The sequence below is a fragment of the Apodemus sylvaticus genome, chromosome X (assembly GCF_947179515.1).
Source record: "Apodemus sylvaticus chromosome X, mApoSyl1.1, whole genome shotgun sequence".
Taxonomy (NCBI): domain Eukaryota; kingdom Metazoa; phylum Chordata; class Mammalia; order Rodentia; family Muridae; genus Apodemus; species Apodemus sylvaticus.
In genome coordinates, this window is record NC_067495.1 from 18,238,132 (window position 1) to 18,292,975 (window position 54,844).

Consider the following 54,844-nt stretch of genomic DNA (forward strand, 5'->3'; position numbering starts at 1 on the left):
TAGCGTTCAGCTGCCTGGGCACAAGCATGGAAAAAAGCAAGCAGTTGGACTGATTCAGTATTGGGTCGCTGCCAGCCGGGTAACGGACAAAACAAGGGACCAAGACAAAAAGAGTGGAAAAGTGAAGGACCATGAGATCTGCTCTGAGAAAATAAGTAGCAAAGGATCACTATGTGCCAAGCCTAGGTTAACTCTGGAACATGTGGAAAGGCTTCTGGGAAAGAGAGTGATGGGAGAACGGAAGAAGACATGAGATGCGACGGAAGGGTCGATTTCGGAAATTGGGCCCAGACTCGCCTCTGTGGGACCAGGGAAGGATGGGAAGGAAAGCTGAAGGGCCAGCAGAAGGAGGGCCTTCAGCTCCAAGCAGTTAGAGGTGAAACTGGCCCTAGCGAGGGGGCGTGGCCAAGCTCAAATCCCGACGAGGGGGCGGGACTCCAATAACTGGGTCTCAGCGCCGCGGTGGCTGCGGCTGTCTCAGCAACGGCTCGCGCCTCCCCATCCCCCAGTTCCCAGAGCTCTTCCCGCCCGCCGCGGTGCGGACCCAGGCCGAAGGCGGGGAAGCCCGATCTAGCCCGTTCCTCTGCCCGCACGGCTGGAGCATCGTTCCGGAGGACTGCCCGAAGGCAAGCCTCGCAGCCGGAGAGCGCGGCGCACACGCGCGCCTCCCGGCCGCTGCCGTCCTCTCTTCCCTCCTTCCTCTCCTCTCTCCCCTCCCCTCTCCTCCGCCCCCAGCCTCCGCTGCGGCGGGAGGAAGAACCCTTCCCGACTAGCCCAGAGAACCCAGGTCGATTCTCATTCCGGGAGAAAGAGACCCCCTCGGTGGGATCCGGCTGGCCGCTCGCCCCCAGCCACGGAAGTGACTGGTTCTCTATTGGGAGAGCTCGTGCCCAGCGCAGCCCCCGACCCTCGCCCAGCCGCAGCCGCATAGACAGCGCTCCCCAGCGGGCCCCCGGCCCCGCCGAGCCCACTCCCCGCTTGGGGCCAGGGCCGGCGATGCCTGGCGCGGCAACGGCGGTGGCCGCGGCTGCTGCTGCTGCCGCCACGGCTGCTGGCCGGAGCCCGGGTCGGGGGCTCGAGTCTCCGCAGTGGGGCTGAGCCCGCAGCCCCGCCCCCCGAGCCTGAGGCCGCTGCTCCGCCGGGCGCCGGGCCTTCTCCGCCCGCGCCTCCGCCCCAGGAACTGGAGCCAAGCGGGGAGCCCGGGCCCCGCGCCCAGGCCCGGACCATGCATGGCCACCGAGTCCCGGGGGGCCCTGGGCCTTCGGATCCCGAACGCTCAGCGGCAAATACCCCTGGCGCGGCTCCGCTGGCCTGTGCCGACTCGGACCCTGGAGCCTTGGAACCCGGACTGCCGGTGCGCAGGGGCTCAGGCTCGGCTCTTGGAGGCCCTTTGGATCCTCAGTTTGTGGGACCCTCGGACGCCAGCCTGGGAGCCCCTCCAGGCTCCCGGGTCTTGCCCTGCGGCCCTAGTCCTCAGCACCACCGGGCCCTGCGCTTCTCCTACCACCTGGAGGGCTCCCAGCCTCGGCCTGGTGAGTGATCCAGACAGCATGGGAACCTGGGCCACGGGCCTGGTACTGGGAACGGGTACTTGTTCTAGGACTTGGGGCCGACGTGCTCACCCTAGCCCCTTGGGTCCCCTCAACCCCTATCCCCACCTCCCGCAGTCTTCGGTCCAGTCCTTTCAGCCTTTGCTCCGTGCTCTTCTCTGTCCCTTGCGCCCTCAAGCCTTAAGCCTCCTTTCTCTTCTAACTGTTGAGGCTAACAGGAGAGGAAGCACTCCAAGAAAAGGGGGCAGGATTTCAGGACAGCAATGGGGATGTGGTTGGAATAGGAGAAAAGAAGTCTCCCATTAGCTAAGTGCCTACATTTGTGCATGGCACTGAACTTTTACAAGGATTTTTGTTTCAGCTTCAGGAGCCATCTGTGAAGTGGATATCATCAACTACAGTTTTAGGGGTACGGACTGAGGCTCTGAGAAGTAACTTGTCCAAGGTCACACTGTCATTATGATGCCTGGATTCAAAACCAGATCAGAGTCCAAAATCTGTGGTCTTCCCGCTTCCCCAAACTGAAGGTGGAGAGTAATGCCAAGCTTTCTACTTATGTGATTTCCTCTTAAACTACCCAGTTGCCCTAAAGTATGAGCAAAAGAGAAAGGGAGATGGTGGACTGATCCTAGATTGTGCTTCTGCTAGGGGTGTGTGTGTGTGTGTGTGTGTGTGGCCACAGGAGAAGGGGAGGAAGAGGTAGGCTGAGAGGATGAGAGAGAAAGGTGGAGCTGAGCCTGCACAGCAGGGCTGAAGGTGCTGGTATAGGTCAGAAGACGACAGAGAGGTCAGAAGGGAGAGCTAGCTAGCTGCTGGGCCAGGAGATTGTTTGGAACGAACATCAGGATAGTTGTTTTGGGTTGCAGTGTGGTGGAACAACTCTAGGTCAGGCTGGGGCCACAGACCCAGATGGGCCTTTCCATAGTCCTGAGTATCTGAGCAGCCTAGCAGAGCCTCTAGGATAGTCTCACGTGGGCCTGAGTCTGGGAGCCTTGAAGGAAGAACAGTGTATATATCTAGCCTATTTTCACTGGCACTGAAGGAGGTGGCGAGCTTCTAGCTGTTTCCAGGGCTCATGTCTCCCCTTCCACAGATCACTAGGACTGTGGCTCAGTACCAGGTAGTAGGAACGGTTGTTGGAGCCTAAAACATGGGCAGAATATGTCTCTTGCTGCTGTCTGTCCTTTGGACAGTTATGGAGCCTCTGGGAGATTTCAGGCACTGCCCCCTCGCCCCCTTGGGGACTGGAGATAGGCAGCTGACACTTTGATGCTCTGCCCTGCTTGTTGCTTTCTGCTGCCTACCCAAACTCCCCTGGACACATGCTGTGTAGATGGGCTACTCATACACACTTACTTGATCTTAGCTCCTCCCTCAAATCCCCAGCCAGAGCTCTCCCACTGCAGAGCCTTTGCATTTGCTTTGCCTTCTGCCTGTTCTTCCCTCAGCCCTCCACCTGGCTTGCTCCTCATCTTTCTGGTCTCAGCTCAAATGTCCCCTCTGAGCGACCTTCCCTGACCACTTTAAGTAGGGCCTCTTGTGAATCTCCATCCCAGCTGCCAGTGTGTGTCTATCCTTACATTTAATACAGTCTGAAAGTACCCTCTTGTATGTGTCTACTTGTTTATTGCCGCTCATAGGCCACCAAAATGTGAGCTCCTTGAGGGCAGGGGGGTTGCGCCTGTTTGTGTGTGTGTGTGTGTGTTGTATATCTAAGGGACTAATGCAGTGCCTAATACATGGAACACACAGTAGGCCCTCTGTAACTATTGCCTAAGAGGACACTGAATCCCCACCCAGCAAATAACTCTTGGTCTGGGAGTCAAAGCTAGGAAGGTCTTGACCCTTGGTCTCTGCACTCTCCAGTCAACACGGGGTTGATAATGAGCATGCTTTTCTACTCCACCAGTTCTTCCAAATTCCGAAGCAGAGTACCCTTCCCCGACCATCCCCCTCTTCTTCCCAAATCAATAGTGTTTTCAGGATCCTGCCCCCAAGCTAACTCCTTGCCTCTGTAATGGCCTGAGTGGTGTCTTTTATTTTACACCCTTCCCCCCCCTTTGTTTTTCAAAATAGGGTTTCTTTTGTGTAGCTCTGGTATTCTGGAACTCAGAAATCCACCTGCCTCTTCCTCCTGAGTGCTGGAATTAAAGGCATGCACCACCACTGCTCCAGCAGGAATCCTTTAATCCAAAGTAAAGATTGGGGGTAGAAAGGGAAAGACTTGGTCTCCCATCTAGCCATCCTCCCTTACTGTGTGTCCCTGGGTGAATGGCTTTAGTTCTCTGTGCCTCAGTTCCCCTTGTCTAGAGAGTGATATCTAGGAATCTGTCAGATTCTGTTTTGCAATGCTCTCAGCAACCGAGGACTTAAAAAAAAAAATAAAATATGAGGAGAGAAAACCCTCCTGAAGAAGAGGCGGAGGAATTTCTCAAGTCCTGACAAGGCGGGCTCTGGGCCATGTGATTCACAGTAGCATGGGCTGTGAGAGGCCCGCCTCCCCCTCTGCGCAGCCAGCTCAGTGGTAGGCGCAAGTGACTTGCTTCTCTCCACAGGACTTGCCTATAATTGGCTCAGAATGGGCAGGGGTGGTAGATGGAGGGTGTGTGTATAAGAGGGAGAGCAAGAAAGAGGGAGATACAGGCAGAAACCTGAGCTTTAGTTAAAGGCTTAGAAACATTTTTGTCCACCTGCTAAGATATTCATGTGTCTGCTGACTTGCTCCATCAGACTACTGAGACTTTTATTGAATCACCAGCCTTAGATGCCAGTGGTGGATCCCAGAGCAGCAGGGGGTGGGAGGTGTGAAAATAATAATTATATCTTATCCGTGTGAAGAGCTCTGAATTACCTCTGGGCCCTTTCTTTTTGTTATTCCGGACTAGTTCCTGGTGGAGAGTGTTATGTTGTTCTTCTAGGCTGATAAAGACCGAGGTTTCCTTGGGTCACTGGGATAGCCCTCTCCCCAACACTCGGAGAGGGTTAGCAGAGGGCTTCCACAGGTGTAGCTTTATGCATAGGGATTTGGGAGAATCCTACTGTAGCCCTCACGGCTGAGGCCTCCAATGCTTTCTCACATGTTGTAGAGTTGGAGAAAGCTTGGCCTGACCCTAACTCAGCCAAAGGAGTTGGACTTGATGTTAGAGCCATTTTGTGGGGGGATGAGAGAGAGAGACAGCCAATGAAAGTAGTGGAAGGGGCTGGTTCTTCCTTCCTTGGTTACATCTTCAGAGACTCAAGGACTTAAGTTTAAGCTACAAAAGTCCCTAGGTACTGGCTGCTTCTGGGTTTTCTAGACTCAGTAAGCACCAGAATCCTTTGTTGACCTTGAAGAATAAATGTCAGTCTCAGACTCCAACTCAGAGCTCCAGTGTCTTGGAGTTACAATCCAGAAATCTGGTTTCAAAAAATGATTCCCAGACAAGGAACAGGTGTAGTGGCGCACACCTTTAATGCCAGGCAGAAGCAAGAACATGTCTTGAGTTCCAGGCCAGCCAGGGCTATATAGTGACTTTCCCAACATCAAAGATTCCCAGATGATTTTGATACATAGCCTAGGGTAGAAGCCAGGCCTGTTTTTTCCAATTGAGTCAATGGAGACCCAGAGACAAGTGATTCAGCTATGTTTCTATAGTGAGTGAATGTTGGTCTTCCTCTCCAGAGTCTTCTTCCCAGAATCATATGAGTCTCCCCTCAACTCAACTTTTAGCTCAGAAGAGAAGCATGGGATGTAAGAAAGCAAGTTAATCCCTTGCCCCACCCCTAAATGGATGCCTCAGTTTACGGTTCTCCCCTGCTTTTGTGAATGGTCATTATTTGACTGTTTTAAATTGGAAGGCAGTTGGAATTCTGGAACTCTAGGCATAGGAAATCTGGTATCAGCACTTCTCAATGCAAGGCCCCGTCCCATCCCAAGGGACTGGACTTAGAAGTATGTCAACTAGACTTAAGACCTAGAGAACCTGGAGGTCAGTCCAGCTAGAAGGTCTGGTGTCAGCAAAGACATGCAAACACTGATTAGGGGCCTAGTATTGGGAAGGGTGGAAAAATAAGGCTAGCACATAGACTTTGTCCTGAAGGCAAACAGGAACCATCAAGGGCTAGTCACAGGAAAATGATGTACTTAAGTGCATCAGAGTTTCAGAGCTCTCATAGGCCCATGTGGAGAATGGGCGGAAGGGGTTAAATAGTGGAAATGAGGTTAACATTGCAGCAGGTGAATTGGAAGAACGTTTAATTGCCAATGTGGACAAGCCTTAGTAAGGGCTGTAGAGGCCAAGGAAGGAGGGAAATCCAGGATGGTTCTGGGTAGTTTTCTGAAACCTACTAGCTATAGGGACCTAGTAGATGGTAGTGGAGCCTCCTTCTTACAAGAGAAGGAGACCTGCTTCTTTAGGGGAAGGTGGTGAATTATGTTTGAGACTTTCTGAGTTTGAGAGGCCCAGGAGGATATCAAGATAGTAATGGTCACCAGACATCTGGGTTTAGGATTATATATCTCCAACAAGACTTCTGTGTGAGAGATGCTTGGAACTGTTCACCACCGACATGCGCCATAGACCACAAGGTGACTCTTATTCGGAGTATGTGTGCTTTTAGCAGTTGCATCCTTGAAGACAGATGCTGAGGTCAGCAGAGCCACATTCTGATAAGTCTCTTTGTGCGTGTCAGCTTTAAACATTTACAGGGGGTGAGGCCTATCCCACATACATTGAGGATAGCTGGCTTTCGCAACAAAGTTCTACAAGGCAAATCAAACATTACCAAATATTTGTGTGGCCACTTCCTTGTTTTTCATGGTGAGGGTATTTGAGACGCCCCAGAGGGTTTTTTTTCCAAGGAGGGTCTCTGGGATAGGAATAGTGATGAGTCAGGTGGTGAGGTTTGCAGGATTTCAAGTCAGCCTGGTAGGCTTGGGAAACACCTCAGATTTAGTTTCTAGTCAGCTGGAGCCATTCAGACCCAATACAATGTAAAGGCTAGGCAGGTGGGAGCTAGGTCACCGGTGAGGTGGATAGCTGAGCAGAGGGACTTCTCCAGATTGAAGGAATTGAAAGTTGTTGCAAATGTGGATGCTTGGCACCTCCACCCAGCCCTTTCAGTTGTCTTGTCCAAGAAGGGCCCAGCTAGGGCTCCCTCCTCCCTCAACGGTAACTGACAGTCAACAGTATCCTACATAGACATAAGCAGTGGCTTTCTGCAGCCAGTTAGCTAAATGCCTTAGGCAGATGTGGTGCTGGCCAGACGCTGGCTGGGTGGGGCTGGGACCTGTCTGGAATGAGGGCAGAAAGCAAAGCCTGTCATTGGCTAGCTACTTGGAGTTAAGTTCCTTAATGCAAAGAGAACAGACACCCTTGGAGTCGCAGATCCAGCCCTTCAGGGCTCTACTGTCAAGTAGCTCGCCGCTGGAAGGCATTGTACCTCCAGAACACTGGGAGACAAGGTTATCCAGTGAAGGACATTCCTGAATCTGCCATTGATTCCTTGTGTCTCTAGGCCTCATTCCCATCTCAGGGCTTTATTTTCCCCATTTCTAATATGCCTGGCGTATAATATGACAACCATAAATAAATACTTTGTGAACCTGTAAGGTAGGGAAAGGAGGCTGTTTTCTTTGTTTTTTTTTTTTTTTTTGATTTGGCTGTTCCCCCCCCCCCCCCCCCCCCGACAGGGTTTCTCTGTATAGTCCTGGCTGTTCTGGAACTAACTCTGTAGACCAGGCTGGCCTCGAACTCAGAAATCCGCCTGCCTCTGCCTCCCAGAGTGCTGGGATTACAGGCATGCGCCACCACCGCCCGGCTAGGAGGCTGTTTTCTTAGCATGTCTATTGAGTGCCTACAGTGTGCTCACCTCTGTGATGTATGCTGAGATATGGCGCTGTCTTCATGGAGCGAGCTCACGTCTAGCAAGAAAGATACACTGCAAGCCATTGCCAGCATAGCCGTTGCAGAGGCGCATGGAGAGGAGGCAGGTCAGACGTTAATGTTCAGACCTGAAGCACAAATAGATGTCCAGAGGTGAAGAGATGTGGAAAAGCAGTTCATGTTGCAGGAACGACTTGTGCCAAAGCCTCAGGCGGAAGAAAGCACTTTCGAGGAATAGACAAGAGGCCATTGTGGCTCAAGGATGGGTGTGGGGCAGTGTTCATGAGCTTAGGGCTTTCTTGTTCCTATTTGGAGTTCACCCCAAGGCTAGGGTAAGCCTGGCTGGGCTGTGGAGAGGGCCTTGGAAAGGGCCCTGAGGAAGAGAGGGAAGCAGTAGAGACTGGAAGTGGATATTGTATGGACTCTAGAGCTACGCAAGGGCCCTGTGTGCAGGACTGGGGAGTTAGTCGATCTTGTGAGTTAAGGTTAAGAGGACTGGAGGAGAAGGCCAGGCTGACTCGGACAGTTTGGATGATTGGAGGCCCTTGCTGTTCCTGGGGTGGGGAGAGCAAGAGGAGGAGTCAGCTGAAGGCTGGCTAGGGTAGGGATGCTTGGTATTTTTAGGATACACTAAGTCAGAGGAGCCCCAACATAAGACATCTAGAATAGTGCACAACAGGCGCCAGCTGTGTTTTCCTGGGCCCCAGAGTAAGAACAGGATGGTGAGGTCACAGGTGTGCGGCCAGAGCTGCAGGGCCACAGCAGGCTCTCCTGTTGCCTTTTCCCTCTCTGTTGTCTGTTCCACTTCCTGTGTTATGCTTCACAGTGGCCCTGAAAGGGAAAGGGTTAAGTCACTGAGCAAAACTCTTCTCTGGAAAGTGGGAAAGGCGGGACTGGCAGGGCTGGCCCCTGGGAGCTGCAGCTGGCATAGAAGCCCTTCCGCTAGCCAGCGAGGCCAGCGCTGCCCTGCGCTGCCGCCGCCCGCCCGCCCGCCCACGCGGCCTCTGCTCTGCCTTCACCGGCCCTGCTCCTCTTCCACCTTCTTCCTGGCTCCCCCGGTCTGGGCCTCCCTACCTAATCCATTCCAGGTGTAGGTGCAGGGCAGCAGGGGAGGGGGCTAGGGAAGGTGGAAGGCTCGTTTGCTGTGTGTCTTTTAGGGTGAGTTTCCTAATCTCCGGGACTGTTGCTCTCTGAAGAATTCCTTCAGGGATCCTTCAGCCATGTCTGTGGCAATGATGGGGAGAGGCCTCCTCCAGACCCCATTGCCACCTTGAAAAGTTTCATGTGGTCTTGCTCCTCATGCCTCAAGTTTTTATCTATAAAATGGCTTGTAATTCCCAACTCTTAGTACTATTGAAAGGATTAAATATCACAGGCAAAGCCTAGAGAGAGGCCTATTGTAGCCATGCTCAACAGGTGTCCCTGGCCTGCCATTTTTTCCTTGTGGCCTGCATCCCTCTGTGACTTCCATGCCTCAAGTCAACCACCTCGTCTCCATCTCCATTCAGACTTGTCCCATTTTCTGGTTTGTCTTTCATACCTGTCTGGATTTCTGACGGTTTCCTGCTTTCTGATTCATTGTCTTTGTCCTAGAATCTTTCTTTATTAAGGATTGTTTGTTTCTTTTTTAGACAGGGTTTCATGTAGTCCAGGCTGGCCTTAAACTCACTATGTGGTTGAGACTGGCCTTGAACCCTGGTCCTTCTGCTTCTGTTTCCCAAGTGCTGTGATTACTGCCATGTACCACCATGTCTAGCTTTCTAGAAAAGCTCTTTTCCTTTCTTAATTCCTCTGCGTATGCAGTTTTCAGATTTGAGGAGGCTTCTTGTGGGAGAGGGTAGATGCATGGGTTTAGGGGACAACCCTGGGGTCAAGACAGGGGTCAGAGGGACCATCCATCCCTCTGGTGGCTTTGTCTTCCTTGGGAGGGTAATGCTAGCCAGCGTGGCAGCCCTAGCCCTGGGTAATTACTGTCCCCAGTGCTCCCAGCTGCAGCTCCACTCCCTTCCCTTCCTGTCCTCTGAAGTCCCCAGCTCCTCCCAGGGGTGGAGCTACCACCCCCTGTCCTTTTCTGGACTCTGGTCCAGAGAAGACCAGCCAAAGTGGCCAGGCCTTCACAGCAATCAAGCAGATGGAAGCGGGACGGGTTGCTTGTGCTCTTAGGCAGCTGTGTGTGTGTGTGTGTGTGTGTGTGTGTGTGTGTCTGTCCTCTTGGCGGTCGTTGTCCCCATGAGTTGTTTTGTGTTTTACTAGTCTTTCTAGTACGTGTGTGTTAATTTGCCTGTGTGTCTGCATATATCCATGTAAGTCTGTATATATCCGTGCGGGTCTTTGCATCACTTTGTGTTGTGTGTTGTAGATTATGTCATTTGGCTCAGTCTTAGTCCTGGAAGTTTCTAGCTGCTGCTCTATGTGGATCTGCCTGTTTTATCTGTTTCTGTGTCTGTCACTATGTCCCCCATAAGTCAGTGTTCTAAAAGTGGTGGCTGGGGTGCCTTTTAGTATTTCCTGCCAGATCTTCCTATTCTGGAACTTTCTTACAAAGCCAGCACACTCTGTCCTTTAATCATATGCTTCATCTACACACATTATCGGGTATCCATAGTTTTGTCCACATTTCTTCCCTAGTCTGTAGGACCATCCTGACCACCTATGTATGAAATAAAAACACTCTACTCTGGACAGCTCAATTTAAAACCACATCCTTCAGAAAGTTGCCTTATCCCTCCTTCTAAATATGATTTCTTCCCCAACTCAGCAAATTCACAAGAAACATGCATGCTCTGTGACTCCACACAGACACACCTGGGATCCAGCCACAGCTCACTTACTCTAGCTGGGTAGCCTCTAGTCAGAGATTTCACTGCTTTATGCCTCACTTTCCTTTCCTTTCTTTCCTCCTTCCCTCTTTCTTCCTTTTCTGTTTTTTTTTTAATTGGGACACAGTTTCACTATGTAACCCTGGCTGGCTTAGAACTAGTTACAGTTGGAGAACAAGCTAGACTCCAACTTACAGAGAGCTACCTGCCTCTGCCTCTGCCTCTCTGAGTGCTGGGATCAAAGGCCTGTGCATCACACCTGTACCTGTTCCTTTATGTATAAAATGGCACCAATAATGCTCAGAGCATACCACAGGAAAATGTGAACACAATGCCTGGCCTAGAATAGATGTTTAATATACAGTTGAATTTCTATACCTCATATCATCTAATAAAAAGTAACAGCTTTGTATGCGGCTTCATTGGTAGTGTGTTTGCTTGGTATATTTGATTAGTATGCACAAAGCCCTGGGTCAGATTCCCCAGTACTGGTGCATGGCTGTAATTCCACCACTCTGCAGGTAGAGGCAAGAGAATCACTATGATTCTAAGACCAGCCTGGGCTACACAGTGAGTTGCAGGCTAGCCTAGGCTAGAAAGCGCAACCTTTCCAGAAGAACAAGAAGAGGAGGAAGAAGAGGAGGAGGAGGCTGGTGCTGCTCAGCCAGGCATGTACTCCATATATGGAGACACAGAGATTGTGAGTTCAAGGTCATTCTGGACTACATAAGGAGTTTGAGATCAGTCTAGGCTAGTCTTTAAGAAAAAAATGACAGTTTAAGAATTCTACATATTCTTCAGCTTTAAAGGCAGATTTTAATTCAGGCTAACTGCCTGACAAATATTATATGAAATAACTTCCTTGACATGAAAGAGACAGGGCCCTTTCAAGGAGAGGAACAAGGGGCCTCCAAGGCTTCTGCCCAAGGGCCAGAACATTATCAATATACAATAAACAGCAGGGCTGACGAGGTGTTTTTAGTAGGTAAAGACACTTGTCACAAAAGCCCGTGAACCTGACTTCAGTCCCCAGAACCCCTGTAAAGGTGGAAGGAGAGAACTGACTTCACAAAGTTCTCTTCTGCGCTCCCTCCCCACCCCAAGTCTCTGTCTCTCTCTTAATAATAATAATAAATGAACAAACTTTTAAGAAAGGTCAACAGTAAAGGTATAAGGGACCTACAAAACTAGTGATCATGAGAGCCCACAAAGATGGCCTCTCGAATTTTATTTTGATTCAATTGGTCTGCTCCATCTTTTTTAAGATTTATTTATTTATTATATGTGAGTAGACTGTCACTGTCCTCAGACACACCAGAAGAGGGCGTCAGATCTCATTACTGATGGTTGTGAGCCAACATGTGTTTGCTGGGAATTGAACTCAGGACCTCTGGAAGAGCAGTCAGTGCTCTTAACCTCTGAGCCATCTCTCCAGCCCCCCAAACCTTTTTTGAGACGGGGGTTTCTCTGTGTAGCCCTGGCTGTTCTAGAACTTGCTCTATAGACCTGGGTGGCCTCAAAGTCAAAAGATCTACCTGTCTGTCTCTCCCCAGTGCTGGGACCAAAGGTGTGTATCACCACAGCCTGGCTCCAGTGCTGGGATTAAAGGGAGTGTGCCACCACCACCTGGCATGACCTGATCTCTCTTGAAATTAGGGGATTCCACCTGAAACCCTTGATTATTGGAAGCTGTGAAATCAGGCACCATTCCTGCGGGGTAGCAGCTCGATGGAGGGAGGGGATAGATGTGTCTGTAGTGTAAGAGATGCAGGTGCTCTGTGGTTTACCTGCTTCCCACTCTTCCTTCCCTGTTCCTGTAGTCTGTCTTAGCCTACAGAAAGTCCTCACTTCACACAGGGGTGCACAGTTTTCAGAAAGCTCCATCTCTTTATAAGAAAAACATTCATCTATTTAATGGACAAGCTTTCTCCCTGGCAGGCCATCTACTTTACAGTGGGTTTCTGTAGATCTCTCCTCACTTACAGAATATCCCTTCACTTTGAAGAAAGAAATCACTTCTATTTTTTTTTTTTTTAGAAATCCTTCTTTTTACAGAGAGAGGAACCTTAAAACAAACAAAACAAAACGAAAAAAAATCAAAACAGTAAACAAAGGAGGTGGAAGCAGGAAGATTGGGAGTTCAGGTTTGTTCTTGGCTAAGTTTGAGGCCAGCCTGGGCTACTGAGACCCTGTTTCAAAAAAAAAGGCAAAACGTTAAAGGAGGGCTGTAGTACACACCTCTAAACCCAGTGCTTAGAAGGCTAAGGCAGGGGAATTACCATGAGTTTGAAGTCAGCCTTGGCTACAGAGTGAGTTCTAAACAAGCTTGGGCTATATGATGAGCCTCTGTCTCATAAATACAGAGCAAAAATAAAAGTCAAAGAGACCTTTTATAGAACCCTGTTCTGCAGGAGGACACAGCCCTTAGGAAGTTCCCTGCTCTCCAGATGCCTCCCACTTTCTAAAAGTGCCTTTGCAGTGTTGAAATTACCCATTTTTGCCAAACCCTTATAGTCAGAAGAGGAGTGAGTGGACTTCAGAGAATGGTTGGGCTCCCCTTGGGTTCCTGCAAAGAACACAGTTCACAGAGCTTTGTGCTTCGATTCAGAAGGAACGTTGGCTAGAGCAAGCCAGGTCTGGATGCAGTCTCACCCTGAAGGCGGACTGAGAGGGATGCAGAGGCTCGGCCATGCTCAGGAGACAGGTGGAAGAATGAGGGCAGCTGTGCCTTCAGCCCTTGCCCCCCACCCCCAGTCTGAGAGACTGTCCTCCTTCCCCTGCAGACCTGCTTTCCCAGAAGCGCTTGCTTTCTTGCTGTTGTTCTTTCTTCTTCTCCACTCCCTCTGTTCTCTGTTGCCGCCCAACTGCAACCTCAGAAATTCCAGCCATCCCAGGCAGTCCCCCTCTTAAGAGAAGGCTGCATCATTCTGGAGGAGACCAGACTGCCAAGGTTATGGGTTGCTCTCCCCTCCCCCCACCTCTCACTAGTTTCTCACAATGAACAGCACACACATATTGCCCCCAGTTTGCAAATGGGAAAATGAGTCCAGAGCTGTGGAGCTACTGGTCCCAGGTTATCAGAGAGTTAACAGCCAAGGCCCGTCTGCAGTTCCAATAGTTGTCTTGAGGTGAAGCCAAGGCTACAGCTGGGAGAAGGGAGACAGGATGCTGCTGGCCAGGGAAGGAGGGAGAGCTGGCAGCCGAACTTTCCAGAAAGAGATGCAGGAGAAGTAGGGTCAGTTTCCACTGAGAATGGGCCAGAGGAGTTTTTTGTCTTTAAATTCAGCTAGAAACTGAACCTGCCCTGCCATCTAGACCCAGAAATATGTCCTCTGGGCATCTGCCAGACAGGCACATGCCCAAAGCAGAAACACTATTTTTGAATAATTTTACTGTTTTTTCTGTTCTTTGTAAATTTCATACAATGTATTTTGATCATATTCATCCTTCTTCCCATGACTTTGCCCAGATCCACCCCCTTCCCTACCAAACCAACTTTATGTCCTTTTTGTTTTAACCCCATCAAGTGCAGTTTGTGCTGCCAATATCTTCTTAGATACATGGCCTTTCACCGGAGCATGGTTGATCAGCCAGTGACTATACTCTAAAACAAAACTGACTCTTCTTCTCCCAGCAACTACCAACTTACCTTGCCAATAGCTGCTCATCTAGGGATGGGACTGGGACACGGTGCCCACCTCCCCTCTTCACAATGGGATTGTGTCCGACTTGACCTTGTGCAGGTCTTGTGTGTACTGTCACAACTACTATGACTTCATATGTATAACTTTCCTTCTGTCTCGAGACAAACAATGTTTTCTTATCACTATTCACTATATCTGGCTCTAAAAATATTTCTGCCCTTTCTGTTACAATGAGCCCTGGGAGGAAGGGCTGTGATGTATGTGTATCATACCTATTGATCCCTCCCTTCCTGAGCACCCCACACTCTTATTCTCTGCATCTTGACCAGTTGGTCTCTGTATTAATCACCATCTATTAAAACTTAGAAGCTGCTTTGATAAGCCTCAATAGGTGCGGTAATCTGCGGGCACATTCCCAATGCAGTAGGATTCAGTTTAATACCAGGTTAAGTTACTCTCCTATGCCTTGATATTCCATGCCCAATCCTAATTTGATCCTTCATATCTTCCATTACTCCTCTTTAACCCTTTATATCACTTAGTTCTGTCTCCCATTGAAAGCTCCCTGCAGCCGGGCTGTGATCCCAGCACTCGGGAGGCAGAGGCAGGCGGATCTCTGAGTTCGAGGCCAGCCTGGTTTACAGAGTGAGTTCCAGGACAGCCAGGGCGACACAGAGAAACCCTGTCTCGATAAAACCAAATCCAAAGAAAGAAAGGAAGGAAGGAAGGAAGGAAGGAAGGAAAAAGAGAGAGAGAAAGCTCCCTGCAATGGCTTCTTACTAACTTACCAATCACTGTGGGTATTCCAAATGGAACTCACATACCTGAAGATTCAAAGCTAACACTCAAAAGTGAGAGAGAGCATTCAACATTTATCTTTCTGGTTCTGAGTTGTCTTACTCAGAATGATTGTTTCTAGCTCCACTGAGTTATCTGTGAATTTCATATTTCCTTTTTTTTTTAAATTTATTGATTGTTATATGTAAGTACATTGTAGCTGTCTTCAGACAAACCAGAAAAGGGCGTCCGATCTCATTACGGATGGTTGTGAGCCTCCATGTGGTTGCTGGGATTTGAACTCAGTACCTTCAGAAGAACAGTTAGTGCTTTTAACCGCTGAGCCATCTCACCAACCCCTTTTTTTGTTTTTTTAAGACAGGGTTTCTTTGTGTAGCTTTAGCTGTCCTAGAACTCACTGTGTAGACCATGCTGGCCTCAAACACACAAAGACCCACCTGCTTCTGCCTCTCAAGTGCTGGGGTGAAAAGCACGTGCCACCAATGCCCAAGCACCAATTTCATTTTTGTAAACGGCTGAATAATATTCCATTGTGTAAAAGTATTACATGTTTATCCATTCGTCAGTTGATGGTCATCTAGGCTGCTTCCATTTCCTGGCTACTGTGAATAGAGCAGCGATGAGCATAGAGCAGCAGGTACCTCTATAGTAAGATAGAGACACCTTTGGGTGTATTTCTGAGAGTGATATAGCTGGATCATGTGGCTGATCTGTTTCTAGGCTTTTGAAGAACCTCCACGCTGATTCCATATTAGCCTCACCATTGCGCTTTCCCACCATCAGTGAATAAGTGTTCTCCTTTCCCCACATCTATGTCAACAAATAAGGACGCAGTTTCATTTTTCTATGTGTATCTATCCATTTTAACTATTCTATCGTTTCTCCAGGGTTGCTGGTCTCATTATAAAAAACTCAGATGGCTATAGGAGTGTAGGTTCTCAATTCTAGTCCACTGATTAGTGTGTCTGCTTTTTTTTTTTTTTTTTTTTTTTTTTTTTTTTTTTTTTGGATTTGGTTTTTTCGAGACAGGGTTTCTCTATATAGCCCTGGCTGTCCTGAACTCACTCTGTATACCAGGCTGGCCTCGAACTCAGAAATCCACCTGCCTCTGCCTCCCAAGTGCTGGGATTACAGGTGTGCGCCACCACCTCCCGGCTAGTGTGTCTGCTTTTATACCAGTACCATGCTGTTTTTATTACTATACTTTTGTAGTATATTGCTGTTTCTTGAGTTGGAGCTCAGTAATAAAGTTCCTGCCTAGTATGTGCTCTTTACAGCACTATAGCATATGTGCAATCTCTCTCTCTTTCTCCCTTCTCTTCCTCCCCTTCCCTCCTTCCCTCCCCTCTCCCTCCCTCCCTTTCCCCCTATCCCCTCTCCAAACCAACCAACCAAAAATCCATTGCTCTTACGGCCAGCTAAGGGCTTAGAGGTTGTAGAGGTAAAGTAGGAGAGTGTATATCTCAGTTTCACCTCTGGGCTTGGGAGTATCTGGGAACTCCTAGGATGCTCAGGGTGTGCTTCCTGTCATTGCTACGGGGTGTGGGAGTACAGGAGTGGTAGGCTTAGCACACTGCATACTGATAGGATACATGGGGTGGCTCTGTGGTTCTCTCTGGGTCTTTGAAGGCTGTGCAAAGTTGGCATGTGGTGCAGGGTGTTAGAAGATTTATGATGACTCTGTGTGTGTGTGTGTGTGTGTGTGTGTGTGTGTGTGTGAGAGAGAGAGAGAGAGAGAGAGAGAGAGAGAGAGAGAGAGAGAGAGAGAAACAGTAGGGACTATGGTAGACCTAGAGGCAGAAGGAGCAGTGGTAGTAGAGAGCCTTCATGGGGGTGTGGGTGTGGGTATATGTGTGTCAGCAAATATTTTAAATTAATTATCAACCATAAGAAAAATAGTCTGGAGCAAACCAATTTAGGATCTAGGTGGGTGGGATGAATGGGGGAAATAGGAAGTACTGTGGTTTTTAGAAAGGAGGAAGTGGGCCCTACTCTAGTAGCTCCCTTAAGGGCAGGAACGCAATTTTCTATCTTTGCACAGTCTAACAGCTGTGAAATATAGTTCACTTACTGAACTCAGCTGAAGGAAACCCAAGAGTTGAGCAGGGTTATAAAGGGCCACTGAGATGTAGTGAAGATGTTTATATTTTCCCGTGGGTAGAAGGGAGTTATGGAAAGTTCCTATGCTGGTAGGTTGTGTGATCTATCTATAAGAAGATTCCACCAAGAAAGAGCAAGCCCTGGGGCAAAGGGAGTCACTGAAGAAAACAGTAGACTTGGGAAGAAGGGGTCTACAGAAGGAGAAGGCAGGGCTCCTGCATCTTCTTCTCCTCAGTGGGACCTCATCGTGGCCATCTCCAGACTCCTGAACTGAAACCCTGCTCTCTTGTGGGCAGGGTTGTGGGTATCACTTTTTACTAGCCACAGTTTTCCTATGATACTAGGGTCCTCTCTTGTCCCTTGTGACTTTCCTTTGGAAAGCAGGGTTAGGTTTAGTCTACCTGAGAGTCAGCTATTTCCTTGTTGTGTGTCTGTGGGCTAGTCACCAAGTCTTTCTTTGTCTTCATCTCTTCACAAGAAACTGGACAGCATCCATGCCCACTTCATCTGGGACTCCAGGGTATCCCTGAATCTCAACTGCACTCAGTTAGTCTGTTCTACAGGACTGCTTACAAGGAGGTAGAGATTAGAGAGGTAGCCTGTGCACCTCCCATGGGATGGTCAGGTGGATAAGGAGAACTGAGAATGGGCTAGGGCAGAGCCATGGAGAATGGTAGGCTACACCAGTCTGAGAAGCAGGGGAATAGAAGGGCAGAAGCCCCCCCCCCCCAAGAGTACTGCTGCCTAGCCGGGCAGTGGTGGCGCACGCCTGTAATCCCAGCACTCTGGGAGGTAGAGGCAGGTGGATTTCTGAGTTCGAGGCCAGCCTGGTCTACAGAGTGAGTTCCAGGATAGCCAGGGCTATACAGAGAAACCCTGTCTCGAAAAAACCAAAAAAAAAAAAAAAAAAAAAAAAAAAAAATCCAAAAAACTAAAAAAAAAAAAAAAAAAAGAGTACTGCTGCTGCCTAGCTGCTGGCCTGGTGGGGGAGGACTTACTCAGGGCAGCTTACCTGCTTTGAGGTGTTAAGGGCTGGAATGCAGATAGCCCCTGGGACCATGATACCTGTGCCTGTGTATGTCTGTGAAGGGTGCATGGCAGTGTGTTTGGCTTTGTTCAGCAGCTCTCTGGCCATTATTACTTTCTCTGGCTGTGTGTCCTTGCAACTATGTCTACACCTGTACCACCCTCCAGGTGATTCATCCTCCTCAATCCTATGCCCAGAGAGAGGACAGGGCAGGGCCAGCCAAGATGTGCTGAGCTGGGTAGGATGAGCAGCTCTACTGGGCCAGAGGTGAGGAGAGGAATACCCTTGCTGTGCCGGCTGGGCTTTGCCTGCTCAGGTAGGAAGGCCCGGGAGGAAACTTCACCCAAAGCCAGGTACAAGGTGGAAGAAACCCCTGGGACCAGGATCTAGAGCATATGTTCCCTCAGGCTGGGAAGGGTCTGTATCCAGGATAAGGTCAGGAGTTCAGGGAAGCTGCTACAGAATCCCTGGGTTCCCTCAAACACTAGGAGAGCTCAAATCCCCTGCAACTCTTTCTGCTGGTGAGCAAGGGTATGGATGTCTCTATATGTAATGACAGCATTGTTTAGAGCAGGAAGAGACATGTGTCCTGTGTTTTGTATAAGACCCTCAGATACCACAGACATGTTTGTTGCAAGGTCATGACATAATAAATCATGAAATGTGTCTGATTTGGGTACACATTTCTGGGTATGTAGTGGCTTATGACTTTATGCTGTTTTGCTGTTGTGTGTGTTTTTTTTCATAACCTGGTATAATGGGTCCTATGTGGCTGTGATCTTTATTTGTAACTATGCTTGTAGCCATTTAAAGGCATGGTAATGATATATATGAAAGTTCATGATCCTGTAACTTTGTGTGCTTGAGTAATATATAGTAGTATATAAAGTTATATGGTGATATGTGGTTAAGTGATTTTTTTTTTTGTAAGATGATAGAACTTCCATTTGTGTTTTTTATATGTCTTTATGATTGGGTTTCACTTTTTTTTTTTGAGACAGGGTTTCTTTTTGTAACAACCCTGGCTGTCCTGGAACTCACTCTGTAGACCAGGCTGGCCTCAGACTCACAGAGATCTGCCTGCCTCTGCCTCCCAATTAAAGGCATGCACTACCACTGACCCACTGTGCTTGACCTTATCATAGATGATTTCAACGCTGTGTAATCATATGTGGAATTGTATCTGCTGGTCTGTGAACTTGTATGTGCCCAGGCATTCAGGTGAAGCCATGTGTTTGGATGTTTGAATTTGTGTGACCTGGCAGCTGGGTGAAACCCTATACATTCCATGTGCTTTTGTGACTTAGGGGACCCATTTGTGACTTTCACTTATGAGTCCGTGACAGAAAGGAAAAGCCTTGAGATGAGATGCCATATGGCTGTGGCACAGTATAACACACCATGTGCTACTCGTAGCTGTGGGACCTCTTAGTTTTTTATTGTGTTCAGTTGGGTTTTTAGTATGTAGCCCAGGCTGGCCTTGAACTCATTATCATTCTGCTTCAGCTGCCCAGGTGCTGGGCTCATAGGCCCATACTGTGTCGGTGCTCCAGCAGTTCTTGACTAGTGCTCGCTCCCTTGTCCTCATACCTTAGTACATGTACCTCTCCCTACACAGTGCTTTCAATGGCCTCCTTTACCACAGAAAAGTTGAGTAGCTTGCATTCTGAAGACTGGTGGTGAGGGTGGCGAGGTGTGAGGTGGATGTTGAAATAAAAGAAGGTAAACAAATTAGTAAGACTGGGATTTTAAAAAGAAAATGTTTGCTTATAAAATATAGTTTCACCAGTGTGTGTATGTATGCATATAGTAGGACTGAAACCTAGGCCTTGCAAATGTTAACTAAGTGTCCCATCACAGGCTAACTCCCTAGTTCCTAGTTTCATCATCTCTTTTAAAGACACTTAGCTGTACAAAATTATAGGTAAGAAAGTTCAGATATTCTTAGGGCTTTAAGAAATGGGATAAACACAACAGAAATGGTACTTTATGCCTATAATCCTGCCACTGGGAGGCTGAAGCAAGGTTGTCATGAATTTGAGTCTAGCCTGTGCTATACAGTGAGATCTTGTCTCAAAAACAAACAAGCCGCCTTGTAATCCCAGCACACTTTCTGAGTTCAAGGCCAGCCTGGTCTACAAAGTGAGTTCCAGGACAGCCAGGGCTGCACAGACTGACCCTGTCTCGAAAAACAAAAACAAACAATCAAAAACAAGCAAAAGTAAAACAATAGAATGAAGAATGGCTGTAAAAACAGCAGCTACAGGTATGTACACGATCCTTTAGGGTATTCATGTCTATCCTCAACCTAGTTGAACTCCAGAATTTGTTTTAAGTCCTTAATTATCTGCTGGCAGACATGGGATCAATATGCTAATCACAGAGAACTATGACTTGATGAAAATAGCCAGTCTCCACTTTGGGCCTAGTTTTCTGTCTAAAGCCTGGAAGAAAGGCTTCCTGGCAAAGCCATGTGGCTAGCACAGGACTCAAAGGAGCCTAGCTCTAGATACCTGCTAAGATATGCTACTTCCTATTCTCCCTTGGGCTCAAATCAGTAAGTCACTTCACGTCTAGTCTCCCTTTCTACAGGACTGCACCAGGGAAACCGGATCCTGGTTAAAAGTTTGTCCCTTGACCCTGGCCAGAGCCTTGAGCCTCATCCAGAAGGTCCCCAACGGCTTCGCTCAGATCCAGGTCCTCCCACTGAAATCCCTGGCCCACGTCCTTCACCACTGAAGCGGGCACCAGGCCCAAAGCCACAGGGTAAGTGCTTCCATTAAGAGCAGAGCAATGGACCAGAGAGGTGTACAAAAGGAAAGGAGAAATTAATGCTTGGCAGAAGAATAGGGAAGAGCCCTTATCTCAGAGGGCAATGAATGATACCTATCTAATGGGCAAAAAGGTATTGCCTGTGGCTAATATATCCTACTGGGATTTCATGTCAGTCCTGCTCTGTGCCTACCTCAGGCCAAAAAAAAAAAAAAAAGCATGGCAGTCCATGCCTATAGTGCCAGCACTCAGGAGGTTGAGACAGGCTGGTTGCTGTAACTTTAAGGCCAGTCAGGGCTACAGTATTGTGAAATTAGGTATAGCCTGGTCATAAGCACCAGTTCAGTGATATCTCTCCTCTTCTTTCTCTCCATCACTCCAGTTCCCCCAAAGCCCAGCTACCTGCAGATGCCCCGGGTGCTTCCTCCTCCTGAGCCCATTCCTCCGCCACCATCACGCCCTCTGCCTGCAGACCCTAGAGTGGCCAAGGGACTTACCCCCAGAGCGGAGGCCAGCACTAGTTCTGCAGCAGTATCATCATTGATCGAGAAGTTTGAAAGGTGAGTCTTGTCCCTATAGGACCCTGTGAGGGAAGGGTGGATCTGAGACAGGAAGGGAGAGTTGGAGGAGAGGCCTCTTGGTCAAGCTCATACCCTGCCTCCATGTGTGTCCATCACCCACCTCAGAGAGCCTGTGATTGTCGCCTCCTCGGATAGGCCAGCCCCTGGCCCCTGCCCAGTTCCCCCAGAGCCAGCCATGTTGCCACAGCCACCCCCGCAGCCAACAGGGTCCCAGCTCCCTGAGGGTGAGGCTTCTCGCTGCCTGTTCCTGCTGGCTCCTGGGCCCCGGGATGGTGAGAAGGTACCTAACCGGGACAGCGGCATTGACAGCATCAGCTCGCCGTCCAACAGTGAAGAGACCTGCTTCGTCAGTGATGACGGGCCCCCCAGCCACAGCCTCTGTCCTGGGCCCCCTGCCCTGGCTTCTATGCCAGTAGCTTTGGCCGATCCCCACCGGCCTGGCTCCCAGGAGGTTGACAGTGATCTGGAAGAGGAAGAGGAAGAGGAGGAAGAAGAGGAAAAGGAAAGAGAAATTCCAGTGCCCCCGATGGAGAGACAGGAGTCTGTGGAGGTACTAACATAAGTACTTGGTTCTTTCCCCAGTTTGATAGTTCTCAAAACAGGCCATTGCTTCCCCTTAGTCTACTTTGCACCTAGTGTGGAGCCCAAGCAGGAAAACCTTGCTCCTCTCTCAAATGACTGAACACCAAATGGCCAGTCCTCATCCTAAGTGCCCATTAGGAAGGTGGCTCCACTTTCTTCAGAGACCCACTAATGGACCTCAGTCTTTTCATGACCCAGTAGCTGTGTGACACTGAGGATGTCTCTTCCCTTTCCACTCCTCAGTACAAGCCTCAGTTTCCTTGTTTGTATGACAGAAACGCTCACATGCCAGAGAGACTTCTGTGCAACCAGAGGAAGGGCGCAGAGCCAGAGCCCCAAAGGGGCCTGAAGCTCTTGGTGGTTGGGACCTCTTTCCATGCTTTGTCTACCTAATGTTTCTTCAGAAGGAATCCTTCCACTCACGGAAGGTCTCAGCCAGGAGACCTGCTTTGCCAGAACTAAGCACAGCCTGTGAGGACTGGGGCCAGGAGTACCGAGATGAAATGACAGTCAGCAAGTGTGTAGCCTGCAAACAAGAAAGTGAGCCAGCAGGCATAATCTTCGACATTTTTATACTCTGTGCCTTTCTCACACCCCACGTACTCAGCAAGCCTTTGCTGACAGCGAGCTGAATGAGTGACTAAATAGCTGATATTTAGAGACTGTAATCTGCAGTCTGTTCTGTTTTTATTTATAGGAAATCTTTTAGGGTTGGGAGTGTAGGAAAATGTAGAGCATTCACCTAGCATGCATGAGGCCCCAAGTTTAATCCCCAAAATTAAATGAATAAATGAAATTAAAATATATGAAATTGTCTCCATTACAAATGGACATAGGCCCTATTATTTATCTTTATAATGGGGACTCTTAAATACAGAAATAATTAGGCAACTTATACATGCTAGTGAATGGTAGACTAGGTTTTGAATCCACAAAGTTGGACTTTCTAGTTCCAATGTTTAGCCACCAAACCATGCTCAATGAGTAGAGAAAGCAGACCAATGTGTATGACTGCCTGTATGAGGGAGTTTATCTTCAGCATTGAGGGACAAACTTTATGAGGGATGCAACTACAGGAAGCTTTATGAATCAGATGAGAGTTATCTCAGGGTAGAACTAAGGTTTGAGCATCATCTGCACTTAGGGGAGTCAAGCATGGTAACCCAGTAGTCCACTAGGGAAACTGAGGTAGGAGGGTCACTTCAGTCCAAGTGTTTGAGGGCACCCTGAGAAACATAGCAACATCTGATAAATGAGTGAGAGGGCGGCAAGGGAGGGAGAGAAGAAAAATGTACAGAAGGATCTGGGGTTAAGGGAGACCTGATGTATCAAAGGTCACTTCTTCTTTACAGCTGACTGTGCAGCAGAAGGTGTTCCATATTGCCAATGAGCTCCTGCAAACCGAGAAGGCCTATGTTTCCAGGCTCCATCTCCTAGATCAGGTGAATGGCCCCTCTGGGGTCCCAGGACCCTAGGATGTGGTAGGTGGGTTCCATAGACGAAATGATAGGCCCCAAGCCTAACTCCACCATTAGGACCAGAATCCAGACGCGGTAAGGCCTCTGGTTGACCTTGAAGCCAGTTGTGATAATGTTCACAAGTTCAGTCCTCATTCCTATCTCTTAGCAGACATGAACCAGCCCTGAGATTGTGACTCTGACCCTTCTGACTCTTCCCCTCATCTTTAATGTCATGGACCTCGTTCTAACATTGACTTTTTTTCTTCACTCTGCATCCATTAGAATCCCTAAGGGTAGGGATCTTTATTTGTCTTTCATTGTCCCATCCTAGCCCCCAAGACAATGCTTTATACACTAGACACACTCGTAAACATTTGTTACAATGAAGGGATCTAATTCCAGCTTTCCTTCTGAGAATCTGAATCTGCTTCTGACCTTGTTCCCATCCTAACTTGCTGTCATCCCAGTTCCTAACTCCAGGTCCTAATCTTGGTGACCTGCAATTCTCCCAAGTCCCACTCTCCTTGGTCTCAAGACCAGTACTAATCTCAGAGGTCCACAGAGCTGCCCACAAATAATTGCCCTTACCTGCAAGCTGCCCTCTCCCCAGCTAAGCTCTTGTTTCAGTCGGGCTGAGCACGTGTGCCTTGCTCTACCAGGTATTCTGTGCCCGGCTGCTGGAAGAAGCTCGGAACCGCAGTTCCTTCCCTGCAGATGTTGTCCACGGCATCTTCTCTAACATCTGCTCCATCTACTGCTTCCACCAGCAGTTCCTGCTGCCTGAGCTGGAGAAGCGCATGGAGGAATGGTGAGGGGCCTCAGAGCCAGTCTGCTTCTTCTGGCATCAACTTATACGCTAAGCCCAGATGTATTCAGAGAATTTCATTCCTGGGCTGGAGATGTTGAGATGCAGCTCAGTGACAGAATTCTTGTCAAGAATATGCAAGGCCCTGGATTCTATCCGCAGCATCATAAAAATAAATTCAGTCTTGCCTACCCTGAAAAAACAAAACCAAACAACCCCCCCCAAAAAAAACAACCCTGCCCAACATCTGCCTTCTTGGCCCTCCCAGTCTATTGTGGAACACAAATGAAGGCCTAGAATGCTACAGCAGAATAGCAGAACCCTTTAGCGTGTGAGAAAGCTCACGAGATGGCTCAGTTTGTAGAGGTGCTTGCTGCTGGCAACCTGAGTTCAAGCCGTGGAACCCACATTAAAAATGGAAGAAAAGAAATGACTCTGTAAAGTTGTCCTTTGGCATTCACATGACTGCTGTGTGCCACCACCCCACAACCGCCATCATCAAACTTAAAACAAAAGAGGTTGAGATTTAGCTGTTACAGCTGGACTCCCATAATCCCATCACTACGGACTCTTTGGCAGATCAGTGAGTGAATTTGAGGCCGGCCTAGACCCACATAGTGAGTGAGACTCTGTCTTTAAAAAAAAAAAAAAGCCAGGCAGTGGTGGTGGTGTATGCCTTTGATCCCACTACTTGGGAAGCAGAGGCAAGAGGATCTCTGAGTTAGAGGCCAGCCTGATCCATAGAGTGAATTCCAGGACAGCCAGGGCTACACAGACCCTGTGTTAAAAACCTGATCCCCCCACACACACCCCAAATAAATAAAAAGACTAAGTTTAAGAGCTAAAATGAGCCAGGTGTGATGACACATACCTTTAGTCCCAGCATTTGGGAGGCAGATAGATGGCTGAGTGCAAGGCCAGCCTGTTCTATAGAGTGAGTTCTAAGACAGCCAGGGCTAGACAAAGACACCCTGTCTCAAACAAACAAAAAAGAGCTAAAATGGCTAGGTACAAATTCTGCTTCTGCTACTTTTCTAAATTTAAGGAAATTTCTCACCTTGCTGTACCTTGGCTTTATTTACATTTTCATTCATGTGTGTATTTTTGTTTGTTTTTTGCCATGTTAAAGATTAAGCCTAAGGCCTTGCACAAGCTAGGGAAATGCTTTTCCACTGAGCTATACTCAAACAGTCCTTGTCTTTTAAATGAAGACAACAATAAGGGCCTAACTTGTATAGTTATCCTAATAAAAATGTGTTAATACATGTTCAGCACTTAAAAGGGTTTCTAGCATATAAGAATTTGAAGCTTATGAACTGCTGTTACTTTGTTTTGTTTTGAGACAGAGTCTCTGTAGACCAGGGTGGCCTAGATCTCACAAAGCTCCATCTACCTCTGTTTCCTGAGTGCTAGGTTTAAAGGCATGCACTATGAATGTGGTAGAGGTGAGAATGGGAGACTGGAGATACAAACAAATGGGCCAAGCCCAGCCTAGGACTAAAGAAGAATGATTGAGGAGAAGCAAATGCCCAAGATAGGAGGGCAGGGTGTAGGGGCTGACTCACCTTCAGGGTCTCCTCTTTTAATATAGCCTATAGCATCTATACCACCTGTTTGAATAGTCTACCCACATAACAACCAGGCCATGGCATTACCTGCTTAAAATTGTCTCCATGATCCCTACAGTATGCCTATTTTACAAAACTGTGACTGCAGAAGGCTGGCATAAGCCCGGTTCCCCACATCTTTACCATCCTGTGACCTTATGTCTGCTGTGTCCTTTACATCACACTGTAGCCAATAAGAGTTCAGCAAGACTTGGTTACTTTTCCTACCCTACAAGAAGATAACGTTCTCAGGGATTAACTGAGTATGGCTCAGGACCGTGTCTCTGGCACTACCCAGCAAAGGCTGGGCAAGAATCAATGATCAGTGTATAGTTGGTCCTTACAGTATGGCAAGAACAGGGGTTCCAGGGTGATAGTTTCTGGTACTTAAGCAGGACAGAGTTAGGCTAGGTGTTTCACAGCCTGCAGCCTCAGCTCAAACTGAGTCCCTCAGCCTAATTGGCCTGTAGTATAATCATCATTTCCTAAAAAGGAAGCCAGTTGAAAAATGGCTTTCTTGAGCTGGGCGGTGGTGGCACACGCCTGTAATCCCAGCACTCTGGGAGGCAGAGGCAGGTGGATTTCTGAGTTCAAGGCCAGCCTGGTCTACAGAGTGAGTTCTAGGACAGCCAGGGCTACACAGAGAAACCCTGTCTCGGGAAAAAAAAAAAAAAGAAAGAAAGAAAGAAAGAAAAGAAAAATGGCTTTCTTCTTGAGGCTAGAGACCATGTCAGCCCATGCTCCTACTCTAGGGACCGCTACCCACGTATTGGTGACATCCTTCAGAAGTTGGCACCCTTCCTCAAGATGTATGGTGAATATGTGAAAAACTTCGACCGGGCTGTAGAGCTGGTCAACACATGGACAGAGCGCTCTACCCAGTTTAAAGTCATCATCCATGAAGTACAGGTAAGAATTGAAACTGGATGGACAATGCTACAAGGACCTGGGGGAGGCTGTTAGCTAGACCTGAGCTTTTCTGCTTCTGTCACAGAAGGAGGAAGCCTGTGGCAACCTGACCTTGCAGCACCACATGCTGGAGCCCGTGCAGCGTATTCCTCGCTATGAGCTTCTTCTCAAGGACTATCTGTTAAAGCTGCCTCATGGCTCCCCGGACAGCAAGGATGCCCAGAGTGAGTGTGTGCCCCCAGGCCCTCCCTGCTTCGCACTGGTAGCTCTAGCCAGACTCTAGTTAGGACTCTAGATTTCATTCACAGGGTTGGTCTGCCAATGTTGAATGATTAAAATCTCCAAATAGGATCTCTAAACTGAAGGGCTTATATTGAGGCTTTGTGGTGAGATTTCAGGATGAACCTCCGAGTTTATTACTCTGCTTTCATTACCCAGAAAGAACCCAGTTAGGAACTTCTGACTGGAACTACACAGTCTGATCAGCTTTAGGGAACCATGCTTTTGTTGAATCCAAGATTCATCTCTCAATGAAGTTGAGAATGAAAGGGAGCCTAACCCTCCAGAGACTGAGCCTCCAGGCTCAGAGCCTGGCTTGAATCCTTCAGACCAAGCTCATTTTATTAATTCTCCATGGATGAGCTCCCAAGTAAAAGCCCCATATAGTTAGACTTCTACTTTCCTACCCTCTAGAATTAGAGCTCTACTCCAGGCCTATTGGCTACTCCCAAGAATGAACCTCCTTAAAGAATTTCAAGTGTAATCAGACTTGTTCCCATATTTTGTGCCTCTCATGTTTAGATCTATAGGCTAAGATACCTCCTCCTCAGACTGATTCTTCGTTTACTGAATCACTAGAAAAGTAGTTGGTTTAGATTCCTTTCATATTTACCTCATGTGTATCAGGTCAGGCCTCAAACAGAGGTCTTGAGTTTAGCTCACTTGCTCTTCCTTGAATTAATATTTTCATTTATTCATTGCTAAAATAACAGCTAAGTGTGAGTGCACTGTTCTAGGCGTGGGGAATAGGGAACTGAGCAAAACAGATGAGATCCTTGTCTCGAGGAGTGTGTGTTCTAGTTGGAGAGCTCCTATAAACAAGCGTCATGAATCCACAGGAACATATTTGCCGGGTGCTGAGTGTGACTTGGTGACGTAGGGGAATGATGTAAGGGTGACTGGACAGTCTACTTTGGGCCGGTGACTTCTATGCAGAGAAGATGGCTAAACCAAAACCTGAATAACAAGAAAGTTGCCACAGGCCAATGGGAGGGGAATGTTCTAAGCAGCTACAGTAGTAAATATAGAGTCTCCAAAGCAGGCGGAGATGGGCAAGCTGATAGAGGTAGATGTATTTCTGTGAAAATGAGGGCCTGTCCGATCTGAGCTTAACAAGGGAGGGTAGAATGATAGTTAGAAAAGAGGTTGGAGGAGCAAAGCTTTGGAGGCTGAGAAGAGGCCATTAGTTTATTCTGAGTGTAGTGGATAGTCATGGGAAGGTCATGGTTAGGATTGGCTGGAGAGTAAGAGGAGGAGTCAGGAGATCTGGGGAAAGGGGTTGGGGGCTTTTTGGTAATGCAGTAAAGTGTCAAAGGGTGGCTTGGATGAAGGTGGTAGCAGCAGAGGAGATGAGAAATGGTTCCATTCTGGATAGATTCTACTTGAAACGCTAGGATAGCACGGACGCTGAGATTGGGGAAATCAACAACAGTGGCCCTTGGGGCAGAGAGATAGCTCTGTGGTTAAGAGCACATACTGTTTCTTCACAGAACCCAAGTTCGGTTGTTAGTACTCACATCCAGACAGCTCACAACTATCTGTTGTGCTCCAGAGGGAACAGATGTTCTCTTTTAGGCTCCATGGGCACTAACACACACACACACACACACACACACACAGGACCTCCCACTTTAGATACTCAGGTGAGTCTATAATTCCAGGGAGGAATTTAAGTGTCACTCGTGCACAGTTTAGTATTCAAAGCCATGGAGCAAGTGGCATGTACCAAAGAAAAGGAAAATGGGAGGACCCAGGAAAAGCTTAGGAAGGTGGGGCCAGCAAAGGAGATGAAGAAGCAGCCCAAAGGGGGAGAAACAGAAAGTGTACAAGCCACAGGAATGGGGAGCAGGCAGTTGTATCCTGTGCTGTGCATACTCCCCAAACCCGTTACCTAAGGGCGCTTTGCTCTCCAGCCTGGACTTGGAAAAGAGCTAAACCTCCAGGAAGTTCGGTAACTAAGCTCTGCAAACAGATAGCTGCATATTAAGTACCATGTTCCTCTCCCAAATGAGAGTCCCACTGTGGGGCCAGCGTAAGGCATAAACTTAAATCTGAAAAATGTGCCTTCTATGCCAGTACTGTGGAGGCCAAGGCAGGAGGATGGGCTACCTGGGCTACAAGTCAAATCCAAGGCCAACCTGGGCAAATTAATCAAGAAAAGAGGAGGGGGTAGCAGGAGAGCACAGCGTAGCATGTGTGAGGCCCCAGGTTAAATCTCTAGTACTTCAAATAAACCAATCCTAAACCCAGCTGGCCATAGTGGCTCACGCCTTTGATCCCAGCACTTGGGAAGCAGAGGCAGGTGGATTTAAATAGTGAGTTCTAGGATAGCTAGGGCTACACAGAGAAGCCCTGTGTTAGAAAACACAAATCAAGAAAGATAAAAAAACCCAATAAACAAGACAAACAATACAACCTAAAACTAAGTGTGTCTTCCAGAAAGCGGTCCAACTTCAGGCTCAGTTTTCTTTTTTTCTTTTTGTTTTTTTTTTTTTTTTTTTGGTTTTTTTTGGTCTTTTCGAGACAGGGTTTCTCTGTATAGCCCTGGCTGTCCTGGAGCTCACTCTGTAGACCAGGCTGGCCTTGAACTCAGAAATCCACCTGCCTCTGCCTCCCAGGTGTTGGTATTAAAGGCGTGCCCCAGCAATGTCAGGCTCAGTTTTCTTTTCTTTCTTTTTTTTTTCCGAGACAGGGTTTCTCTGTGTAGCCCTGGCTGTCCTGGAACTCTCTCTGTAGACCAGGCTGGCCTCGAACTCAGAAATCCGCCTGCCTCTGCCTCCCAGAGTGCTGGGATTACAGGCGTGCGCCACCACTGCCCAGCCAGGCCCAGTTTTCTTAGAAGTTTAGGAGGAATGATAATGTTATCTACTTCATAGAATTGTTTTGAGGCTAAATGAGATAATCCAGTGAAAACTTTTAGCAGAGTACCTGGCACGTGGCAAAGACTCAATAAACATTAGCTATTTTTGATGACTAAATGTTCCGGGGAATGTCATCCATACTGAGTTAGCCACCAGGTTGAGTCGATTAACTTCAGTTTCCTGTTTTGTACTAGCCTCAACTGTATCTGAGTCTCTAGAATAGATCTCAGCATTCCCTGTGTTAACGAAGGGGAACACCCCCACCCACAAGAATAAACTTTGTAGGATGGTTTCCTACCTCAGTCTTTGACCAAGGACCTCTGAATGAGAGCTGGCTAAGATCTGTCCACTGAGCTACCCAGCTCAAGATCCTATGCTGAGCTCCCTATATTTTATGACTCAAAGGAACATCCTTAAGCTGAGCCCCACTGAATCATCTTTCTGGTTCTGCTGATTGACTCACCTACTCATTTTGCCCCCAGACTAAGCTCCAGAGCTTGGACTTAGTTCCCAAACTGCCTTCTTGGGACTGCTGCCTGCAGCTACCTATGTACACTTAGCCCAAGACTGAACTCTAGACTGAGACCCAGACTGCCAAGCCCAGCCTAGGACCCACTAATGCTTCTAACTTTAGCATAACATCCCCACAACAAACCTTAAACAGAGCCTGGGATTCCCAGAAAGGTCAGTCTGTTTCCTGCATCACTAGACAGGCCCTGACAGCAAACACAGCTTCTAGTATGAGCCCAACCATGTATGCAGGCCTAAGTTTATGTACCCCTAACTTGACAATTTTCTTATCCCTTTGGGCTCTTCTGGGGTGCGAAAGATGCTGCATCTATAGGAGAAAAAGCAATGCCATGTTCCAGGTAGATAGCCACCTGAGTTTTTGGCTGTTTGTTTGTTTGTTTGGATTTGGTTTTTTTTTCAAGACAGGGTTTCTCTGTGTAGCCCTGGCTGTCCTGAAACTCACCCTGTAGACCAGGCTGGCCTCGAACTCAGAAATCCGCCTGCCTCTGCCTCCCAGAGTGCTGGGATTACAGGCGTGCACCACCACCGCCTGGCTTTTTTTGGTTTTTCAAGACAGGGTTTCTCTCTGTATCAATGGCTATCATAAACTAGCTCTGTAGAGCTGGCTGGTCTCGAACTCATAGAGATCTGCTTGTCTCTGCCTCCTGAGTGCTGGGATTAAAGACATGTGCCGCCACCACTCGGCAAGTCTTAGCTTTTAACTCTGATCAACTTGTCTTCTGAGGTTCTGTTTATTAGAGGAGCTAATTTATACTAAGCATCTGTTTGGCATGCCTGAGGAAGGTAGCAGGAACTGAGCCCCTTCCTCGGAGGCTTCTTGTGTCCTGAGGGATTCAGATGCAGTGAGTGATGAGCGTGCAGTGAGGCAGAAGGAGCAACGACAGTGTCCTAACTCATCCTTGGAGCTTAGGGAAGGCTAGATGTGGTAAACCGAATCCAGAAGCCTGGGTGGCAGTTGGCCAGATGAAGCAAGACAGGGCATGTTTAGGGAGGTGCATATGGAGGAAGCCACAGCGGTCAGTGGACTCCAGTCACCAAGGGCTTTGAATGCTAGACAAAAGAGCTGGCTCTTTGCTGTGCTGCCAGAGTGAAACATTGACAGATTTAAGCAGAGGGAAACAGTAAGCTGTGTGCAAGAAAGCTCCTTCTGGCTGCCAGGGTTGGAGGGGAGTTGGAGAAAGGCCCAGCACCTGAAAGGCATATGGAGACCTGAGCTGCAGCAGTGGCCACGGATCCTCTTTAGGACTGGAATGTGTGCTTGTCTAAGGGAATGGGGCTTGCTTTGCCATTCATGTGGACATGTGATTCTCCAGTACAGGCATATAAGTTCTGAGGAGGGAATCCACTGTGCTGAGTGGGAACCATGAAGCTGCAGCCAGACTGGAGGCAGAGGCAGGGATGGGTTAACATGTGGAGGTTTATGGAGACTGGTTTCATTTTTTTTTCCATTATGACACCTGGTCACCATGGGAAGAGTGGGAATGACAGAAAAAAAAAAGACAGAAACCACCTGTGGCCTGAGCCTCGTAATAAATATTTAAGCATACGTTTTTTTTAGATGTGTATCTTAGCAAGAATTAGATCATTGTATATAATCAAATTTGTATCCTTTTCCTAATGACACTCTGAACATTTCCCATATTATCAAAAACCTTACATAAGTATCATTGTTTTTTTTTGAGACAGGGTTTCTCTAAGTATCATTGTTAAAGACTGATATTATATATATATTTCTATTTATGAGTGTGCTGTAAATTCTGTAGCTGAGCTCCTGTGGTTGAACATTTTTGTTTTAGGTTGACAGAGTTATATAAAAAAAACCATTGCAATGAAAGTGTATTTGTGAGTAGAACATGTGCCGATAGTCAGAACTAGGAAGACAAACAGTACAGTCTCCCCCTTCTTCCCTCACCACTGTACTCGAATTGAACAAAGGGCCTCTGACACACAAGACAAATGCTCTACCACCAAGCCACATCTCCCCAATCCTTTTTTTTTTGCTACTGCAGCTATCTTTATCTTATCTTGCCTTATCTTTATCATCATCTTCATTTTCTTGTGTGTGTGTGTGTGTACTTTTGAGATCGGGTCCTATGTATCATAGGCTGACCTCAAATTATCTGTGTACCTAAGAATGGCCTTGAATTTCTGACTCTACCATCTCTACCTGCTGAGTGTTGGGATTATAGGCATGCATCAGCACAACAGTTTATTTATGTGGTGATACGGCTGGATCTCAGGGCCTTACACACGCTAGCCGGACACTCCACCAACTGAGCATTCCTACTCCTCTTTATTTTTAATCTTTTGTTGTTGCTGCTGCTGTGTTTTTTTTTTTTTTTTTTTTGGTTTGAGCCCAGAATTTTGAGATCACCAGGGGGAATATAGAAAGATTCTGTCTCTAGAACAAAACAAAACAAAATAACAAAATAAACCCAAGAACTACCCATAGTCCCATTAGCTAGAAACAACTGTTCAAACATGACCATGATTCCTGCCAGTTAATGGTCAATCATTTTACCAAGCTTACATTTTATTGGCTATCCCATAATTCTGCTACTGTGTTGTTAATCTGGGCAGTTTCCGATCTGAAACGATGTGGTCATGAACACCTTTTGAGGCTGGCATTTGCTGGGAGGTGGAGAGTGTAGGCCAGGAGAGATATTCACAGAGTAGAGAGGTCCTGCAGAGCTTCCTCTCTGTTCGACTCCCATCTGATCTTACTTCTCTGTGCTGTAGAGTCTTTGGAGCTGATAGCCACAGCAGCAGAACACTCTAATGCTGCCATCCGTAAAATGGTAAGTGGTCCTTCTAGCCCTGTCCTTCCTTGGCCATCCCTCTGTGGTAGCTCTGTCCTAGGACTGGTGGCGGGGAGGGACTTGTGACTTGAGGACATTCAAGGGGAGGTGTTGCCCACCCGAAGCTTTACCTTTGACTCCCTGCCAGGAACGAATGCACAAGCTCCTGAAGGTCTATGAGCTGCTCGGGGGTGAGGAGGACATTGTCAGTCCCACCAAAGAGCTCATAAAAGAAGGTCATATCCTTAAGCTATCAGCGAAGAATGGGACCACTCAAGATCGATACCTCATATTAGTAAGTGCCAGGTGTGGGCTTTTGGGTGGGCTTTTGGGTGGGCATGCCCTCAGTACATAGATAACCTGGTAGTCATTCAGGAATAGACTAGCTAGCTGTCCCTTCCTCCAGACATTCATTGTATTTTCACTATGAGAACTGGAAGTATGTTTTGCATTTGTACATTATGTAACTACAATTTAGATTTGAGTTTGCCAAGGTTACCAACTAGGAAGTGACTCCCATGACATTTTCTTGCTCTTTCCTCGTCATTGCTGAATCCAATTTGAAATAGCTGTGTGTGTGTGTGTGTGTGTGTGTGTGTGTGTGTGTGTGTGTGTGTGAGAGAGAGAGAGAGAGAGAGAGAGAGAGAGAGAGAGAGATTGATTCTCTGTATAGTGGCTGTCCTGGAACTCACTCTGTAGACCAGGCTGGCCTTGAACTCAGAGATCTGCCTGCCTCTGCCTCCCGAGTGCTGGCATTAAAGCCTTGTGCCACCACTGCCTGACAATTTGGTATATCTTTCCTCCATTTATTGCCTTGCATCCTTAGCAGTAGTATGAGGGGTAGGAGACTCACCATCTACACTAAGTCCCTGGACATGACATCTCAAATGTTCTCCTTCCTAGTTCAACGACCGCCTCCTTTACTGCGTGCCCAGGCTGCGGCTCCTTGGCCAGAAGTTTAGCGTGCGGGCACGCATTGATGTAGATGGCATGGAGGTAAGCACAACGAGGATCGGAATCTGGAGTGGAGCATTGGTTTTGGGAGGAAAGTGCCTACTTTGCCCTCAGGCTGTGTGCTCATGTGTGCAGGGCCCCGTGGAGCTCTGTAGGCCTCACCATGATCCTTCTCTCCTCTTTTCAGTTAAAGGAGAGCTCCAACCTCAACATGCCCCGGACCTTTCTGGTGTCAGGAAAGCAGCGCTCTCTCGAACTCCAGGCCAGGTACCTGTCCTTGCCTAGGCCTTCCCTCCAACTCACTCTTTACTTCAGATAAGCTGAGGCATTCCAGGCCCGAGAAAGAGTGAACACCTTTCCCCAAAAGATATGGCCTTGCTCCTCAGCTGTGTGTGTATAGATGATTCTGAAGATGACACGTGTATATATATATATGGTGTGGGAAAAGGTGGTATGTCGATCAGATAAGCATTTTGGAGAATGAACAAACTCCAGAATGCAGGGAAGAAGAGTGGGTTCCTTAACACTATCATGAATAATATCCTAGATGGCTAGCACCACACATGGCTACCGTCAGTCCATTTTAAAGCTGAAGAATTGAGGCCCCTTTCCTAGATCCAGCTAGCAGGAATAGAGCTGAAATTGGAGCTCAGGCCTCGTCAGCTTGGCATATGAGTTCCTAACCACTGTCCATACTACTTTCTGAGACTCTGGGTGAAAGTGTCTAGCAAGGTCCTAATCAGGGCCACAATGTGAGTGCACACCACTCCATGGTCTTTTCTGATAGGACACTTGGAAGTGAAAGGTAACCGATGATTGCATGGAGGTAGAAGAGACAAGAGTTAAGCAACCTTAGGCTGGGCAGGAATTAAAGCGCATGCCTTTAATTCCGGCACTTGGGAGGCAGGAGCAGGAAGATCTCTCTGAGTTTAAACCCAGCCTGGTCTACAGAGCGACTTCCAGGATAACTAAAGCTACATAGAGAAACCCTGCCTCAAAAACCAAAACTAAACAAAACAATAAAACCAAGCCTACTGGCTGGGCCTTGAAGTTCTGAGAGACCAAGAAAACCTCCCTAAGGCCTGCACTGGCACCAGAAGCAGGAAGGAACAATAGGGACAGCAAGACAGAAAACAGAGCCATCTACGGAAGCGACAAACCACAAAGCCATGGTATCCGCCTAGAGTTAGGGGTATCAGAAGAGTGCTGGGTGCAGAGGGGCCCTCCAAGCAGTGTTTGATTTCTTCCTACTCTCAATAGGATGGCACGGAGAAATGACTTTGTAATCATATTTATTGTCTGTAATTAGCTCAGGTTTGAACTCAAAATAACCCTCTTGGCTTAGTCTCCCTAGTGTTCACTTTTTTAAAGGCTTATTTTGATTATTTTAAAATTATGTGCATGTATGTATCTGTGATGGAGTATGTGCATATGAGTACACGTGACTTTGTAGTCTGTAAAAAGGCACAGGTCCATTGGAGCTAAAATTATAGGCAGTTGTCAACTGCAGGACATGGATTGTGAGAACTGAACTTGGGTCCTCTACATGAGCCAGCTCCAGCCAATTACATTTTATTTTCTTGAGGCAGGTTCTTACAATGAAGCCCTGGCAGGCCTAGGACTTGATTATGTAGACCAGGCTAGCCTCAAACTCACAGAGATCCACTTGCCTGTGCCTCAAGAGTACTGGGATTAAAGGTGTGTACCACCACACCTGATTCCACTAGTTACTTTTTAAATTGATTATTTACTAAAAATTTGAAATGTTTGGGTGTCTTGCTTGCATGTATGTCTGGCAATATGTACATACAAGGCACCTAAGGATGCCAGAAGATGGTGTCAGATGCCCTGGAACTAGAGTTGGATATGGTTGTGAACTGGGTGCAGGGAATTGAATCAGGATCCTCTAGAAGAATAACAAGTGCTCTTAACTGCTGAGCTAGCTCTCTAGCCTCTTAAAAAATTTAATGAAAAAATCTCTGTTGTGGTGGTTTCTGCCTGTAATCCCACCATTTGAGAGGCTGGGGGTGGAGAGGTTGCCGGAAAATTCAAGGCAAGACTGATATAGAACGTGAGACCTTGTCTAAACAAGGTCTATTTTAAATGTACAAAAAAAAAATACGTACCCATAATCTTAAATATAACTTAGCTGGTTCTTATCTTGGCAAATTGTGGAATGAGCTGAGAACTTTAAAAACTACTGATGCCTGGCTCCATTCCCAAAGATTCCAATTTAATTGGCCTGCAAGTTTTCTCAACAAAGCTCCTCAGGTGATTTGATGTTCACCAGGACTTAAGAGCCAGTGACCACGGATAGAAGCAGAGACCTTTCCTACCATCCATAATGACCTGGGTCCCATCGCCAGAACTTTTCTTCCACACACAAGAGAGCTTTTGACAGTTTTTGGTTTAGTTTGTGACATTTTCCCCCAGACCATCCTTGGAACTCCTGAGTTCAAATGGTCCTCCTGACTTACTCTTCTGAGTAAGTAGGACTAACAAACAATGAACTTCATCCTTTTGAATGGCCACAAATTCCACCATAATTCTTAAAAATCAAGAGCAACACTTGCTTACTGCCCAGAAATTATAAGTTGAAAAATATAAACAAATCATTTTTTATGATTATAATCAGAACAAACCCCATCTCAGTACTAGGCTTATAGATATTTGCTACAGTTTCTAGCTTTCACATGAATATTAGGGTCTGAGCTCAACTGTGCCGTTTCCTATTACCTGCCGCCACATTTTACTATGAACCTTTTCCAAAGTACTGGAAACTAGAAAGAATTACAGTGAGCACTGATGAACCACCATTTAGAGTCTACAAGGGTTAACAGGTTGGTTTATTTAGTTTATCATATATCTATACTTTTAGCCACCCACCAATCCAATGGCTTTATGCTTTTTATTGGTATATGTCCATTGTTCATAATGATAGGTTGTTCATTTGTTTTTGTTTTTCAAGACAGGGTTTCTCTGTGTAGCCCTGGCTAGCCTGGAACTCACTTTGTAGACCAGGCTGGCCTCGAACTCCACCTGCCTCTGCCTCCCAAGTCCTGGGATTAAAAGCATGTGCCACCACTCCTGGCAAGACATTTTTCATAGAAGTATGTATATCCTGTACTTTGATCATACTTTCTATCCAGACCCCCTCTTTGCTTCTTCCCCCTAACAGTCTTGCTTCTACTTCGATGTCATATATAAGAATGATTTTGTGTATATATGTAAAATCTAGACTCCACAAATGAGACCAAACACATGATACATGTTTTTCTGCATCTGGCTAATATTTCACTTAATGATCTGTAGTTGTATCCATTTTCTGGCAAACAACATTTTATTCTTTATGAATTCATGTGCTTAATATACACATACACACATTTACACTCATGCATATTTTATAATTATCAATTGACAACCCAAGGCTGATTACATAATGGCTATTGTGACTAGTATTGCAATAAATATAGATGGGCATGTAATTTCTGTGGTATGCTGACTAATCTTTCATACACACCACACACACACACACACACCCTAGGAGCTGGTCAATATTTGAATTATCTTCTTGTCTAATTTCAGTGTATATCACAGAACCATAATTAAGTAACATGGTGCTGGCACAGAAACAGACATGTACATTGATGGGATATATAGGACCTAGAAAAAAACAGACTTGCAAGCCAGGCAATGGGGGCGCATGCCTTTAATCCCAGCACTTGGGAGGCAGAGGCAGGTGGATCTCTGAGTTCAAGGCCAGTCTGGTCTACAGAGTGAGTTCTAAGACAGCCAGGGCTACACAGAGAAACCCTGTCTCAAAAAAAAAAAAAAAAAAAAAAACCAAAAAAAGGAGAAAAACCACTTGCAGCCATAGCCAACTAATTAGTTTAGTTTTTGGGGTTTTGAGACAGAGTCTTATATAGCACTGGGCAGCCTTGAACTTCTGACCCTGTCTCTACTTCTTCAGTGGCAGATTTACAGATATGTCACCATGCTTTATATAGCCATTTGGTTTTTTGACAAAGAGGTTAATATCATACATTGTAGGAAAGTCAGCTTCTTCAGCAGATGGTGCTGAGAAAACTGAATATCCAATGACTTTATGTGTGTGAGTGTGTATCTGTGTATGGGTTTGCACATGCAAGTGCAGTTTCCATAGAAATCAGAGGCACTGGATCACCTTGGAATTGGAGGTGTGGGTGGTATGAGGTACACAGTGCAGACGTTAGGAACTGAACTCGGCAAGACTGGATGCCCTTTACCCTTGAGCCCTTTTGATGTTGTTTAAATACATTTCAAAATAAGGAAAGCCTTACGGTACATAGCTCTCCTCTAGAGTGCGGCATTGGTAGAAACTCATTACCTAGAGTGTAGTACTTGTTTCAGTGGCACTGCCATACCCTTTTCTTGGCAGATTCTGCATAGTGAAATGCATAGGTCTTTAGTATACCACAGATGAGGTTTGACAAGCATTTGATTACAATGAACAGTAATTAGTGCATGCATGTGCATGTATATTGCAAGTGCATGCTAGGTAAGCACAGAGCCACTAACTTGCATCCCCACATCCCTAAATAGTGACTCAGTGTCATAACTTGTTTCACATCCTTACTTTTTCACACAGTGGTTCTAATGATGCAGTCAGATCTCATATTAGAAAAATCATTTGAAGTTTAGAATGTAGAAGGAAAATGAGAGTCCAGATGGGAGATAGCAAAGTAAGGGGTCCTATTCCTAGGGGTGGTTGGCAAGTTTGTACCAGGGCCGAGGACTTGGAGAACACAAGGGTTCTAGAGGGGCTGGAGAGATGGCTCAGCAGTTAATAGGACTGACTGTCTTCCAGAGGCCCTGAGTTCAAATCCCAGCAACCACATGGTAGCTCACAACCATCTGTAATGAAATCTGATGCCCTCTTCTGGTATGTTGAAGACAGCCACAGTGTATCTACATATAATAAATAAATAAATCTTTTTAAAAGGGGGTTCTAGAAGGGTTCTCTAGAAGAAGCAGAGAAGAATAAAAGGAAGTTAGAGCATGAATTATAGCAGACATCATGGTGGGCATGTTACATAATCGTCTTGGTGATGCTCAGAATACACTTAAGCACCATTTTCATGAAATAAAAAAATACTGCCTTTTTTTGCAAAGTTGGCATGTTAGCAATTGGATATAGTTTCATGTATGTTCCATACTCTTACACATACTTTACCTTTACTACCACTAGGAGGCCTAGTACTTCTCTTTGGAAACCTTTCTTAAAAGCCCCTCTCAAACATAGGCTGAGGCAGGTCCCCTTCTCTGGACTTCTCAGTCTTCATTTCCTCTAGAGTCAACAGTGATTGTATTGTCCCTATCAGTATTCTATAGTGTACCATGAGCTCCTTGATCTGGAAGATATTGTTGAATAAACTCAGGTTATGTGACTTGTTCAAGGTTACATAAAGTGAAGAAGTCTAGTGGCGCCTATGTCCTGTAACTTTTTTTTTCTTTCTTTTTTTTAATTTTTTGGATTTGGTTTTTTCTGAGACAGGGTTTCTCTGTGTAGCCCTGGCTGTCCTGGAACTCACTCTGTAGACCAGGCTGGCCTCAAACTCAGAAATCCGCCTGCCTCTGCCTCCCAGAATACTGGGATTACAGGTGTGCGCCACCACCGCCCAGCTCCAGTAACTCTTAAAATACCATTCAGATTGCTTTTTATTGACCTGCCTAACTGAACACCTTTCTCTTTTTTTTTCCTTTTTTCCCCTGCAAGGACTGAGGAGGAGAAGAAAGACTGGGTCCAGGTAACACCCAAGGCTTTGTGGCAGGGATCTGGAAGGGTATTAACAGGTCTCTTAGGGGGTGATAATAGTTAAAAATAAACAGAACAGGCCTGGACACCAGCCTTCCGAAGATGCTGTTATCACCCTCTTACAGATAAGCAAACTGGAGTCCTGAGGTCAGATAGAAACATTCTTTTAGGAAGTCAGCTCCTCTAAATGAAGCGTTGTAAAAGCTTACACGAAGCCAGCAGCCAGGAAGGCCTGAGGTTTTTGAGCCACCACCCCCTTCCCACATTTGATAATTACCAGTCACAGACCTGGACTTAGAGAGGGATTTTCTCAGTCATGTGTGGCGGGGACAGAACTGGGCCTAGAACTCCAGGCTAAGGCATAGGAAGGTGTGGCGAGGGCGGAAATAGGTTGTCTGGGAGTGATCTGACCTCTCATTTTTCACACCTCTTCACCAGGCCATCAATTCCACCCTCCTGAAGCATGAACAGACCCTGGAGACTTTCAAACTGTTGAACTCAACAAACAGGGATGATGAAGATACTCCCCCTAACTCTCCAGTAAGAGTCCTGCTCTTCCTTAGTACTGGTATTCCCTTGAAGCTCCATGTTTCCACCTTTGTCCTGAGATGATCTTTTCCTTTTCCCAGAAAATAGGGACTAGAGAGGCAGTGCATACAGGCCCTCAGAAGCCGGCTTCTGATAGTAGGGCTAGCAGATTGCACCCCAGAAAGTGAAGTGACTTACCTCCAGTAATAGTATGGTAGGGGCAGAGCCAGACCAGTATGTGTGCTCCCCAACCCCATGATTTAAGCCTCAAAACAGAAGCAAGGTGGGCTGGCTGGCTGGTTGGACTGGGCTGAGGGGCTGTCTCTGACCTGGGCCCTAACCCTCCCCCTAGAACGTGGACCTTGGGAAGAGGGCACCTACGCCTATCCGGGAAAAGGAAGTCACCATGTGCATGCGCTGCCAGGAGCCCTTCAATTCCATCACCAAACGCAGGCACCACTGCAAGGCCTGTGGGCATGTGAGTGTTGGGAGGCAGGGGCAGAGCTAAGGTGGGGACAGGCTGACAGCCCAAAGGCCCACTGGTGGGTACCCTCCAAGGAGGAGGAGGAGGCTGCAAGTTGGCTGTGGTAGTTAATACACCGAAGAGAAGCCAAAGGCAATCAAGCTGTTCCTGCCCACTTGCTGCCTCAGGTGGTTTGTGGAAAATGCTCTGAGTTCCGAGCCCGCCTCATGTATGACAACAATCGTTCCAACCGTGTGTGCACTGATTGCTATGTGGCCTTGCATGGAGCACCTGGGAGCAGTCCAGCCTGTAGCCAGCATACACCCCAGCGCAGGAGGTCCATCCTAGAGGTAAGAACTGGGCTCCTAACCGTAAGCCCCCAAGTGTGCCCTGGTTACTGCCCCAGGGTAAGCACTCACTAATCAGGTAATCCAGACTAGACAAGGAAAATGAGTGTAAGGGTTAAAAGGATAATTTTTATTAAAGAACTTTACACATTTAACTCTTACAGTAACTGATCAACCCATACCCTTATCCTTAGTTTACATATAAAGAAACTAAAGCCCAGAGAGGATATTTGGCTAAATTGCACAACCAGAAAAATACCTCTAGGTATCATTTTATCTGAGACAAAATCTCACTGCATAGCCTAGGCTGGCCTATGGTTTTGTTTTTTAATGAACCAAGTGCATTTTTCAAATTATGAAATAGGATAAGACAACATAAAATAAGACATATTTCTTTACCCAGAAGTTGCCACTGTTAATACTGATTCTATCTTTTTAGGACCGTGAATATACACATATTTGGGGTGATTGTATTTTAAATAAAACCAAGGTATCCCAAATGTAAGGGAGCTTACTCTGTACCAGAACTATTTTAAAGCCTTGTTTATGCTAATTTCAATCTCATAAACACCTCTGTGCTCTTCTCACAAGTCCCGCATTTTCATCTATTGTTAGGATTCTGAGACAGATGGTGTTAGCCACCCACTCATCCCATTAATCACGTTAGAAGGACTTTCTCAGAGCAGGAAATGAATATATAATGAAAGATGGAAAGGGTTAGCCGTGAATGTCCCTTAGCCTGAAGAGTGGCCAGCATTTCACTGTCCTGAGATCTGCACGCCCCTTATACTAGTTAAGAGTCAGCAGCCAAGCTCGCTTTGTTTATGTCAGTGACGAGGGCTAAATCATTTCAGCTATGATCTGCACAGCTTGGCCACCTTTGTCATGAGACAGTCCATACACTACGGGGCTGTTTAAGCCAAGAGCAGAGCTTTCCATCAACACTGATGTACCCTGTCCTGTGTCTCTGATCACAGAAACAGGCCTCAGTGGCTGCTGAGAACAGTGTCATCTGCAGCTTCCTGCATTACATGGAGAAGGGTGGAAAAGGATGGCACAAGGCGTGGTTTGTGGTTCCTGAGAATGAACCCTTGGTGCTGTACATCTATGGAGCCCCTCAGGTGCGCACCCCTTCATGGTTTCCCAGCCTTCCAACAAAGCTGGGCTGCCCCTCTCCTTGTCCCTTTGTCCTGGGACAGGGTGAGCCTAGCAAAGGGGGAAAGTAAAACCTCCATCCTTATGTGACAGAGTAGGTAGAAGAGATTGGAGGCCAAAGTATGGGGAAACTGAGGGTGAGGTGGGAATTCTGGCTTTCTGGAGAAAACAGGAGTAGAGACAGGCACCTCTAGGTCTAACACTAAGTACAACAGAATAGGCATATAGAAGAACTAGCCAAAAGGCTGAGTCTATAATAGTAAAGACATGCAGGTGAGTTGGGCATGTAAACCACCCTGCCTTCTAGTCCCAGTTCAGACATCTTCCTGGTCATTACAGTGAAGGCAGTGTTCTTCAGCAGAGAGAAACAGCCCAACAGAGTAAAGGGGTTTGACTGGGCAGAGGATCCTGCCTAGCCCCTAGATGACACTAGCTCTCTGTTCCTCCTCTCCAGGATGTGAAAGCCCAGCGCAGCCTGCCTCTCATTGGCTTTGAGGTGGGGCCTCCTGAGGCAGGGGAGCGGCCAGACAGGAGGCATGTCTTCAAGATCACACAAAGCCACCTAAGCTGGTACTTCAGCCCAGAGACGGAAGAACTCCAGCGGCGCTGGATGGCTGTGCTCGGCAGGGCGGGCCGTGGGGACACATTCTGCCCAGGGCCCACACTGTCCGAGGACAAGGAGATGGAGGAGACACCGGTGGCAACCTCAGGAGCCACTGCTGAACCTCCTGAAGCCTCCCAGACCCGAGACAAGACCTAAAGGGTTTGGGGGCGGAACTGGGAGTTCCTGCCCCACACTCCAGCTGCCCATGTTCAATTGGGGGCTCCAGCCCACTCCCAATGCAGTCAATACTTGAATTCCCATCAAGGGCACTTTCAATCCCAAATGCTGGGTCTTGGGTTTTTTAATTCATCTTTTCACAAAATGTGGGCTTTTTAAAGAAAAAAAAAACTATTCCTACATTGATGTTAATTTTTTTAAATCCCTGTCCCCAGGGAGGGCAGGAGCTAATTGCTAGACTCACTTGAATTAGTCAGTTTCCTCCCAGTACCCCACAGATCCTATTTCCACCCAGTTTCCCACAAAAGTACCAGAGGCAGGAGACCTGGATTCAAGTGCCAGCTCTGCTACTGACCCTGGGATCCCAACCCACCCTTTCCTCCTCAGTCAGTGTCTTCACATGTATGACTTTACATGGGGTGGTGACTAGACCCTTCTTGCCTTTCCCATGGCTTCTAGCTTCTACCTAGCCCCAAAGCAATCCAGTATTTTATCGTCCAGATCCATGGCAGGGCCACTGGGCAGGACGGGAATGGGGGAGGGGGGAGGACAATGGATACTGTTTTTTAAAGAAAAATACAGTTTATTTCAGGCGTACAGTAACTTTCAGAGCACTACTATGGTCCGTCCGTTTGTCCAAAATCCCAGGCTACTAAGGGAGATGGGAGGGTGCAGAAACTACTCTCTTGCCGAATTTTGAAGCTGAGCTCTCAGCTGATTCCAAGGTTAAATCATGGATTAAACAAGAAAGTGTTATGTTATTAAGGTCTTAAGCCTCATCCCTGGACTTAAAACAGCCCAACTTTCCCAAGTTTGCCACTTCTAGTCAAGTCCTTCAAACTCTAAAGGGTATTTAAGCGGGGAGCATTCCCAGGAGGATGCAAATTCTGGGCAGGGTGGGGGGTACTCTGTGGGAGGCTGGGGAATGTAGAAATGTTTACATCTCTTCTCTCTTCCAACTGTATGATTATCTCACGAATGCCAATGCAGTCAGCCTTCCACTGTGGAATTCTGGTCCTTTCTACAAATGTACCTGCTGACTTTCCACAAGCCCAGGCTACAACCACATCCACTATCACCCTTCTTTACATTCACTGCACCTAGGAGGCACTATACTGGGAAACCTGCTCTCATCTCTCATATGGTACCTTAAGATTCAAGGGGTTGGAATAGGTCCCTTCAACCCCACAACCAAGGACTCTAGGGAACAAAGAAGGGATATGGTTTCCAGGACAGAGGTGTACAGCCCTCCCAAAACAGCTCCTCTAAGTCTCTCATAACATCTAACAAATGAGGGCCCAAAACATGTACTGCCCTGCTCATTTCTTTCTCCGGACAATGGTCCAACCGTCTTCAACTATATCCTCTTCCTTAATAGTCTGGGAGTCTGGACCAGAGGGTTGAGGCTGGGGGCAGACTTCATCCGTTGTAGCCCCATCATTAGTAGCTGTCACCTGGAAGAAAAATATAAGATAAATCACTGAGTACATTACCCAGGCTCTGCTCCCAAGTTTTCCATGACTATGTGAGCTATCCTTGAAAATACCACCACCACCTACAACCACCATCACGACCCTGTGAATCTTGCCAGAAAATTAAAAGCATTTTGGGACACACCCTCCCAGTACAGGCACCTCTTTCACCTCCATTTCTTCCACGCTGTCCACATCATCTTCAGCCACATCAGTTTCTTTGGCTGTCTTAAGTGGGGTAGCTGTGACTTTACACTTTTTTTGGTTGATGTGAGAGGTCATCTCCTGAAGAGCAGCCCCATCACCCTTCTGGAAGTGGTGGAACATGGTCTGTAGCTGCTGGCTCACCTACCAAGGAAATATCCAACCAGCTTAGATTTTTTCAGACAATCTACCATAAAACCAGCCTGTTTAAAGCAGTGTGTGTGTGTGTGTGTGTGTGCGCGCGTGCGTGCGTGTGTGTGTGTGTGTGTGTGTGTGTGTGTTGGGGGTAGAATTCTCAGGGCTCTTTTTCTCCCTAAGAAGTTCATCCAAGCAGCTGGGCATAGTGGTGAACGCATATAAATGAGAGACCTGAGGCAGGAGAATTTTGAGTTTGAGGTCAGTCTGGCCTCATAGTAACACACTGTCAATAGAACAATAGATGGGAGTTCTGACACATCTTTAATCCCAGCACTCAGTAGGCAGAGGCAAGCAGATCTCAAGGTCTACATGGCAAGTTCTAGGACAGCCGAGGATACAGAGTAAGACCCTGTCTCAAAAAAGTAAAGCAACAACAAAGTTCACTGAAGCAACCACAATTCAGAGACTTGGGTGAGGGTGTGAAGCCTTGAATGAGGGCCTCATAGAAAAGAAGGTACTAGAATGAAGTGGTACACAGCTGTAATCCCAGTACTTGGGAGGCTGAAGCACGCTGACTGCTATGAATCTGAGGTTGGCTGAGCTACACAGTATATTTCAGGCTACCCATGCTAGAGAGTAAAACAGTCTCAAAAAAAAAGGGGGGGGAACTGAAGATGCAAAATGAGTGATGAGCTCACCAGGGTGAGCAGCGTTAATCAGAATAGGGATGGAATTTAATCCAACCCAGCTTGTGGGATGTGGGAAAAATACCTGGTTGAGAATGATTTAAAGAGAGAAATAAAGGTAATATTTGAAAATGCAGTAGGAAATGTTGTCTACGGCTCAAGAAAAGAATGATCACAGGAACTTTGTCCCTAACAGACAGTAGGGAAAAAGGCAGGGGGCTGGCAGCTGTTTCCATAAGCTCACCTGGGGCAGACTCCCATCTTCCACAACTGTATCAAACTCAGTGGTCATCAGCTCTCCAAGAAAATCTTCTATCTCTTCCAGCTCCAAGTCAGCTAAATAGGAAAGGACAGAACCCTTTAACCAAAGGCCAACTTCATCAGCCCTGGCCATTCTTCAATACCTGCCTGCTATATCTGGTTGGTAGGTAAAGGTCCAGTGGCCCCTTGTTCACTGAAACACCTTCTTTTACTTGTCTGTTCTAACCAACCTCAGCTTGAGGTGACCTTGAGCAAGCTGCCTCTCTCAAGAGCCTCCAATTTCTCATTTGTAAAGATAGGCTAATAAGAGCCTCCAGGAGGGTCTGTTGGGAGGACTCGTTTACAGAATGCTTGTCACAAGGGAGATGATATCCCTAATATTAATATGCATCACTTCACAGCTGACGTATTGAAATGTGGAGACCCTTCACAACTGTGGCTCCACTAATACAGGAGTCCAGAGATTCAAGGGCAATGGGTAAGAAGAAATGGACAGTGCTCTTTGGTGCTGGGGATCAACCCCAAGGTTAAACACATGCTGGGCAAACAACCACTGAGCTACACCATCAGCTGGATGCACTACTTCCAAAAATGAAACCATAACTTCAATGCTGCCTTCAGACTGTGGGGCTCGGTTATCTCATGGGCCTATGGTCTAAATTAAAGACTAGCTTCCTTTTCCTATATGCTTCTCCCAGACATAGCTCTTCCACACTTCTACTTTTACCTACTGTTCAAATCTTACAGCCTCAAAATTTGTCTTCTGCTTAGGCTAATTATGTGTCCAGATGTCAGACAGGTGCTTTAAGTCTCCATAGCCAAAGTCAGGTTTATTATCCTGCCTTCCACACCAGCATCTCACCCTCCAAGTTTCCTCTGTTCAATGAAAGGTTTCTAATTTTCCAAATCCTCTCTATGGACAAACACATTCTTTTTCCCTGACCACTGTCCTATGTTAGACCTTATTTTCTACATTAACTACTAACTACACGAACTACTTTCTGAGTTTTCTAGCTAGCAAACACTATCCTATTACTTACCTTACTTAGATCCTGCTAATACATTTTATCACCTATTATGAAGCTTGCCTTTAGGAAATATTTTGCTGAGTTTCAAGGGTTGTTTTGTTTTTATAACAGGTATATAGCCCAGGCTAGCATCAAACTCACTGCATAGTACAGGGTTAGCCTGGAATTCCTCCTGGTGATTGATATCCTCCTGCCTTCACCTCCCAGTGCTAAGATTACAGGAATGAATCAACATGCCTGGCTAATGTGGCTCTAGGGGTTGAACCCAGGGCCTCTTATTTTAGACAAGTACTCTACCAATTGCATTGCATTCCCAGCTCAATTTTGCTGAGTTTTATAAGGATCTCCATAAAAAGCTAATGGAAAACAGAGTCAGGACCAATGGCACACACCTGTAAACCTTGCACTCAGGAAAATGAGACATGAGGAACATAAATTCCATGGCAGCCTGGGGGCTATAGAAGGAGATACTGTCTCCACTTACTACTACTGCTGCTACTACTACTACTAGTAGTAATTGTAGAACAACTAAGAATAAAATAGCAGCTGGAGGAAAAGAGCTTCTGTAATTTCACTGGAGAAACTTTTTCTTCATTTGTTGTAAAATTCTTGAATTTTACAGACACTGGCATATCTCTATAAGCAGTCTGTTTCTGTACACACACACACACACACACACACACATACCCCATTCTCTACTACTCTTCCACCCCTTACTATAATGCACTTATTTCAACTCCTATGAGTGTGTGCTTTATCATCTCTACCTAGTTTCCCCCTTTCATTTCTTAAGCCTCACTAAGAAGGCTTCTTACTGGGGCTGGAGAGATGCCTCAGTGATTAAGAGACTGCTCTTCCAAAGGTCCTGAGTTCAGATCCCAGCAACCACATAGTGGCTCACAACCATCTGTAATGGGATCTGATGCCCTCTTCTGGTGTGTCTAAAGATAGCTACAGTGTATTCATATAAATCTTAAAAAAAAAAATCTTTTAAAAAAAAGGCAGCTGGGCGGTGGTGGCGCACGTCTGTAATTCCAGCACTCTGGAAGGCAGAGGCAGGTGGATTTCTGAGTTCGAGGCCAGCCTGGTCTACAGAGTGAGTTCCATGACAGCCAGGAGTATACAGAGAAACCCTGTCTCGAAAAAAACCAAATCCAAAAAACCAAAAAAAAAAAAAAAAAAAAAAAAAGGCTTCTTACTGGGCGGTGGTGACATATACAACCTTTAGTCCCAGCACTTGGGAAGCAGAGACAGGAAGATCTCTGAGTCTGAAACCAGCCTAGTCAACAGAGAAGAGTTCTAGAACAATCAGGGCTACACAGAGAAACCCTGTTTCAAAAAAACCAAAACCAAAACCAAAACCAAAACCAAAAAGGCTTCTCAGGCTCAGATAACTGAAGAATTCTGAGCTCCTCTTTATCATAATACATAGCACCCAGTATTTTAACTATTCATTTACTTAACTGAAATCACTCACTAGATTGTAAATGTTGAGCTGTGACTCTGCCTAATATAATCCTCAAAACTGGGATATTGTGGCCTGGAGAGATGGCTCAGTGGTTAAGAGCACTGATTGTTCTTCCAAAGGTCCTGAGTTCAATTCCCAGCAACAACACAGTGGCTCACAACCACCTGTAAAGGGATCTAATGTCCTCTTCTGATGTGTCTGGAAACAGCTACAGTGTATTCATATAAATAAATCGTTTTTAAAAACTAGGATATTAATGAAGAGTTTAAAAGAAAAACCACAGCATGCAATACTAAGTCTTCTTGTTCTTTTATATCCCAGAAAGACAAAATGGAGGTGTAGAACTTTGCTGTAGAAGCAACCATATGTGGTTACCTAACACAGGCACTTAGAATATGGCTAGTCAGAATTTAGACATGCTAAGACTTTTTAAATTCCAGATTGTGAAATTTAATACTAAAAGTGTGAAAAATGCTTAATTCTTATGACATACTAAAATATTTTGGTAGAGCATTTTTGTTCTATTTATTTCATGTGTATGTTGCTTTACTTGCATGGATGCCTGAGCACTATGTGTGTGTCTGGTGCCCAGAGAGGACAGAAGACGGTATCAGATCCACTGGAACTGGAGTCACAGAGCTAGCTGTGAGACACCGTGTAGGTACTGGGAACTGAACCCAGGTCCTCTGCAAGAGCAAATGCTCTTAACCACTGAGCTATCATTCCAGCCCTATGTTACATATTTGTTGATTACATGTGTTTATGTGCATGTGTGCAGATGAGGAACCTGTTGGATCCTCTGGAGCTGGAGTTACAGGTGGTTGTGAGCTGGGACCCCATTCAGGTCCTCTGGATGGGCAGGAGGCACTTTTAACAGCTGAACATCTCTAAAGCCCCTTCTTTTATCATAAGAACAATTTTTGGATATAGAATTTGAAACTCAGAGCAATTCCCCAGTCTCAGGTCTCCCTGGTACTAGAATTACAAACATGGCTCATATGAATTTGGATATGAATTTAATAACACTATATCGGATATGAATTTAATAACACTATAATAATTGCTTCTTTCATTCATTTATCCATTTGTGGTAGTGTGAGTAGTGTAGAGCCTCACATGTAATAAGCAAGTACTTCCATTGAGCTATATCTCCAAGTTTTTATATTTTTTTATTATGAGACAAGGTTGTGGTGATTCTGAACTTGAGGTCCTTTTGTCTCAAGAATAACTGAGATTACAGGCCTGCAGCACAGTGCCTAGCTGCCTTTTATTTTATCAGAGGTACTGCTTTTAGTTTTGGTGGCATGGGGACATGAGCAGACTAGAAAAGTGCTCTATCACTGGGCTACACTCCTCACCCAACAATTTTAAAATTATATTTACTGGTGTAGGGAGAGGCATAGGACACCTTAAGTGAGTCATTTCTCTCCATCCATGTGGTCCCAGCCATCAAATTCTGGTCATTACGCTTGTTGGCCTTTGCCCACGGAGCTGTCCCTCCACCCCCATCCAGCAATTTTAAGATACAAAATACGACTCGAATAGTTCTTTTCGTCGGATCTTTCCATAACCATTTTAGAAACTAGGAAAATGACTCTCTGGAAGGCAAAATGTGTTCTGCAGCATAATAGCATTATTGAGTGTCATTGTCTCCAAAGCACTTTAAAGACACGATTCTGACCCCAAAGTCATGATTCATTCATCAAATGCGGGCTCTCTAGGTTGAGGCTCCGCCACTGCGACAGACAGCAACACCTCACACTCACCATTGGCGATGAAGTAATCCTCCACTGCACCCCCCAGCCACTCGGCCTTCTCCTGGCTGTGCACGCCCCCGAAGCCATTCTCCACAGCGATCTGTGAACACAGGCCCAAGCCAACCATGACAGCATGGAAACCAGAATGGCGTGGCCTGCCCTGGCCTAGGAGTCTGCCGCTTACGCCGCCCAGCCGTGACTCTGGCGCCTCGCCTGGCCAACGTCTATTTTGTCCCAGCCCTAATCGTGACCCCCGCCATGACCTCACTTACCTGTAAAGCGGGCCAAGCCTCCAGCGCAGCGCGGACGCCAGCTCCGAAGAGCGCTCGCACATCTTCCGTGGCGCCCGCCATCATCCGTTTAGATCACGTGGCTCCCAGGAAGCCCAATCGCACGGTCGACTTCATCAGGCAAAAGGAGCCAAAAGCCGATTCTCAGAACATACTTTAGTTTTCTGACGATCTGCCCGCAAGACCAGAACAGTGGAAAATGCTGTTAGTGGTAGACGCTGCCACTTACCACAGCAAATCATAATAATTAAAGGAGAACCTGGAGCAGAGTACTTAAGAAGCATAGCTGAAATAAAGAGGAAGGGAGAAAAGAATGGGGGTGGGGGGCGCGAGAGAACCTACATTTGCGAGGCTCAGCAGGTAAAGGCAATTGCCTCCAAGCCTGAAGAACTGAGTTCAGTCCTTGAGCCCTACAGGATGAAACTAGAGAAGAGATTTCTGCAATTTCCTCTCACCTCCGTATGTGTCATGGCACATGCACTCGCACACACAATAAATAAATGTAATTAATTTTTTTTTTTTTTGCTTGGCAGTGGTGGCGCACGCCTTTAATCCCAGCTCTTGGGAGGCAGAGGGAGGAGAATTTCTGAGTTCGAGGCCAGCTGGGTCTACAGAGTGAGTTCCAGGACAGCCAGGGCAACACAGATAAACCCTGTCTCGAAAAACCAGAAAAGGAAAACTTAAAGAATATATGTGAGTATACTGTCACTGTCTTTAGAAACACCAGAAGAGGGCATCGGATCCAATTGAGGATGGTTGTGAGCCACCATGTGGTTACTGGGAAGTGAACTCAGGACCTCAAGAAGAGCCGTCAGTTCTCTCTCAACCTCTGAGCCATCTCTCTGGACCTAAACATTTAAAACTACATTTCAGGTGGTGGCGGTGGCACACGCCTTTGATCCCAGCCTTCGGGAGGCAGAGGCAGGAGGATCTCTGTGAGTTCGAGGCCAGCCTGCTCTACAGTGAGTTCTAGGACAGAAAAACCCTGTCTCAAAAGACAAAAGAGGAGGAGGAAGAACAGGAGGAAGAGGAAGAGGAAGAACAAGATTTAAAGATACATTTTACACAGCATTAAATAGCTATATGGAGCACTAGAGTCAACAGCAGAAGAATACACATATTTTTTTGTCATTAATACAATATTTGTCTTCTTTCTCACACCCTGAAACAAATAGTTTCTCCAGACTTCCTTAAGAGGTACAGGTAAAGGAACAATTACTTCCTCAGATGGGAGGAGAAAGACCACTAACCCAAATCATCATGGCCAAATTAAATAAAGTAAGCAATTAATGAAAATAGGTTTTTAAATTCCTGTACACAGTCTCCCCCTAAAGTGGGGTTCAGCATTGAATTTGAGAAAATAAGGTGTTTATAGTTCAGGTGTAGGGGGTTTTAAAATGGGGGAAAATAGGAAGGGTTACAGGAGCATAAACATACATAAGTATAACAAGTTAGTCAAAGCAACGTCCTGGAACAAAGACATAATTGCAAGGTAGTCATAAGGTAATCGTAATAACAGGTGCTCAGAACAATGGTTTGGAAACAAAGGTAGGGTTGCAAGATGGTTATAAACAACTTTTGAAACAAAGGCTTGGTTGCCATGTCCTGGAACAGGCAATACAGAACCATTTGCAGTTAGGTTATTGGTGTGGAATAGCTCAATCCTTGAGAACAGAGATTTAATCATAAACAGGAATGAACCTAGTTTGCCTTTACTATAAGATAGCTTTTAAGGAGCACACACAGTATGCATTCACTGATAAGTGGATATCAGACCAGAAGCTAAAGATACAATTCACAGACAAAACGAAGTTCAAGAAGAAGGAAGACCAAAGTAGAGATACTTTGGTTCTTATTAGAAGGGGGAACAAAATACCCATGGAGGAGATACAGAGACAAAGTGTGGAGCAGAGACTGAAGGAAAGGTCATCCAGAGACTTCCCCACCTGGGGGTCCATCCCATATACAGTCACCAAACCCTGACACTATTGTGGATGCCAACAACCACTTGCTGATATATAGCTGTCTCCTGAGAGACTCTGCCAGAGCCTGACAAATACAGAGGGTCATGCTCTCAGCCAACCATTGGACTGATCACAGGGTCCCCAATGGAGGAGCTAGAAAAAGGACCCAAGGAACTGAAGGGGTTTGCATCCCCATAGGAGGAACAACATTATGAACCAACCAGTACCCCCAGAGCTCCCAGGGACTAAACTAATAACCAAAGAGTACACATGGAGGGACCAGCTGCATATGCAGCAGAGGATGGCCTTGTTGGACATCAAAGGGAGGAGAGGTTCTTAACTCTGAGAAGGCTCGATGACCCAGTGTAGGGGAATGCCAGAACAGGAAAGTGGGAGTGGGTGGGTTGGTGAGCAGTGGGAGGGGGAATGGGATAGGGGGTTTTCAGAGGGGAAACCAGGAAAGGGGATAACATTTGAAATGTAAATAAAGAAAATATCTTAATAATAAAGTGAAAAAAAAACAAAACAAAATGATGGCTTTTAAATTTAAGATGGAGGAAGCCTGGTTCATCTGAACATACAGGACAGAGGAAACATGCAAGGATGAACTAGGAAAAGCAGAAGAAGATCTGGCTCCTTTGTTTTACAAGGCAAGAGTGAGAAAGGGTACTTTGATGGTTTGTATATGCTTGGCCCAGGAAGTGACACGATTAGGAGGTGTGGCCTTGTTGAGTAGGAGTGTCACTGTGAGAGGGGGAGGCTTAAGACCCTCACCCTAGCTACCTGGAAGCCAGTCTTCCACTAGCAGCTTTCAGGTGAAGATGGAGAGCTCTCAGCTCCTCCTGCACCGTGCCTGCCTGGATGCTGCCATGTTCTTGCCTTGATGATACTGGACTGAACCTCTGAACCTGTGAGCTATCCCTGATTAGATGTTGTCCTTAAGAGTTGCTTTGGTCATGGTGTCTGTTCACAGTAGGAAAACCCTAACTAAGACAGTTACCAAAGGGCAAAAAATGTCCCATAGCTTCTGAGAGGGCAAAGCCCAGAATCGAAGAGAATTGAGTGACTAGGAGTTAGACAGATTTCTGATAGGCAGATAGGTAGGAAGAGATTCCACAACAGGTCATAAAGATGATGAACTTCCAAGACAGAAGCTTGCTTCTTCACCTTCATGACTGGCTTCCTTCCCTCCCTCCTAACCCGAGACAAATGCCTGACAGCTGAAAAGACCTTGTGGGACTTTTCTCCTGCTAGCAGGATGCCTGCTGATGGGCTGACTCCACAAGTTCAAGGCCAAAAAAGGACATGTTGCTCCACAGTTGTAGGCCGATCAGCCAGCCATCTTGTCTTTCTTCAAACTGACCAACTCTAAATTAAGGGAGGCAAACTCTTCAAAGACTTCAACAGCAACAGCAACAGCAGCAACAAGCCGTCAAGGAGAAGCCAGGCTTCTGTTTACCCATCTGGTTTGTTCTGTGTGCCTGCTGTATGCGTGTTTCCTTGCCTCTAACAAAAGCTTCACCTCATCAGGCTTGTTCGATCTGCTGTGTTTGAGAATTTCCCGGCTGTTTACCTGTCAAGCTCCACCCTGCCTGCTTTTCAGTTCTTTAAGTGTCAGAGAAAACAAACCCAACCAAGACACATACAATAACAAAACAGCTGTTGTGTTAGAAAAACACAGCCAATGATGAAACTCTCAAAACATAGATGCAATTCCAGCTCCAGAGCCAGCCACTTCAGTTACTACTGTTCCAACCCCCATTGCACTTGGTGGCCTTATGAATGTCTGTTGTTGAAATGTCTCTGGTTTAGAAGCTTTGGCTACAACGAGGTCAAGGGATCTCTCTGGTCAGTTCAGTGCCACTGAAGAGAGCAGTGGGTTCGGTAGCTGAGAGGTGCACTTCACCAAAGCCGGTGGAGAACTTGGAGCAGACATTTGTTTGCGGAGGTGAGGGGCCTAAGCAAGAGAGCTGCTCTGAGTCAGAGTACTAGAATTGAATGCAATTTAAAACAGCACTACACAAAAATGTTTTCCATGCGCACATGTGTGTGTGTGTGTGTGTGTGTTCTCCTTTCACTTAAATGGGTTCCACAATGAACCCAGGTCTGGTTCTAGGCTGTACTGAATGAGTCAGTCTCTGTCTCTGTATCTCTGTCTCTGTCTCTCTCTCTCTCTCTCTTTCTCTCTCTCCCCCCCCCTAGGATTTCTCTGTGTGTCCCTGGCTGTCCCAGAATTCACTCTATAGACCGGTTTAGCCTTAAACTCATAGAGATCCGCTTGCCTCTGCCTCCCAAGTTCTGGAATTAAAGGCGTGTGCTGTCACAGACCTCCTTCTCCTTCTCCTTCACCTCATCCTCATTTACCTCCCCCTCCTTTATCTCCTCTTCCTCCTCCCTCCTCCCCAGAGGGTTGCTATTGTCAACACAAAACCATTGCTCTCGCCTCAAAGGCAAGAGGGGTGTTTTGAAGATATTTTTTTAATGTATGTGATTCACTGTAACTGTTCTCAGACACACCAGAAGAGGGCATTGGATCCCATTAAAGAAGGTTGTGAGCCACCGTGTGA

At 46.7% G+C, this 54,844-nt stretch overlaps 2 protein-coding genes across 3 annotated transcripts; one reads left to right on the forward strand and one right to left on the reverse strand.

Annotated features, from left to right (window-relative positions):
* Positions 1-504: 504 nt before the first annotated feature.
* Fgd1 (FYVE, RhoGEF and PH domain containing 1) lies at positions 505-43,770 on the forward strand. Its single transcript, XM_052170715.1, has 18 exons — positions 505-1,532; positions 20,395-20,568; positions 20,957-21,134; positions 21,261-21,705; positions 23,090-23,179; positions 23,857-24,005; positions 26,362-26,518; positions 26,604-26,742; positions 32,929-32,987; positions 33,136-33,282; positions 33,891-33,983; positions 34,129-34,208; positions 39,697-39,727; positions 40,174-40,275; positions 40,616-40,741; positions 40,915-41,076; positions 42,051-42,194; positions 42,683-43,770. Exons 1-18 carry the CDS (start codon positions 1,226-1,228, stop codon positions 42,986-42,988), a joined length of 2,889 nt encoding a protein of 962 aa, XP_052026675.1. The 5' UTR covers positions 505-1,225; the 3' UTR covers positions 42,989-43,770.
* On the reverse strand, positions 43,570-50,397 carry Tsr2 (TSR2 ribosome maturation factor). 2 transcript variants are annotated; one of them, XM_052170717.1, is made up of 5 exons: positions 50,296-50,397; positions 50,033-50,123; positions 45,754-45,845; positions 44,653-44,829; positions 43,570-44,463 (listed from the first exon to the last, which is right to left on the reverse strand). In XM_052170717.1, exons 1-5 carry the CDS (start codon positions 50,377-50,379, stop codon positions 44,329-44,331), a joined length of 579 nt encoding a protein of 192 aa, XP_052026677.1. In that variant the 5' UTR covers positions 50,380-50,397; the 3' UTR covers positions 43,570-44,328. The 2 variants fall into 2 exon arrangements, with proteins under 2 accessions (XP_052026677.1, XP_052026676.1); XM_052170716.1 differs by having other exon boundaries at positions 44,644-44,829.
* Between the last annotated feature and the right edge of the window lie 4,447 nt (positions 50,398-54,844).

Coding starts and splice junctions, on each gene's coding strand:
- Fgd1 (XM_052170715.1), top strand. CDS start 1,226: ATGCATGGCCACCGAGTCCCGGGGGGCCCTGGGCCTTCGGATCCCGAA. Junction 34,209..39,696: donor TCTCTCGAACTCCAGGCCAG/GTACCTGTCCTT, acceptor TTCCCCTGCAAG/GACTGAGGAGGAGAAGAAAG. Junction 42,195..42,682: donor ACATCTATGGAGCCCCTCAG/GTGCGCACCCCT, acceptor CCTCCTCTCCAG/GATGTGAAAGCCCAGCGCAG.
- Tsr2 (XM_052170716.1), bottom strand. CDS start 50,379: ATGATGGCGGGCGCCACGGAAGATGTGCGAGCGCTCTTCGGAGCTGGC. Junction 50,124..50,295: donor AGGCTTGGCCCGCTTTACAG/GTAAGTGAGGTC, acceptor CTGTGTTCACAG/ATCGCTGTGGAGAATGGCTT. Junction 44,830..45,753: donor AAGATGGGAGTCTGCCCCAG/GTGAGCTTATGG, acceptor TTTCCTTGGTAG/GTGAGCCAGCAGCTACAGAC.